We start from the raw sequence: 72,089 nt of genomic DNA, 5'->3' as shown, positions 1-72,089 counted from the left end.
TTTGAAAATAAACTAATGAACCATTAAAACTTCTAGTAAGGTAAATAATTATCATCCTTCTTTCACAGATGAGTAAATAAAGATGGTAAATAAATAGCTGGTCTGAAGCCACGGAGAGAATAGTTCTAGAAACAGAATACCAGTTTCCATATTTATATATTTCCTTTGAAGATCTTCTATCCCACTCTACTTTTTGGTTCAGATTACAGATTAGTCTGTTACTGCTTCCAGCTAGCACACTTAGCTCAGATTCACAGAAAAACCTCAAAAGGGGACAGAATAATGTATATATTGTACAATACAGTACAGCATAGAGATCCCTGAGCAGGATCCAGAACAGGCAGCAGGACAAGCACATCAGCACAAAGTGATTTATTAGTAGAGGGAAGACTCAAAAATTGTTCGTGCAGAGGTCAATTTTTAGGCCACGGCAGCATTAACCATCTCATTTGCAACACAAGCACCTTCCCACTACACTCTTACTACCTGCTACAGGCAATAAGAAACTTACTGCATTAGGGGTCTGACACCAAGCTCTATAATGAAATTTCAGCTCACGTTATTTAAACTATAGCAGTACATTGCCTGATAGAACAACTTTCGTGCTACTTAATTACAGCCACATGAACCAGAAGCTCAGCACAGGCTTCAGATCAACTACTGATCCATCTTTTTGAAAATGGCAGCACCACAAGGAGCACAGAGGAGCCACTAACTGAGCTGCTGTAAGAGCAGCTGGGTTCACACTCTGGACTACTACGTAGGAACTGAAACCTTAGTACCACATCCGTAGAGATAAAACGGAAAGCTTTGTATTCCAGGTTATTAAAGAACAGCAGCGCAAAAGAAAGTAGCATTAAAATGATACATTTAGAAAGAGTACAACTCTTAGGAGCAAATCATGGTCAAGCAGAAAGAAAAGAAGTCTGATAACTTACACTATTCGTCAGTAAAATATGACCAGTCAAAAAAACTTGATGGAACCACAAGAGACTGCTTGATAAGGGTAGGTACACAGTATAATATGTGGCATCTAGAAATGGAAATGAAGGTACATCATCTTTAAAAATAAAAACTGCGTGACGCTTGAAGGCACTGCACTTCAGAATGGGCAGAATTCCAAGCATTTATTTCACAGGGAGGCAAAAAATTAGCTTATTTCTTAATTCATTTGTGTAATGCAGAATTAAGAAAAATCAGAGTCATCCTCTCCTTCCACATTCCATGCTTCTCTTATAACAAAAATTTGAAATGAACACTCACAACAAGAAAGTATAATTTCTGTATGCAACAATGTAATATTTTAAAGCATTAGAATTTGAATTGTTTTACGGGAAACACATTGTAAGACTTTTTACTTTCCAAAAGATTTCCTTAAAATTGGCATCTGAGAAGCTTTTTGTGTTTGCTACTTCATTTCTCCACTAGAAAAATGTTTAGGTATTTAAGAATGACATAAAACCTTGATCCATTTATAGGTATCCTTTTGAAAGTCTGTATACAGATCATTTATACAAAATTTTTTTTAAGACTGATCTGACAAGTTCAAAGCAATGAAGCTTTGATTTTTTTTTTTTTCTTTAATTTATATTCAATGAGCTTGGTTCTGCAATGGACAAAATTTCTAAGAATCCAGATGTAATTCATAGGCATATCAAGGGAAGACTGAAAGATACAATAAACCCCAAAGACGGACATGAGTATCAGCTTTGTAAAATTGCACTAATCCACTCAATTGAGTTTAGGTGTTTGATCAGAGAGGTTGGCATATAGGAATAGCTGTCAGAGGCAGGGCAAAGAAATTGTAAAGAAACAAACACATCAGAATGATTAAAGCAAAAGCTAAAAAACCCCCAAAAGCATACTGATATTCAGAAATGAAATGTTCATGGAAGTCAACCATGTAGGCACTCTCTCAAACTTTATCTCATTTTAGTGATCTGCTGCACACTCAATAAATATCATGGTGTGTCTATATTTAGACAATATTGCTCTGTGAATTGACATGCATCTCCTTTAATATCTCACCACATCTGTGCATGGTCTAAGGTTGTATTTTTATTAAATTTCTCACTCTTTACGTATTCCAAGATAGTGAAAAGATTTTCAGTAGACAACCACTGAAATGTCTGGTAACTTGGTAACATCGACAAACCCATTAAAAAAAAAAAGTCTTAGTATGTTTTCTACTATAAGAATAAAAAGTCAGAACACATACACGTTTAGGAGCAACTCCTCCAGATGACAGTTTAAAGAGTGTGCCAGACATAGTTAAGGAGCACTGATAAATTAACATGAAAATGCCTGTATGTGACACAGTACGTTTTGTTTTGAGTGGATTAACAGACAACTTTAGACTATTAGTGTTCTCAGTGCTATATACACATCAAATCACCACTAAAAATACAACTTCTGTAATTTTAACTTGAACTCCTAGATAAACAACACTCCTTTAACATGACAGCTACAAGCATTCATGAGAAAATAAGTCTTCTAAGTAACCACGTAACAGAAGCCATATGCAGAGACACATACCAGCAGCAGATAAAAATCTTACTAAACTGAACTCAGTTTCCCTGAGATACGATTCTGTTCCATTTTACAACACAGAAGAACCATTATTCATAGGAGCGTGTTTCTCAAGTGGTAAAACCAGGTATGTGACTTATTTTGATCCCAAGTGTAAGCACAAAGAGTGGCATTTGGGAAACTCCAGTGGGGCTGTTCACACTAGCTAGGAAAAAGTCATTTACAGAAGAACTTGAAGGGAAAGAGAGTTGTCTTTGAAAACCTCACTCTCTCATTACAAATGTGTAAAGTGCACAAAAATTAAAATGTAAAAATCCATCACGGTCTGTGGCTTATCACTTCACAGTGCCTTTTTTTTTTTCTTCTTTTTTTTACTATACTGAATTTAACATTTTAAAGACCTAAGACTTTTGAAGTATTAAACGTATTCTGCTAAACACTTCAAAAGACAGCTCCAAAGAGTAGAGAAACTTAACGCCAGAGAAAGCAGTCAGCTCTTAGCAGAATTCAACTCCTGTTAAGTCTTCAAAGAAAGGGCAGTCTCTGAAGACAATGGACTGGGCAAGCAATTTTTAGCATGCCATTAATCCAAAAACAGTTCAAAACAAAAGTACAAGTAGATTGGGTTGTCTCTCTGAAAACAATACATTGCATGCCATAGTATTTCTTCAATATAATTTTGACTTGGCTAGAACATTACTTTGAGTTTTCTTTAGCAGGCCTCCTTTGAAAGGTGGGAATTTCTAAAGCACAAACTTCAGTTGTGAGTCATTACTATTGTTTCCTTTAAATTTTCTCACCAACTCATCCTGCATCACTTCCCTTGTTCTCATGAATGAACAACAGTATGGAAACATACCCATTGGTAAGACAGACAGACAGAGCTACTGTGATAGATTTTCAAATGATTTATGAACAAAAAGTTAACACTTAATTCTAATTGCTAACTTTTAGGATTATAGGTAGGAATTAAGAAATTTGTTTCCTTGTTTAATACAAACTTATCTAAACTTTGCAGCAATGTGACTTCTTAAGAGCAAATAAAATGAACCCATCTTGTGCAACATTGTATTATGATCCATTACAGTAAAAAGGAAAGGAAATATTATTTTAATCTTAAAATAATATGCCATTTAAGTAATCATCAAGGCTTCATTTCCCCATAGCGTCTCTGTATTTCAGCACAAGGGGGAAAAAAAAAAAAAACACACAACAAAAAAAAAAACCCACAACAAACCACAATGTTCTTACATGCCATGAAATCTTACCTTTCTTCAAGATTAATGGGCATCAGTCTGTATGTACATTAGGAGGTCACTTGACCCCATCTGTTGTGCAATAGCCAGGCACGCTGGGATAAGCGAAGGAGACTGAAAAAGCTCAGTTTCCCCTCTATAATTCGTTGCATGCAATCTTTGTGTTGTGGGCCCTTCATGCATTACGCCTGTGGAACTCCCTTTGATACCAGTGGAATTCCTGAGCACAACGTGAGTGCAGCCTTCTGTCAAGAGCTGTTTTCCTGCAACAAGCTACCTCAGTTATTGGGTCCCTCTTAATATTGAGTCTGCAAGTTCAAAACCAACCGAACGAAACCCCATCAAACAGGAAAAACAAAACAAAAGCCAAACCCCAAAACCATATACGAAAATAAGTGTAATGGTCTAGTTTTACTAAACATGTGCAAACTTTTAACAGGTTGCAGTCTAGATACAGTGTAACTCAGCTACCAAGAGGGACGACAGATGTCAAGAACTTTCAAGTTGTTCTTTCATGAAGGAGCACGACGACACAAACTCCAACTAGATAGATACGAAGGGCAATTTCTGTTTCACTCAACCTACTGATGGTCCTCAAACAAAACCGACCACAAACATTAGTAACACTTCTCTCATTTCACGATTATACATGCATGTTTTTTAGGGAACAGCCTTGCAGCAAGATTATCTTCTCAAAATCTGCTTTCTCTCAATGTTAAAATCTTCCTTGCACAGATAAGAAAAAAACCCTCATGCTGTATGTTACATTGCCATCTAGTGACATACTGCAAGGGTGTTTGCTGCTGCCAAACTATTCTCAATCACTTTTTTCCTAATGAAATCTAGTTCAGTGTATTAGTTTAGGGTTAATAAAAGATTATTCAAACTATTAATGTAGTTTAATAAGAAAGGAAATTTTATTATTTGATTGATTTTAGAATCTTTCTCACTGTGTGTTTACATTTCCATGATTAGCTCTTCAGAAGTCTGGTTGGTACCTTTCAGTATTGCTAATGGAAAAGACCTTGATATCAGTAGGAAGTGGAAGTCAGTATTTTCTCCTTTGGAAAGAGGTCACGCAGGACTATTTGCGTGGTTGCAGACATTGCTGTTAGTGCTCTGAACAGTCATAAGTATTTTTACTTGGTTTAGATTTAAAATCGAACCTTCTCCTGATGCATGTCTTACATGCCATCACCTTAATCAATACCAGGTGCTTTGAAAACTATAAATAGAAGACCCAAGAGCCTAAGTGGAAAAAACAGACTTAAGTCAAAAATGAACAGGCTTGCGCTGAGGATCAGCACCACACATGGGCAAAAGTCATTCCCAGCAGATGAGGAGATCCACAGGCTGGTCTCGCTGACACACTGCAAATACTCTGCAACAGGACTGAGCAGCAGAAGCTGCTCCAGCACTGTCTTGCTAAAGCAACAAAAGCTCTAGGGAATCACAGCCAAACCCCAACCTGACAGTAACCCTGATATGTTCCCTCCCTTCAGCCTCACAAGCCTTGTGATATGCAGGTACAAAAAAAGCCCAATAGGTGTATATAGTCCTCTTTCTTTCACATATATACAGATATAATATTTTCTTACGCAAGCTATTTTGGTCCTTTTTGTAGTGGCTAAAGTTGGGTAGGGAGAAGACAAAAATAGCAGTTTGTTTCTACTACAGTGGAAACTGCCAAGGCAGCCGTTCTCATTTCATGCTCGGCCCTTTCTGTTGTTTTTAACCAAGACTGCTTTGAGACTCGTGTTGCTGTGGCACTAGGGACTGACTTGTATCTTGTCTCCTTGGGAAGCAGCTGTTCCCACTTAGCAGGGGTAGATGCTCAGAACACAGACATTTACCTTAAAGAACAGGGTCAATGCGGTTATCTGTATAGAAATACCACCCCACTTCAAAGGAAAGCTATTCGTGCTCCACTGCCCAAATATTTAGGAAAAATATTTTTATTTTCTTTCCTACAGGAAGCATTTGAGAGGCAGATAATAAATGCACCGAAATTTGCCTTAAATAAATTCATAACAACGGCAGAGCATTGGAAAGAAGAGGTTGTCCATCCTTAACATTGTCTACAGCAATTCTCTACCCATACAATTCTAAGTTGAAAAAAATTGACTTAGAGTTGCAATTGATTAGGTTTCAAAGTGCTTGTGAAACAACCAGCCATTGTTCCTATATATTTTAAATCTCAGTACAATAGTTTCGCCATCTGTAACTTCTTCTTTGGCCCATGAAAGATCTGTAGAGGAGCCAAGAATAATATCCCAGAGTCCAAACTCTGTCCTGGACTTCAACTGTAAGGATTCTTTCATTTGCAACAGATGACTGGTCAAATCCCACAAATAAACTAAACAGTACTATCTTAAATGTCACCAGACATTTAGTGTCTAGAGAAGACAAATGCAAGGATGTCACTTATGTACACATGTACATCATTTTGATGCATTTTTACCATAATATATATAGCATTCATAAATATGTCAAATATTCAAAAAGATATCACATTAAGATTAAGGCCACCACTGTTTAATACAGAACACCCTGAAAAGTCATTCATTAAATTAAAATCTCTCAAGTCTAATGGGTAACAAGCTGCACAATTGCATTATATACCTAAATTCAAAATCAAAGCTTCTTATATCCTCCTATAAAAATGGACACTTTTCAAGCTCAGTTATTTTGTAAAATGAATGCCTGACATCTGCTGGCAATTATACAAACTGTATATTGTTGAATCAAACTGTCTTAAGTTTAGTTTTTAGACTTAGGAAGGTGCTTTAGAGTATATATTAAAATATTTTTTATTTGAATAATTATTACAATCATGATGTAATGAAGTTTCAAAACCAAACTGCAACAATATTGCTTTTACTTGTTAGATCAAAGACAGTGTCTTAGAATTTACTACAAAATTTTTCCTGCAGGAATGATCAAATTCAGCCCTCAGAAAAGCAGTTTTTCCTCAACATGATTTTTGTGCATATTATTTTTAATAAAGTAGCAGCACCGAATTTAATGCCATTGTACTTCACATTCCTTTTTGTCTAGATCAGACATTTTTTAGAAAGCTACTTCTACACTATTCTGTAATATTTCAGTCATGTTACCAAAAAACAAATACAATTGCTAACTGAAAAAACAGGACAGTAGGAATGCCCAATAACATACTGGCTTATGACAGTCCCATCTGTGATGAAGACTACAGAACACATCTTTTCTTAAGAAGACTTCTTAGGAGCCAGCAAGGACATAGCAGAAAATAAAGGATATTTCACTAGAAAAAGTAACAAAAAATCTACTGTCCCCAAAATTGATAAACTGAAGGCTTTCAGTTTTTCACCCTTTCATGAGTTGCATAGTTCTTTTTCAAACATTTGGGGACTTATTGGTATAAAAAAGTAGGACTCAGTTTTACAATAGCTAAAACATAATTCAGAAACTGATTTTGTGCATGAAGCGGTCAGAATAACAGAATGAAAATAATCCTCCTGGATCACAACCAGAAAATAGGAGAGAAAGAAAGAATATGCATGAGAAAACAGGAAATTGTAAAACATTTTATGAATTCTTTAATATGGAGGTGGCAAATAAAATGCTCTGATTGACTAAGTTTAGAGGGGGAAAAAAAAATACCCCAAACTTCCAAAGTTAACAACAAACCTTTACTGAAAGCCTGTATGGATATCAAATAGCAAGTCATTCAGCCATAGAAACTAATCCTTCATTCCAAACAAAAATAATTTTTTTTTTTACAAGATTTTCTCTTGCCCTGTAGAAGCACCACAATGAACCTAATAAAATGGAAAGGGGAAAAAAAAAGTAGAATCTATTTCCTCTATCCATTTTTATTTTCCAATTTTTCCTCTGTACCAACAAAAACAATAACATAGAATTAAAATCTGGTAGAACATCTATTGAATCCCTCTATCATAATGTGCAGTTCTGGTGGTGTGAAACCTTCAAGCTATAGTTTGCTACAATACTGCCAAAAAGACAGTATAAAAGAGTTACATTGAATTCAATGACAAACAGGTATCAGTTTTCTGAATGTGAACTATCTACAGTTCTCTTTGACAGAAGGAAAACGACAACAACAAAGAGTGTTAAAAAAAAAAGATGAAAATAATTTCAAATCAGAGCCAGGAAAAAACTTTACTTGTTGGCTTCTGGAAAACAATTTATTTATACCTCCTATAGCTCCCAAGGAGCAAAAGTGTTAAATTGTTGCACCCACTAGAACTGGGCAGACAAGGCTCAGTGTTTGACCCTGGCTCCCCAGATATACAACCAGCACTGAAAACAAATTGCTAAAATTCTCTGGTATTGACCAGTTCTTGAAGGATTACACTGAACTATAGATACACCTATATACCATACACAATTATCCAGTCTTCTGAAAGGATAACAGTTTGTTATGTAAAACACAAATGAAAGTTCCACATTTTTTGTTTTCATTAATATTAAATGAAAAAAAAAAATGTCAAGTTTTACAGTACTTGAACAATTCCTCCTCCTGATGGGATAAGGAGAGCATTAAAAAAGAAAGACATGACTAATGACCTCACAATATTATTATTATGCCAAGTATCCAGGAAGAAAACAAACATACCTATATAAAGACACCCACTGACTTTGATGAAAATTGATGGATACCTACATGGGATTATCTGCCTTTGAGGAGTGGCCCACTGTCCATTTTCAGGAAGTCAGGAGCTGCTTTTCAAATTTCTGATCAATAACTTATAAAAATAGGGACAGGGGAAAATAATAGTGCTGACTGTTCATGAAGTTGAAGACAAAACTATATGCTCTTATGTCACAAAAACTTTTATTAACTGTTTATATCAATATGCTTTTGGAAGATTTAAATACTTGCAAGGACAAATCCCATCCATTTTGAAGAAAATGAAAAATGTTAAATCTGCAAGCCCTTTTACATTTGGGACTTCATACATAGCATAGCTTAATGTTATTCTGGAATAGCATGGTAGAGAGTTGCTTTGCCAGTGTTTCTACTTATTTGTTTTGCTTTTTTAAACAGTAAAAAAGATAAGGTTGTTTGTTTATATAGCAAGGAGGAAGTGTATTAAAAATCAGCCTGTTGAAATGCAAAAAAACCCCAAAACAAAACATTTAAACCCTCAAACATATATCCTGCATCTGGGTCAAAGATATTATTTTAAATTCTAAAACTAAGTGGTAGCACATTCTTGAAGCAGCTGAGGCTTCTGCTTTTAGACTTTTCAACCAAGCTTATAAGAGACAAACTTCACTTTCTTGCAAAATTAACTTTACACTCTGTGATAGAGCTGTTGTCTGAATACAGAATAAGAATTATTATAAACGTTAGAGTCAAGTTACTTTCTAGATATGAGGATTTTTTTTTCCCTTCTCCTTTTAACAGGAAGATGGCAACTCTAGATGCCAAAGCAAAGAACCATTGACTACTCTGTGCTTTTTCTAAGACACAGCCTGACTCCACTTAGAACTGTTCAGAATTTTTATTTCATCCATCTTCTTAGATTTCCAGCAATTATAAGCAACACATTTCTTAGACCCAAACCCAAGGGTGAAAATCTGCAACTACAAGAAATAGAAAATATTTATTGACCTTATTTATGTGAATTTCTGCCTGTACTGAACCATTGTTTTCAGTGACATATGCTAAGTTGCACGTAACAAATTCCCCAACCACTTTCAGCTTGAGAGCAGAAAGTTCCTTTTAAATATAATTATTGGCAAAAAAAAATACTTTAACATTTTTAGAAAGCAGTATTTGTAACACTTCCAACTCAGTCCAGGACTATTACAACATCAAATCGTCCGGCTGAACTCCAGTTTCAGGTCTGTACCTAAGATTATGCATATACAACTACTCATATTCTTATATCGCATGGATTTATGCAATGGGATACCTACAGTGAACAAGACTAAACTAAATACAATACAGGAAACTTGTATTAACTGTGAGGAATATAAATATCACATAATCCTAATGATTGTTAAATCACCATCTTACCATTAAGAATCACAAAGGCTATGAAAATAGCTAGAGTAATCTTTAAGTCCTTCATTTAATCAGTTGTTCAAGACACTAGTACCTAGATTTCTAACAAATATTAATTGTACGGGGTGGTGGGAAATTAGAAGTAAACATTCAATTACAAGTACTCCATAAAACAACTTATTTTTGTTACCCGATATTACATTCTGCTTTTACATGTGTACACAATTGAAAAAAGTCTAGATAGCAATAAACCAAAGAATATTAAAAGTGTCCTAGTGATCATCCCTTTATCTATTCTTCCCCCCTAGTTACCCCAAAACAAAAAAATAAGAATACTTTGGTGAGAGATTTATTTTAACTTTTCTTAGTGTCTAGAGTTATTGCATACCAGCTCTATGCTTCTAAGACTGTATTTAGCAAATTTCACTCTATCCCTAAAGCATGTTACTAGGTCATATCCACTACATACATCTGAAGAGTCAGTGGATCTACTGCTTAAGTTCTAGCAAAGGAGCCACCAAAATTTTGGGACTCTACTTCAGCTTTCAGAACTGTTCTCTCACCCTTTGTTATAGCCTGTAGTTTTGCAACGGATTTATCTGGAACATGAATTTACCACTTTGTGGATCAACTCATACACTCCAGACAACTGGGACAGTTTCACTGACATTAATGCGATTGCATAAACACCAGCCTGCAAATACAAAACCTTTCCCACCTCAGCCCCCAGGTGCACAACCTGGCTGCTGCCCCATCATCATGGTGAGGAGGACACGGCTTCAACCCACCTTCCATTGCTGCTGCCCTCCCCATCCCAGGGTGGAAGGGGGTCACTGGTGACCACTTTAACAGCTTACACATAGCAACGCAAAACCCACAGGAGAAATACAAAACTTGGGTACACTCTTTAATGGGCCAACCCAATCTACACCATTACCCTTCCCAAGTGGTAAGATCTATCAGATACAAATCGCCACAGACAGACACGGGCATAAACTGCTCTTTCCAGCAAGAGTTCCATATCTTCCTAGAAAATCTGTTAATCTTAGAAAGATTTGTTGATGGATGAGGGGGAAGATCCAGACTAAATATTCAAACACAAATATTTTATGAAAACAGATTCTATTCCCACCCTCAGTAGATGTAACACTTATTTTTGTTCCTATTCATTGTAACCTACATTCCAAGACCTAGAACACAGGTACTCTTAAATGCACACTCCTATAAGACATATTTTGTAAAAACCCCACTGATGTCCTGTTCTTCACTTCAAGATGTGGAGTGAATATACAGCCTCCACTATCAAAATACACAGAGTACCCCAGCTCTAACTTTTCTAAAGCCAGATACATAGAGAGAATAATTTAACATGATTTATTGACTACCTTTGCTTGAATCTCAAAACAATTACGACTTTCCATGCTGAGTGTAATCTCCAAATCTCATTAAGTACACTTCATATTGTGTCACCCATGCTATTACACTGAATAGTATGAGTCAGGAAAAGAAATAATAATTAAAAAAACCAAAGAAACAAAAAACCCCAAATACAAACAAAAACCAACCAAACAAAACCAACCACCAAAACCACCCCACCTCTAAAACACAAAGCCCAACAGTCTTCAAGTCTGACATCGAAAAACTTAACAGCTACTAACTGTGTATAACCTTCCAAATAGTTTTACATCTATCTTCAAGTATTTTCCCCTTCATGGTTCTTTTCTGCATAGCTCCTTAATAGCAGAGAAGGCAGTGACAAAAGCCTTATTTCAATCAAGATATTCACAGTTTCTAGGGACACTCCTTTGACTAATTCTTCAAAGTCATTTTGCTCTTAAATGCCTTTGAAAAGGTGAGTCCTAATGAGATACTCCATTTTGGAGTGAGACTTAATAATACAGAGAGATGTCAATGAGGCAAAATTCATTGTTCCTGTGGATCAGAGCTTGTGAAACAAGACAGTTCTTACAGGGAGCTCAAATAATCTCATAAGATACATAACTTTAAATTATTATATTAGAACTTGAAATTGTACAAATCACTTTGCTTTTTAATCTTAATATTTGTAAATGTAAAAAGACCTCAAATCTTAAAAAGAAGAACGCTAGTGTTGGCTGTTGCCACATACGCAGCTAGAGTACAGGTGCCAGTGCCCATCTCTGTTTCTCACTCTGCTAATTCCTAATGCAAAAAATAAATGAACAAGTAGTATTTAAAGAGAAGGAGGCTAGAAGGGCAGGGAAGAAAAAGAAACTCTGCCCCTCTCCTTGTTGCAGAATTTGGAGAGAGAGGAAGAACTAGAACAAGAAGAAAATTATCTTTTAGAAATAAAAATAAACTTTTTTTTTTTTTTTTTGAAAGAGACTTTAAGCAGCCGCAATCTCATCACTGTTACTTCCCAATCACAATTAAACTAGTTTTATGTTTACCTTCAATTACTACCTTACACATAAAAGCGCTCTTCTCCCTGCCTGTCTTGTCAGCCACTCACAACTACATCTAATACAAATCACTCTTAAAGGCAAGTATTTTTTATACTTACACCAAACACTCATTTCTGAACTGATCTTCCATAGCTACATCCAAACCTCTTCTTTTTCCCATACTAGCTCCTATTGTGGCACACCAAAAACTCTCCTGTGTGCCAAATCCAACTCATTCACCTCAGCACGGGCACCCAGAACCAGCCACTTGGAAAATGAACTAAACCAACACACTCTTATAAAGTAAAAAAAACCAAACCGAAACAAGCAAGGAGGCAGACTAAACTAACAGCACTATACCTGTTGTCGTCGTTGCACCGTGGAAGCAAAACCCCACACGTCAAGTCCAAAGTGTGGTTCTGCAAAGGGAGGGCCCAATTAGGAGGGCCCAGTTACCCCTTTGCCTGCCAACACCTGTGCAGCCAGGTGGTAGAAGGCCACAGAAGGTTCTTCACATACCATCCCAGGCAATTCTGGCTACCACCAGACTAGTTTTGAGATGGTCACTTGCAAAAGCACTTCCAGTCTGCCTTAAGAATGCCAGTCTCTCTGAAAATAAATACAGATTTTTCTTGCAGAGCACTTGGAAACCATTGGATAATAGCTGCAAAATACATGACAATAGCTGTCCGCAAAGTTACGAGTACACTAGAAATATGTCTTCAAATTACAAAAACACTCACTGCGATGGTCCTCTAGTGCTGGAAATATGTATGTTCTCTCTAATCCATTTCTGCCAGGTTTTTTTTATTTCAAAGGAGCGCCAGCTATTTCTTCAGCATTTACAGCCTGGAGCACCACTAATGAGCACAAGGGGCTACAGCTGGAGAGCAGGGGACAGCTCCAGGTGACCTTGGTGTGTGTCATTAGCACTGAGCTGGGGAGGTAAAGGAGTCAGGAGGTCAGGCAGCACTTTTGGCTACATCTGAGTTTTGGAATATTCTCTTAATGATATACTTGGCTCGGTAATTTTTATTTTGACTCAAATAGCTTATAATTCTGGATACTGTTATTATATTGTTTCAGAGGTGGGTTTTTTCCTTAATATCTTATGGATAGAGGATTTAGAATTTCATTATTAGACAGTTATTTGGAAAAAAGAAATAAATGCAATTCTGCTGGAAATTGAGGCAAGCTGTGCGGGGGGAGAAGAGAGAGAAAGAAAGGGAAGATTCTAAGATAATAATCCTGAGTAAAACAAAAACAAATCAATAACTACTAATAACAACTGTTAGTGGATAAATATTAACTTGCATAAAAGGAATATTACTGTGACAGAATATTAAGGGAAAAAGAAACCTTAACAACGGAATGCCTACTTTTTCTATACTTGTGCCTCATCATCCAGATTCACAAAAATGGTCCCAGGGAAGTGGTAGAGGGCAGCAGAAAAAGATGCATCCGTAGTTTAGCTTATTCAAGCTAAGTTTTGGATTTTTTTTTTCTTAATAAAAACATGCCTGATGTGACCACTGTAATATGAGTATTTACTTGTATGCGTAGAATGGGACTCTCCACGATAAAGAGTATATGCCTGTTTGCATGAAGAGTTTTACTTGTTTTAAAAACAGTTTTAAGTTGTTTTAATGGAGAAAATATCAATTTTCTTCCAAAATAAAGCCAAATAAACCAAAGCATTCCTTAAATACCAAAGACTTACGAAGTTATTTTCTGTGTATTTTCTGACACAAATTTGGAGTAAGATTGCTCCTCCAATACCTGAATTTTCAATCTAAATAGCTTTCATTTAACAGAACTGTTTCTGCAAAACCTTTCTTGAAATAATTTTCAGAAAAATAACATTTTCAACGTTTGTAATCAACAAATAATGCAGGAATTCTACTTGAATCTGGCTGTTAAGCAATATAATAGCCAGCTTTAATTTAATTGTTGAGAAGAAACTTTTATTAAAAGAATAAATGACCAATAGTTAGAAGTAATATATTTTCTCTATGTCTTTCTATTTTCAATATCTATAGTGCCAATCCATAAATAAGACTGTACGTGCAGGGGAGCAGACCTTTCAATAAAGACTTGTAAAGTTATTTTCCTTTCCTGCACAGGGCTTTCCATGTGGTGCTGCGTGCTCAACAGTAAATGGAAACCTTTTCGAGAGTTTGCATTTTTCAGTCCCTAGACAAGAACTCCTGTCTCCAGAACCTCAATAAATTGCTACCTGAAATGCATCAGAAGTGTTTTCAGTTCAAATTTCCCACAAAAGGGTTTCCAGCCTTTTCGCATTAAGTAAATCAGTTACCAAGGAATACATCGTTTGTACACATCACTACGTAAAACACCATTATAGTTAGTAACACAGTTAAGAGAACAATCAGCTGCCAGCAATACTACCACTTCTTTTTATAAGATGCACCAGAAAAGACAAGATGAAGTACATGCCATTTGTTTCCATAAAAGAACATTCTTCCATAAATGGTTTGAGAATTGTCACAACAGAAGTAATTTTACATTTTGAAAGGCTTTAAAGAGATCAACTAAGGAATTTGCCTCCTTGCTCCCAAACCAAGAAGAGAGCAGAACATCCTCTCCCACCCGGTGGCTGAGAAGTGAAGAGCAAGATTGAAGTGCTCATTGCTGCTGGCCTTTCCCTCAAGATACAACTGAGTTCTCTCTAAGAACCTGAACATAAACTCAGTGATGGTTTCTTCTTTATCCCTCTAAAGGGCTTACCTCAAACATTGTGATTTCTGTTCACTGGGAAGGGCTAGAAAAGCTTCAAGCATCATGTTTGAAGCTACAATTTTAGTGGTTTAAAATTATGCTACTATCTGCTGGGAGGAATACACCATTTGGGGGGAATGAAGGTACACTTGTCTCTGATGGTTTTTGACAGCAGATCCTTGTCTTCGTAGTCAGAGCACCTCTTTCATAGATGGCCTTTATATTAATTGGAAGAGTACTGCCAACGGAATCCAGGGAAGTGGCTGAATGCCAAGCCACAAGAAATAAGTTTCAGCAAACATTTCAGGAATATAATTATGAATAAACCAACCACTTACTTGGCAATTAGCAAAACAACTCCACAATTACCTCTAAAAAAAAAAAATTTTGTTTTCCTTCCGTATGACAGTATTAAATTCTCTATAACAGTTAAGTTTTTAGAGCAATATATACATTTGATATCAAAGCACAGAAAAAATAGCATGTACTTCAGTGTGCTGATTATGCTAATCCACAGAGAACAGCACAAGTTCAGAGAACTGAAATTCAGGTAAATACACTGGATACAAAAGAAAAATTGTCCTAATATACTCCTGTGAAAATAAGTTTTTAGTTTTCACTCTTGAAATTCTGTTTGTAAAAAGACAATGCACTTTCTGGAATTTTTTTCAACACCTCTTTGACTGATACACAGAGAATGCACTAAATAGTCACTTAGGGATAAATCGTAAATATTAAAGATCCCTTTTTAAAAGCAAGTTGGCTTCCTCAAAAATCTGTGAGTTCTTAAGTGAACACACAACAAAGCAGGAGGCTCTGCTCAAATCTTTTGCATGTCTTCTTTTGAAAGGTTTGTCACAATTTTTCATTAGTTTTCCTATTATTTTTTTCTGCTTTGCAGAATTAAAACTCATAAATTTCAGACTATATTTGCTCTTTCTGAAAGTTCCCAGCACACGCAGAATATTTGACATCTAGCAATAAATTAACTTCTCCCATATTTTGTTTGAAATATATACATGCACATTAAGAACTATGTAAGGGAGCTGATGGTGGCAAGTGCTCCTCTCCTGGATACACAACGAGCAGGAAACGTGAGTGGATCAGTATAAGCCATCCTTATTGCCACAGGCAATCCTGATACCTTGTTTCTTCTTTCTGTCGTCCCAACTCTGAGAAGCATTTGCAGCTGCAGCTGAGTGAATGACACAAAGAACAGGATGTGCAGCCTCCCAGAGTCCACGTCTTCAGCAGACGTGCTGCCTGGAACTACTACACACTTACTACCTTTCCAGGTTGATGCAAATCAGGAAGACTTTCAGGTAAGACTCACAACCATACTCCAGCTGATAAACCTGTCTACATTTCTCTATGTCCGCATGGGAAATCCTCTATTTCTTAAATGTTTCTCCTGTTTTGAAGAACATCTGTCCCATTCCTTGCTATGGAAGGGCCCCTCTAATATTAATTGTCCCAGCCCCTTCTGGAACAAGTGTGTTCATTTTTCCTGCTGAGCAGATCCCAATAAAAGTTAAGTGGCTGCTTTGTAGACAGAGTTACTTTTCTTACTGACTTAAACCCAATACATGAAAAGATTTCTTTTTATTCTTCCAGTTAGCTGCATTATAAGCAGCTATTAAAATGTTTTATAATACAGAATTGCATGTGGGCTGCACCACTGGCACTCAAAACAAGATCTAAAATAACTATCCAAGTAGCTGTTGGCAGCCTTAGAAAGGACCAAGCTTACCTCACTGTAACATGCTAAGCATGCATTTAGCAAAACGCTGTAAAACTGAATAGTCATTACCTTCAGACACTGACAGAAACTGATTCCAGATGTATTTGAGTTCTACACAAATTTAATAACTATCACAGTACCTAAAAAAACCACAGTAAGACTATCTTCTGGTTTAAAAATGTTTATTTAAAAGAACAGGAGATCTATACCCAGATGGTCAGGAGAAAAAACAAAACAAAAAAACCAAAAAATCCCAAACTCCTCAGTTTTCCCCCCAAAACCATTATGCTGCAATTTACCTTTCCCTTAAGTTTCAGTCTCAATGATTTTAAAAAAAAAAAACCACCACCCCCCTTAACTTTGATTTCCTTTTTCTATGCTGTTAGTACCTTTCACTGAAGGGTTGCATGGGATGTGAGAAGAACCCACAATAAAATTTATTCACAATATACAGGTATAAAAATATCTTGCTTAGGATTCAGTATTATAATTTAATAACTTTTTGGTGTTTCATAGGTATCGGGGAAAGGTACAGACACATGTCCTGATCCTGTTACAAGAGGTAGAATGCCAGCATTTGGTACAACATTCCAGGAGAGAGTCAAAGTAATGTTCCTGTTTCCCCTGCAAAAAGCAATAAAGACTATCAGCACAAATACTCAAGTTAACCAATTTAATTAATAATAAATATTAAATAAATTAGGATAAAAATTTTTCCTGATCCAGAAGTATTTTCAGATAAGACTTTTTTTTTTTTTTTTTTACTGTTACCTAACTTCTTTGGAGTTGAGTGCACCACAGAACAAATTCTATACAGACAAGAATACTGGAAACAGAAACCCAGAAGCCTATTACTCGTATTAGCAGTGTATCTTCTAATCTACAGAAGAACCAGGATATCTTGTATCCCAACGTCATCTTCTAAGAATCAAACTACAAAGATGCAACTGACTGACAGAGTATCAGATAGAATGTAGGCACTTTACCACAGCAACAAACATACATATAAAATGCAAAATATGCAACTAAAACCAAGGCACCATTAATAACAAGAAGAATACAAAAAGATTTACTTACTTGAGACCATTTCCATCATCAAAGAAAAAGTACTTTGTCTTCATGTCTTTTAAGAACAGCCTTGGGTTATCTCCTCTCAACATGATCTTGTCCCAAAGGACCACCTGGTTTAGAGCCTAAAAATACAATTGTAATTAAGTCAGCAAGGTACCTTACAAGACCGTATTCAGTCACTGGAATTTCATAACATTATTCATCTAAAAACCTGAAGTTTAAGTACATGCTTGCAATCCACAACTCATTTAACAAAACCATGCTTTACAGGGAGGGAAACTAGTACTACTACACACAAGTGTGGCACAGAATAAATGGAAACAAAGAACATTTCAGTAAAACAGGAGAAAGCCGTTTTTTAAAAAAGTCATAAGCTTTCAAAGACTTACAAAGTATGATGGGTTTTCCTCTCGAATTGCAAAGGTAAGTCGCTTTTTAAAGCAGTATTTAAACTTTGTTCCAAACAAAGAACTTGAACTGAGCTATTATGACACTGCCTAGGTATTTAACATTTTTTCAGCTTCAGTGGAAAAAATCTCTACTTGAACTGCAAGTGTAACCCCAAGAATTGTATGCACAATTCAAAAGATGCATCCTAAATTCTTAAGTATTTGAAAATTTATACTGTTCTTTTAAGTAGTAAGGCCCTAAACAGTCTTATTTAGTAGCTTATAGAATAACTTAGAAAATCGTTTCTCAGTAATTGTGAGAGCTAGTGATTTAAGTGAAAAACACACCTAAAAGGTAAAACAAGACAATGAAGTCCCAGGCCCTAATCAAGAACCCTAAAAACCATGAAGTAGATACACAATGTCCAACAGCACATATAAAGTAACTATGATATTTAAAAACCCTAGCAAGATAGTTTTCTGCAGCACATTAAGAAAAAACTCCAAGCCTTCACTATATCTTTGCACTATGACCATAGTAGCTTAAACTAGAATTCAGTGGTACCATGACAGCATGGTGTTTCATTAAAATTATTTCCATAAGCTGTTCCACACAGCTCCTATCAGACCAGTGAAAAAAGCCTTCAACTATTCAAAATGAAATATCAACAGCAACCAATTTAAAGGAAGCAGCAGGGCCAATCACTTTGAGAAGTATGACAACGTAACATAAATGTATTATGGGGCTACAGCAACTGCTATAGGCAAACACTTTGGTGATATATGAAGAAAAGACCGACCACGCCTTGCCAGACCAAAAGCCTCTATATCTTGTTTCTAACAGCAGTCAACTGCAAAATGCTAGGGAAAAGTAAAACAGACTGAGCAAATAGGTTAACACACTATTTTACATACCACTATTGTACATGAAAAACAAGGCATGTGTTACTTTTCTCCCACTCTACTGGGCACATACTAAGATTTCTCAGAGTGAACATCCCACCCTGCAGTTAAACTGTCATGAAAATAACAACCATGAAGGCCAGTAAAAACAGTCTGGGATAGTAGGAAATGCTGGTGCCTCAACTGTTCCCAGCAGAACTTCAGAATGTTGAAAATAGCTGCAGAACAAAATGGGTAATTGCTTCAACTTTCTTTTTGATACTTACATTCTTTCTCGTTGAATATTCTGCAGTCAAATATAGAAACAATTGTTTAACATTCCAGTCAAATATACTCTGCAGATGTACGTGAGTCAAGAAAAATACCGTACTGTATAACCTTGTTTTATTTTTACTAGATCTAAATAGACTATGATAATTACAGTGAGATCTTAAATTTTGACATACCTCATCTTATTTATAAATCAGAGCACTTCCAGGAGTTCTAACAAAGATTTTAATCATATTAAAGCAACAGGCTTTCAGTTGGTCTGTAGGGGTTTTTGTTGTTTACTTATTTATGAAATCTAACAGCTATTTCCTCCATTCATTTAAGAGTTCTATATTTGACAATGCAAGCTAGTAACCACAACCTACTGCTAGGCAATCTATTATAAAACCTTCAACATAAAAAGCAAGACAGAATTCTTCAGTAAATATCTTCAAAGCAATTATTCTATCAAAGAACCTGGTATCCAACTGTGGATTGAGATACAATAGCATTAAACAATATATAAATACAAAATCGGCAGAGTGTAGAGTTCAAAGAGCCTGTAACACCCACATTAGAGAAGTTAGTAGGTGGGAAGTATTTCATATTGCAAGTGACACCAGGAATTAGCAGATTTAATTACTTGCTGACTAAAAAGAAAATCAGCTTATTAGACTGGAACAAAACTCTGCTCAGATTTTTGATCAACAGTAAAGAACTGATGACTGCCATTTGAGACTGTCAGTATAATAAAGCTGATATTCTAAATACTTGTCTGTTGTTTATTTAGCAATAAAATGCACCATGTGTGACTGCTAAGGAAAAGACCTTTTAACTCACAATAAAGATCAGCTGTAACCTGTTATATCACAGTCCTCTTTTTTGCTCTACTTGCCACTATCTCAAAAAATAAAGGGATTCCGCAACCAGCCTAAAATCTGTTCTATGTTGTTCCACTCATCCCAAGACTGAATCATGTTTTTAAGCCTCTAATTCAAAAATCAAGTAAGGAACGATTTAAATAATTAACTACTGTTGCTGCAAGAATAGCTGGAGCTATTTTACTTGAACATTTTTCGTCATGTAACTCAAAACAAGATTTGGAAGATCTCCTTTGTGGGATTTCTTCACACTTGATAAAGTTAGCCATGAAATAAGTAAGCTAAAAGGAGTTCTTGAAAACTGTCTCCTTCCCTTTCCCTCGCTTCTTTTTCTATCTGTCATTTTATTTAATTCTTCCTAGGACTTTTTTTTCCCCCATCAGTTAAGAGAGCCTATGTACCAGTATCTCTTTACAAATTCTGTCAAAAAAACCCTACCAGAAAGTTGTATTTTACAGTTCTACACACTGCAAGATATACACCAGGCATAAAAGATTAAGTCAGTTTGCATTAAAAAAAACCCCCAAAACAAAAAAACCCCACAAAACCCAAAAAACCCCCCAAAACAAGCCAACAACAAAAACAACAAAAACCCCTCCTCCTACTATTAAAAGTCGCTAAAACATAAAATCTTTATGTCCACATACTGTTGACTAATCCTCACATAACAATATTTCTTTCAGAGGTCCTGTCCTGCCTCGCTCTACTTCTCCCTATATGCACTGTATACAATTCAACTCATCTACTTACAGAATTTTAGTTTCTGGTTTTAATATGTAAAAACATTTCAGAGGTAAAACTCAGGAGTTTACCTCTCCTGCCTCTAGCTGATAAAAATAATCCCTCTTATCCTGTGCAACACACACCTGCAAAAATCTGATTAACCTGTTTATCCAGTGTTCACATGCATTCAAGATTTGCATTTTGTTTGGTTTGCTTACACAATGTAGTATTCTCCAAAACACGGAAACCAAAAAGCAGAGGTAATCAATGTCTTGCCTAACAGAGTGACAAAAAACAGCAGACAGAAAAATCCCAGGAATCTCAGCCCAGCTGCAAAGCAAGGCAAAGTGTAATCACCTGAGGTAAAGCATGCTGCCTCATATTCGGTACCAACTTCTGCAGAAAAACACTGAATATTTTTCATGTAAAGACCCTAAATCCTAAGAATGATTCCCTTCTATTGTCAGAAAACCTACGCAGAACAAAACGAAACAAAAACATTCACACCAATCCTCTTTCCCCAATAAAAGCTAGACTAACAGGGCAGCAGAGAAATGCAAAAGTAAAGTTTCAAAAAGGTAACAGCAAAGAGAAAGACGCCAAAAAGTAATGTGATAAATTTTGTGGTACCTCATATGCTTCCCAAGGAATTTCATACTATTCAGTGTTGAAGATTCAATAGTTGAACATCTAAGCAAGTAAAGGATCACAATGTCTTTTTATTTTTAAAGGAAGACAGGTACTTCTACAACCTATTACGTCAACAGAACTTTGAAAGCCTCACAACAAAGTGAGTTTGAAAGGTGCACCAGAGTTTCTAGATTTAGTATGACAATCAAAATAGTATGTTATATAAACTCTGTAATTAATTCCAACTTGCTCTATGTCATCTACTAGAGACAGAATAGCTATTCCTAGTTTTATTTTACTGCCCTATGTAGAATACCACTTCTCACTGCTTTAAATTTAGATTTGAAAGACAAATTCCTACTTTTCCTCGAGTCCTGAGTATCTGAAGATTATAAGGTAACAAAAATAGATGTCAAGATGCTCTTATTTCACAATGCTTGCAAACCATTTTTTCCATTAAGGATATCTGCAGTAATGTCAAATGTGATGAATCCCAGATCACTTCTCTCTCTAGGTCCAGTGAAATCTTCTACATTTTTTCTAAGACAAAACAAAACAAAACACAAGATTATCCTTTCTCATTATTCTTCTGTCATGCATTATATAAGTTATTATTCTTAACACATATTTCTGTCATCCATTTTCTGTACTTTCTTTGAAATACTTTTGGCTAAAATATAAAAAACATTACAAAATAAAACCTGCCTTCCAGAAATTATGGAGCCCTAGTTTTGAATGACAGGCTTTGCCACCACAGTAGTCTAAGTTATACAAAAATCTGTAACTACCCGTACCTAAACTGCACTACATTTCTCTTTAGTAAAATATGTGTTAGCCATCCCCAAATATATAAAGCTGCCTGGAACACCAGCAGCACAGCTGACTGCTGACAACCATTTTCAATACTATTTTTCAACTTTCCATTAAAAAAAAAAAAAAGCTTCTAGTGCTCAGTCTCCAACCATTCTGATAAAACGGAGTTTAAGTTTGTGGTTCACACAACTTACAAGATTTTTCCCTGGAATGTATTTAAGTAGCAGTATAAAGAAAATGCTTGTTTTCTTCTATATATGGAAAATCATATCATTTTGGAAGACTTTATTATACATCCATATTTGGAGGAATAGCTGATATAGCCACACTCACACCATATTAGAAAAAAGAAACAGGAAAATAACAGAGATACAGCTGATATTTTCATATGTATTCACAAAGTTTATCAATTTACCAAACTCGGCCCTCTACAAAAAAGAATACCATAAGCAAGTTAGCAATCAGCTAGCAACCTTAATCTTCAGGTAACAAAAAAAATTATCAACTTCTTAGTTATGCTTATTCCAGTTTGAAAATTAGTCTATTAAAATATCATTTCATTAAAACTAATCTTGGTAATCTCAAAGAAAAAAACCCATATTTTTAAGTAGTATCCCCTATCTAGCACTTCATTTCTGTATCACTGCCAATCTGGTATACTAACAGGCCTCAAGCCTGGGGTCTGCAGAACTTCTTGGAACTTCCAGAGAAGCAATTAAGGTATGACACCTCTCATTAATACCAGATCTGAGCATCACGGAAGGGACTGGCAGTATACATTTCATCATAATTAGGCATTAGCATGCTACCTCATATATGTCAAGCTCACCCGAACACTCAAAAATATGCTTTTATGCCACTCCAATGCTGTTTGAAATCCTCTATCTAGTGTAAATAGGTTTATTTTCCCTGAGGTATGAAAGCGATCCAAAAAGCGATGGCAGTTCCCACTCTTCATTTGCACTCATCTTCCCTTTCAAATGCTGCTGCCAGCCATCTACTCCTGTCCTTTATCTTGGAGTAGCCCCAAAGCTCCATGAACTGCTTTATCTCACTAACATGGCCAAAACCAAACCAAACTCATCAGCTGAGTTGAAGTAGCTCAGTAAAGCATCCTATGAGTCTGGTTCCCCTGTGCGGCTCTTGTAAAGCACCATGTAGATCGAAGCAGGAGCAAAGACCTCTGCTTTCTGGTGGCAGTAGCAGCAGCTGCTCGACTGCTTCAGAAACTACAGTGCTCCACATCATATGTACTTAACTTGACCGAAGTTTTCTGTGACAGTTTCCTTTTTTTTTTTGGGGGGGGGGGTGGGGAGGAGGGGGAGGAAAGAAACTCAAAGCCACAACAAAATTGAAAAAAGGTTCCCCTGGCACAAGTTGGCATCAGTGCACTGTGTGTGGGCAACACTCTTTTCCTGTGGCATTATGTATTGCACACCTGGTGCATTTCACAAGAAGGTAAGCCTCATCAGTCTACTGTCACAGACCTCAAAAAAAAAAAAAGAAAGAAAAATATGTTACCAGCGGAAAAGTTTAAGGGAACTACTAATTAAAAAAAAAAAGGTACCAGAGAGATAAAGCGTGTTCATTTAGGTCCTTGCATCCCCAAAATTGCCAAAAGCAGTTCGCTCGACTCCCCTGTAAGTCGCCACCCCGTTACACAGAAGGCGCCCGGTGTTTGCAGCCCGGCCCGCCCCAACGCACCGGCCGGACAGCGGCACCGCACCGCGCCACACCGGCGGCGCCGCCCCAGCTCCCGCCCGGCCGGGCCGCCAGGCGGCGGAGCGCTGTCGTGGGGCTCCCTCATTGGCGCAGGCGGGCGGCGGGCAGGAAGCGGAGCCCCGGCCGGTGCAGCCGCCGGAACGGCAGCGGTGCGGCCCCGCGCCCTCCCGCCGCCGGGCGCTGCCGGCCCCTCGCGCGCCCCGGCCGTTACCCGCCCCGCAGCGGCTCCTCGGCGGGCAGCCACTGCCCGGCCCGGCCCGGCCCTCCTCCGCCACTCCCTCCCCTCTCCCGCCCGCACTCACATCGATACCCGGGAGACGGTGATGCCGACGGGCACGCTGCGTTCCTTGAAGGCGGTGGTGATGAAGCAGCCGAAGGTGAGCGCCGCCATCACGCTCAAACAGAAGGCGAAGAGCGAGTTGGCCCGGGACAGCACCGTGTTCATCTCCCCGCTCGGCCCGGCCGCCGCGCCGTGCGCGCTGCAGCCGCTGCTCGGGGAAGGCGGCGGCTCCAAGGGGCCCGGCGGCGCTGGGACGCGGCAGGAAACGGGCGGCGGAGGAAGGGGCGCGCGCACGGGCGGCGGGGAGGGGGCGTGGCCTCGCCGAGAGCCCGCCCAGCCGAGGCGGGGCTCACGCGCCTCCCGCACCGCGGCTGCGCCGGCGCTTCCGCCAGGCGTTGGGCGGTGCTGCGGCGTCCCCCGCGGCCGCGACGGGGCGGGGCTGGAGGGGGCGGAACTGACAGCCCGGTGCCTTACCGGGGGTTCCCCTGCCGGCCCCAGCGTCTGCTCCTACTGGCCAGGCGGTGGTTTTTGCGCCGCGATGCCTTTTGAGACCCGCACCCTCTCCGGCACACCCCGAACCTGGGAGTCTGGAGAAAGAAACGTGCCGTGCCCCTGTGGCTGTCGCTTATCAAAGGTGACTTTCATGAAACAGCCTGTGCGCTGTTTCTTCTGCGTCCGTCTGGTTTATAGGAAAAAAAAAAAAAAACCAAAACAAGAAAACCTGCAGACATGACGTGCCCGCTCGGTTGTATCCTGTTTAGCTGTGGGTGGCTCGTCTGTCCCGTGCGTGGCCGTGGGATGGTCCCCGGTGCCCACGCACGGCCGTGACCCTGCAGAGCAGCGTGGGGTGGAGGCGCATCCGTGCCCCTGGGAACGGCCCCCGATGGAGGGCTGCTTGGGGTTGCTGCGTGGGACTCTCACCATCGCTACCGGCAGGAGATATTCTTGTCCTAGTTCCTTCATAACTTAAGGGGGAAAAAGGGTTGTTAGGCGTTAGGGTATTTTTTGTGAGTTGTTTGCCAGCTGCTGTGTTTCTAAGGCATTCCTTTTTAGAGGGAAGTTGGTATTTGCAGCTGTGGTGGGTTTTGTGTTTATATAATAACATGTAAATAACATTTAAGATCAGGGCTTGTTTTTACACTTGATGTCTGTATCTTGCTTTCACTGGTATCGTGCCTTGCCATTCACTACTTTGTTTCCCATAGGATGTTCATTTCCACTTTATTACAAACATATTCAGCGCGTAAATTGTCTTGTCTAGAAACTTCGTTTAGTAGCTGGGCATGGACCTATTGGAGAGGGTCCAGAGGAGGCCAGAAAAATAATCAGAGGGCTGGAACACCTCTCCTATGAGGACAGCCTGAGAGAGTTGGGGTTGTTCAGCCTGGAGGAGAGAAGGCTCCGGGGACACCGTATTGCAGCCTTTCAGTACATAAAAAGGGGCCTTATAAGAAAGATGGGGACAGACTTTTTAGCAGAGCCTGTTGCAATAGGGCGAGGGTAATGATTTTAAACTAAAGAAGGAGAGATTCCGACTAGACATGACAAAAAAATTTTTTACAATGAGGGTGGTGAAAGACTGGCACGGGTTTCCCAGAGAGGTGGTGGATGCCCCATCCCTGGAGACATTCCAGGCCAGGCTGGATGGGGCTGTGAGCAACCTGATCTAGTTGAAGATGTCCCTGCTCATTGCAGAGGGGTTGGACTAGATGACCTTTGATGACTAGATGACCCTTCCAACCCAAACTATTCTATGATTCTGTGTCACTGGAATCCTTTTTCAGATGGCTCAGTGATCTCACACAGTTTGCAGGATGGGGCAGTCTTTTACCTTACTTCTCTGAGTTGGTCGAAATTTCACTTCAAATTGGTGCTAGCAAAGCTTAGCTTATGTGGTGTGGTGGTTTCTAACTCCTGTTCCTTGGCCCCTAATTGGCGCCCATTCCTACTCCCTGGACCAGCAACATTATGAGTCTGGGAACTAGAGGGAGAGAGAGTCTCTACAGTGTGGTGGGTGGTGTTTTGTTTTGGTTTGTTTTTTAATAGATTTCGCTGTATTAAGTACTCTAGGCCTGATTAACACAGATTTCTCGGGACGGACAGCAGGTGTCAGCAGTGGTTCAGTTATATTTAACTTCCTCGTGTTAGCATGTGTTTTTAAGACAAGTGAATAAATGTAGCTGTTGCTCATGTAGTTTTGGATTTATTTTAGTAGAACCCTTAAATAAATATCACTTAAAAGCACATTATGCAGGGGAAGACAGATGATGTAGTTTATTCAAGGGCTGATCTGTTAATGTTTCAGAACAAAGAAACTTTCTGTAGCTTTTTAATTACTGAAATCTCGCAAAATTAAAAGAGGACAAAAATAGTGAAATGAAGGAGCCCGTTGTGAAGGAAGAAAGGAAGAGGGTTATTCACAATAGCTGTTTGCTGGTAAGTTCCAGATTGTTCTGTGGAAAACATAAGACCTCTTCTTTTTTAAAAAATAGTGGTATAATATTCATGTCAGAAGTCACCGTCAGCTAAGTAAATTGTGTTAGTCTGAATGGATCAAATATTATAATTATGAAAACAAATTTATAGAATCATGGGGAGGCAGAAATGTTTGGGAGGCCACTTCCAAGATGTGGCGGAGAAAGCTATTCAGGATACCTGAGCAGCGTAGTCAGGTCCAGACCAGCAGAGCGCCTAAGCCATGGCAGTGCTCAGGCTGTTATTTCAAGAAAATCTGTAATTTTTCATTACAAACTAATTGAACAAAAGATAGAGATGGGATTGGGAGCAGGTCTGAAACATAGAATTCTCCCTTCTTCCCCTGTACTTCCCCAGAATTATCTGACTTTGGAATTGTGTTCTTATGCACTCTTTGATCTATTAATCATATGTTCTTTTTTTATAGTGTCGGCACTTCAACAGGATTGATGCCAGTCAGCAGCTGATGATTAGAGTAGTCTTCTGAGAGAGAGCGGCATTTCTTTCTTTGGTTGATGTATTTCTACTCTGATGTTCAAGCTAGTGAGTGATTCCTTTAATCATCTATGCATCCACAGAGATTGCCATGTGTTCTTTGTTTTTCCACTGAAGTTAGATTGGTTCTAACATGATACGCATACATGGGAGCCTCGAGGTGGCTGACAATTTGGGGTGTATGGCTTGTGAATTCCAGGTGAAGGGGAGGTGTTAACTTCAGCCCAGGTGGTAGCACCTTCATTCTTCTTGAGGCTTAAGCTTCTAACTACATTTACAGGCGAAAGTGTAAGTGCCTCTGGCATCTTTGGCTCCTAGCTAGTTAGATGAGGACCGTATAGATAACTTTTTTAAAATCTAGAACCTTCTCTATACTTCCTAAATTTTACCATAAATGTCTAAATCCTTTATTGAATTTGTCTTTCATTAATTATTGAAATGTTAACTCTTTAAGAGACAGTAGCAACACACAGCCTTTTAGGCAGCTCTGGGTATGCAGATAAAGATAAATGTGGCCAGCTTGGGGAATATTTGTCTTTATTGGAAGAGACTCCTTTCATTTAGCACTTCTTCTGGTAGGCCATTTTTACAACTGGTGGAAAGGCTGTGGCTAAGAGAAGTAGACTTTCTGGACTGCACTGAAGGGGTTTTGCTTCTACCCTTCTTGTCACCTCCATTTATTTGCTTTGGATCTACAAAGTATGGAGAATAACAAGATAAGCAAACAGGAATTTTCACTTGCCTCTGTATTCTTATTGCTAGTCCTCCAGTAAGAAAATCTCAGGGAGTTTTAAATTTCTGATTTTGAAATGAACTTGATATTTTACAACAGCGTCTCATTTAGCAGCATAAGAATGCTGCATCGGAGATGGAACCAAGTATTCTTGGCTCCCAAACCAACTCTAAGTATGTTTTGGAGCCAACATAGTTCATTTTTGGCTCCTGGCAGATTTTCTATTGCTCATTCCATGGCATATGAAGCCATTTTAGGTAAAGTCGTCTCATACATCACTGGTATAGCTGGAGCTTTCACACTTGATTGTGCTTTGCATTCTGTGGCAAGAAACCTGTGTGCTAGTGATCCACCTCATTCCCCAAGTCAGTTGCAAGTTCTTCCTCACAAAGTATTTTTATGTCTCTTGTAAAAGCACCAAGCAGACACTGTCACGCCTCAGCTTGAGGAAAAGAATGTTTTGCTAGTTCTGTCATGATGATATCACTTAACTGATGCCAATTTTAGTGGATGCAAAAACCTTTCCGATATGACCACCAGCCATGAGAGCCCACATATAGTGACATACGCTTGCAGAGTAATTTAACTCTGATACCTAGCAAGTGATGAGACTGACTTTGTAATTTCCTTTTACTAGTACCATTCATAGGCACCAAAATATACTTTACACATAAAGGAGACAAATAAAACCACTTTTACTTAGTCTAGAAGAAAACCTGGCAAAACTTTGAAGAAAGGGGATATAAAGGTAAAGGAAACAGATGATTTCACTATTTTTAGAAACAGTTTCTAATAAAGAAAAAACAATTCAGTTAAATGGTTTAAAAGAATAAAAGACAGACTATAATGTGGAATAAAATCAGTTTTGAAAGAAATTCAAATTGGTGACAGAAAACATTCACAACTCAGAGATATTATTTCAAGCAAACATTTCACTTTAGACTAATTGACAATCATCCCATCTTGATGACATAAATTAAAGGCCTTACACATAAATTAAAAATTACCGTGGATCCAAAATAGTGTCATAAATCCATGTCGTATTAATTCAAACAGCTGAAGAGGTCTGTCCATGTTTCAGAATGGCAGAGAAGTGTTAGTTACAGATGCAAATCTGGTCTTTGGAAGACTGTTAGTTGAAGCAAACTTTCTGTCAAGTTCATTTCTCATGTACTATCTGTGTATGTGACGAAGACCAAATCTGCACATCATGGCTCTTCTGGGATTTGATCTATTTATGTATTTATTTATAGACAGTTATTTAATAAGAACATATGACATTTTTGCAGTGTATTAAAGAAAAGATTAACTGTAAAAACTGCAAAAATACCAGGTTCGGTTACATTAATTCTGATTAATAGCGTGTTTTCGCCACCTACTAGAGAAATGAGAAATAGCAAAGTTACTTCTGTCAAGCGAGTTCAAATATCAAAATCATAGTAGCTGTAGTACCACATACCTAAGGAAGAGGGTGAGTTAGTTGCTTAAGAAGGAACCCGTGAAGTTCTAGACGTGGTTGGTGATGAAAACATTTGTTTGGACCCAAGAAACAAACTGTACAAAGGGAAAAAGATGCAAAATAGGGAGGCTCTTAAAAGTTTCACTGATACAGCCATATCAGTACATTGAGCCATCAAAAATTCCAGCTAAATATCTGTATTAAGAGGCAGCTTGTATGTACATTTTGACATTACTCTCCCCTCATAGTTTGCTACAACTTTTTAACAGGAGGTTACTATCTCTGTAGTAGAATGGGTGGTAGAGGGAGTGTTTTTTTCAGTGTGAAGTCCAGCAGGTTAAACTCATCAACAGTTTAAATTACCAGATTTTGAACTGAAGTGGCTGAATACCCATACACATTCCTTCCTGCTGATTTCCAGGAAGGAGAAAGAGGGTCAGGAACCTTTAGCTGAGGAATGGAATGGGCAGCTGGGGGTGGTAACTTTTTGAACTCCTGGGGGACAAGACTTGCTAGAGTTTGTCTGTCAGCAGGCAGTGTGTGTGTGCCTGCTGTCTGACACGTTTCTGGTTTTAGTAATGTCTCCAAGTACGCACATGACGTATTTTGGAATATTCTTCTATAATACTCTTAATGATTGGGTTGTGTTAGGTATCCAAAGGGGACTGCAATAAATACTATAGGACAAACTTACTATGTTTCTTAGCATGACTTAGGTTGAATTTACTTGTAAGCACGTCAGTTATACCTGCTTCCCTTCTGTACAGAACTTTACTGTCAGTGATCAGATGGACTGGTTAAGCAGATCAAGCATGCTCATATGATAATGTTGCTGATAGCAGGGATTGTTTGATATTAGACTTGTAGTTGAAGTGGAATCTATCACCATTGTGAGAAGCAGCTATCCAGTGGGTGTATAACAAAGTGATATGGCTTTAATATTTCTGGGTGTTCTTTCAAAGAACTGAGAACGTTAGAAAACTGGAATTTCATAATCGCTTAAATATCTGGGTTACTTTTTATGCTTTTAAATACATGTGTTATAGAGAATGCCTGATATGTCTAGAGATACTGACTGATATTTAAGTCCTTGACCAGTAATTCCATTCTCTGGAAATCCAGATATACAAGTCTGTATATTAGAACTGTGTTCTAAGATAGGAGTGGTATTTTCAACGGACAGGAAAGACAAAACACCTTAATAAAACCAATTTAAATTCTTTAAAAGTTAGCAGTAAAATTAGCAAACTCTCCATGATATTACAAATGAAAGGTTGCATCATTCATGTACCAGAAGAATTTGATTTGTGTAGAACCTAAACTATATCAGGGCAATGATCTTAATACAGTGGAGGAAAAAAAAAAGTACTACTATATCCAGCCAAAAGCATGAATTTGGACTTTCTGGACCAGTTTGAGAACTGATGGAAATAATGTGCTACACCAAAATACAGAGAGAAACTACATATGTAAGAAAACTTGTATAAGATAAATACTTGTGCGTTAAAGCTTTTTAAATGAACTGGTGAGTTTCACAGTGTTAGAAGAGGAATGGTGTCAAAATACATAGCTGCTCAGTAGTGTCAAAAGTCAAAGCATGACTACTAAGAGGAGGAGGGTGACATATTTTGCAGCAGTTATTCTGATTTTCTCTGTTACTGGAGCATGTCCAAAGAAGGACAACAAAGCTGGTGAAGGGTCTGGAGCACAAGTCTTATGAGGGGAATCTGAGGGATCTGAGGCTGTTTAGCCTGGAGAAAAGGAGGCTGAGGGGAGACCTTATCGCTGTCTACAACTACCTGAAAGGAGGTTGCAGCGAGGTGGGTGTTGGTCTCTTCCCCCAAGTAACAAGCAATAGGATGAGAGGAAATGGCCTCAAGTTGCGCCAGGGGAGGTTTAGATTTGATATTAGGAAAAATTGCTTCACTAAAGGAGTTGTCAGGCATTGGAACAGGCTGCCCAGGGAAGTGGTGGAGTCACCATCCCTGGAGGTGTTTAAAAGGCATTTAGATGAGGTTCTTAGGGACATGGTTTAGTGGTGGACTTGGCAGTGTCAGGTTAATGGCTGGACTAGATGATCTTAAAGACCTTTTCCAACCTAAATGATCCTATGATTCTATGACACTTAAGATGTCATTGCATTGCATTTTGGAAGAGATTTTTAGTTGAAGTCTTTAGTTGGGTGATCAGGAGACTAGCATGAATTATGACAACTGCAGAAAACTGAATGAAACATAACTTGGATATCAGTTATAACTCCATGCTGCTTTGTTTGTGTAGATTCTGGATAGACATAGCATTAAGGTACTTCAGGAAGAAAAGCTGCAAAAAGGAGATGTAGGCCTTTCATTTGCTTATTTTACAGTGTTGTGTTTGCTTCAATTGGCAACACAACTCCTGGATTTTTGTGCTGAGAATGTGGCTTTGACATGTGGTTGAATAAGCCTGTAGAATTTTTAAGGATAGCAGCAGGGTGCAGTGAAAAAGCAGTTCAGATCTGAACCGAGCTTGGTCATTTCTGGACCAAAGTTTGTGTTCTCTCACTTTTCTTCTTTTCATTCCCCTAAAACAGTAGCACAAGGTCTGTACTTTTGCCATGTCTTCTCTTCATATTTTGCAAAGAAAGAGTAGTGTCTGGGTTGTGATAATGGGCTTGAGTTCCTGTTTGGAAAAGGACTCAGCAGCTGTTGGATGGCTTCCAGTCACTCCAGTTTCTGAATTTCTTGTAGCTGTCAGGTAAACACGATTTGTTTCTTTTACTATGCCTAAGCATAAATGCATAATATTCTTAACTTATGAAGGATATTATTGAAAAGAATATTTAATATTTTTTGAAGATTGTTTTATGGCATGTCTGTCTTTTTTTGACTTACCTTCAATGTTAACTTAAGGTAACATTTTGCATAACAACATATATGAGCAAATGCATTTTAAAATAGTTGCTCTGTGTCTAGATTTATTCAGTTCAAATGTTTTGAACAGGAAATAGTAGAAAAAATAAATTAACATACATCAAAGAGAAAATGACATAACATTCATTAACTTCAGATGAGTCAAATAAAATCTTAAGTACTGAGGATTAGCATTGCATGCACCTACTAAAATACAAGTCAGGATCACTAAGCAGGTCATTTTTCATGCTGAATTAAGACATTGCCTTTTTAGTAGTTCAGGCTTCTTAGCATTTTTGAGTCCTTCAACAAGCATTACATGCTTACATCAGAAACTTGGTAGTAGAACTATTGGCTTCTTACTGTTTTTATTTTAAACTCTTTCTGTTTTGAAGTCATTATTTTAGAAGTTTCTCCTGGTGGGTTGTCTGTAATGCATAAAATAAGGTAATCTTCAAAGCACCTAGGAGTTCCTGTTCCTCTGCCTGGCAGCCTGTGTCATTAAATTATCTTCTGTTATATTTATTATTAGCGAGAAGTTTCAAACCCAGGATGACTATCTTAACTTCTTGTGTATTTTTAACCAGTTCTCTTATATGTGGAGAAAGACAAGCAGGTGAGGTTTCATACAGATAATTCCTTATACTGTATTGCATATCTTGTCTTTAAAAAGACATTTTCAGTTTCAGATGTTTAGGTCCATGTCCAAAATACTGAAGGAAACTATTAAGACCAACTGTAACAGAACCTGTGCTGAGTATAATTACTCTTCTGCAGCCTATATTAATATAATTTAAGGATATTACTTTAAAAGATTTAATTAGAAATAAGTGTATTTTCCAGAACTAGACACACAGTGTATGCTATAAAGAAATTGTATTTCTCAGGGTTTTGTAGTCTTTAGTATTAAAAATTCCTTCAAAGATAACTTATCACTTGTGTTATTTTTCTTATTTATCTTGTCTTACTGAAAATTAAGCATGCCAGTCTTCTAAAACACTGAGGAAAAACTGACAGAATAAAATGAAGAGTTTATTAATGTGGTTATGTAATTAATCATAGGAGACCAAGCATACCTTTTTCTAAGTTTCTCACTTAAGTTGTGGATGAATTGCACTAGATTTCACAATTTGGATTAGTGTAAAACAGGTGCCACTGCTGAATACTTTATTTCTGCACTTGGCCACTCCACAGTAAGGCATTAAAGGGCAGCTGCTTTGAGCACTGATGTTTGAAATTATCCACTTTATATAGTCATTATAAATGGCAATATTGCTATCTTGACTATACTGGTTATGTTCTTTAGAAATGATGACTGACCAAGCTACCTTAAAAAGGAATTTAAGACCATAAACTCCAGCATTTGAAAAAATTAAATGGTTTTTAAAATTCAAACAGTTAATCGGCATAAATGGGGAAAACGTGCTAGAGAAATTATTACATTGTTCTTGTTTTATTTGCTGGGAATATCCCAGTATGTCAAGGTAGGGGAATCCTTGTCTGTTGCAGTATTACTATGTTCTTAAAAAAACAAATGAACAAACAAACAAAAACAAACCCAAAAGCCTAATATTGTTTAGCTGCAGTGTAGCTTCGTGCTGTTTTCCTGTGTGCTATGATAAAACCTTAAATATTATAGTAGTTGCTATCCTTTCTGTAGCCACTAAGTGAATGAACACTCAATATTTAATTTTATTTAGGCGTGCTATCCAAATTTTGTATTAAAAGAAAAATTATTAGATAGCTAATTAGTTTCGGTATAGTTTTCACCAGATTATCTGAGTGTTTAGTTATCAGCGATGAAATCATCTTCAGAATACTCCTCTTGAGTGGACCTTTTTTATGCTCTTTCATGGCATCACATTGACTTTATTTATTTACTTATGCTTCTGCCTTCTGATTTCTGTTCCAACATCTGTAGCTTTCCGTTCCTGTATCTCCCATCCTGCATGGGCTTACTCTCAGCTATTTTATCTTCAAGTCTCAGTATTCACATTGTTGAGTCTTCTAAAATGCCATGTGAGCATTAACATGGCAACAATTGTTCTGTTTTCATGACTGGGTGCCTGGTAGCGTGGATTTGCCAACAAGCTGTAATGGCAATTTCTATAGAGCTTTAATAGCCATAGGTTTGGATAAACTTGGTTGTTCCTGAGCAGCTGGAGGAGTTTCCAGTTAAGCTGGCACATATGAGCTGTAGAGCTTTAAAAAAAGAAGAAATATTATTGGGAGAGTAATTCTGCCAGCTTCTTATGAGTATGTGTGAACGGAAATTCTCAAAACTCATTATTCCTTTCATTTTTATGTAGTTTATGGCTGAGGAGGGACATTTTTGAGAGGATGGAAGACAAGTTTTGATACAGGAATAACCCTCCTGCTCAGTTTTCTTTTTGTTTCTAAAAGCAAAAGTTTTACAGATCAATGAGGATTTTTGAAAGATCGCTTACAAAGCATTACATGCACCCAAAGCCTGATTTTTGAAAGGTTTTTGTTATTTTTTTGACACTTAATGGAAAAATTGAACCTGAAGAAGACAACCTAACAATTGAGAGATTTATTTTCAGTGATTTATCTACTGCAGTTAGAAGAAGCAGAAAACAGTATTGTAAGAGAAAGATTAACTCTGAGTGCTGCTGCGAACTCCAGCTGTTATTTATAGTAATTGCTACTTGGATTTTTGCCTCTACAAAGAAAGGCTACTTTGTTAATTAACAAAACATGGGAGAAGTTCAGATGAGACAGCACAGTTACTAGATGATGCAATGTGGACCTAGGAAAAAAAAAAGGGTCAGGTAAAATACTGTAAAGAAGAAAATGTTTTAGCATGAGATAATTATGATTCTTCCTTATTCTGCATGGTAAATTTGCCAAACAGGTACTTAAGGTGGCTGGGGAATTCTGTGGACTGATGGAGTTAAGCTTAATAATACTAGCAGAAATATGGAAGAAGAAATTCCAATACTGGATGTGTTACTAAGGAAAATATCAGTTCTGTTAATGATTGAAACGGAAATTGGCAGTGGCTCTCAGAACATAATGCCTATTTATCCTTATGGAAAACATGACACCACAATTCAGTGTCAGATAACAATGTGCCAAATATAAAAAGGGATTTTCATTTGGCATTTTAAGTACTCACTCTTGCTTCTAACTATGGTATGAGGAGAGCAGTTCCTATTCTGGCTGGATGAGAAAATGTCTATAAATGAAATTTAGGAGAAAATGCATGTATTTTTTTCACAGAGTAATATAGTTTATGGTATAAACAGCTTTTAAGTTGCCTTTTCTGTTTACTGTTTTGACTTTTATGTGGATTAAGTTTTTTTCAAAGAAAAAAACTGAATGTCTGTTTCTCTCAAGATAAGCACAATTCAGTTCCTGTCTGTTAAAAATCTTGATATTTATTTTCAAGCACATATCATTTTATGACTGTCTTTTCTTCATTTGTATAGGTTTATTTGAATGTAGTTTCCAGCAAACATTATAGTTTCTTACACTCCTGGAGCCAAATGATAAGAGGTTCTTTGTTTTGCCACGTTCCTTTAAGAAATATGATTTTGTATCATATCCTTCATGCCTGTTGTGCTGTTCATTGAAGTCTGGGGATCTGTGGGTGCAGTGACATTTGGATCATACCCTCTGTTCCTGATGGACAGTTGCCAACATTCTAAAATGTGGTGTGTGTTTTTTTTTTTTCTGACCATCAAACAAGAGAATCCAGGATAGAACAGAAAGGGTGTTTCAGTTTAAGATTGCTGTGGGTAGAGTATTTTAAACTATAGTTCGAGATGCTATTTCTTTTATTTAAAAGGAAATATAAACATTTAGAACAGGACCCTTTCCTATGCTGCCGTGAGTCTTTATTTTAGGGTTATAGCTTACTGAGGAATCTAGTTCTGTCCTGCAGCTCCTCAGTTTGTATCATGTTGTGACACCATTAGGTACTCAGCAATTAATCACACTAATGGAACAACTTGTGCATAACTGCTGATGACTGTGAGTAATAACTTTATGGCATATAAGCAAATTAATTCTTAAAAAATCTGAGGAATTTAGATTCCCCTCTCTAAAACTGACCAAGAAATAAAGCCTCTCGTGTCATAGGTTTAAAAGAATACGATGCAGCACAATGAAATGTGTATCATAAGCATTAGAAATTTTCCATGTCTTATATTTACCATTGCATTTATTTTATTTTAATTACATTTTAATCAGTTTAATTGTAGGTGACCCAAGATCTTATTTATAAAAATATCTAGCAGTTTGATTCTTAAAATCTCCTCTGAATACTGTTTATTGTGTAATGCTGTAAGCCGTGTATACTGGATATTCTCGTTCAGCCTGAACAAAATAATAAGAAACTGTCAAAGCAGGTATATATTAAATCTCAGTTTCTTTATTAGTATGTATTTAAAGCATTTAATGATGTGGTTTTAGTTTTGTAAGAAAAAAATACTAGTCTGACATAAAATGAAGTAGCACAAAAGAGCAATTTTACTTAAGAAGCAGGAGAACTTTTTTTAGCAAAAACTGGTTACCTGAGTTACCTGGTTTAGTACATGAAATTGTAGTTCTTAATAATAATACTTTTGGCACTGTATTTTTAAACGTGTATTAATAGGGTAAATAAATGAATTAGAAAAGCAGAATTTGGAATGAAACAGACCTTTTAAGTGGAACAAATACAATCCAGGGTCTTTGAACCTGTGTCTGTTATATTCCATCCCACTTGAATATCAGCAGGCTAGCAGGAGCGGTAGTGAACTCAATACTATGTACAGTATAAATAATCGTCATATTTTGAGCAGCAAGCATCATGACCAGCTGATATTTTCGTTCCTCAGGACCAGTTGTTCCCAAGACTGCGTGGCTAGAGCCATATGATCTTATCAACACATTTGAGAGCCCGACCCAAACACTGAGAGAGATTTTGCTGCAGCAATGACTGTCATAGAAGAAAGTCGCCCTTTTGCCCAGCAGCTATCCAATGTCTACTTTACTATACTTTCACTTTTTTGTTTTAAGCTTTTTGTGAAGATCAGCCTCGCTATACTTAGTCATTTCTACATTGTGAAAGGAAACCGTAAGGAAGCAGCAAGAATAGCTGCTGAATTTTACGGAGTTCCTCAAGGACAAGGTATATTTGTACTTACTATCTTATCACTACTCTTTGGGATTTTTGTTGTTACTGGGTTTTATCCAGGTAATCAGTTATCTGCTAGCCTCATTTGTTTTCAGTTTGTGAAATGATATGTATGAGTGTTTATTTAACAAAAAAATATCTGCAGTAGTGTTGTTAGATTATTTAAGCTTTGGTGGGTTTTTTATTTTGTTTATGTTTGTTTGTTTGGGTTTTTTGTTTGGTTGGTTCTTTATTGTTGTTTTTGTTGTTGGTGGTTTTGTTAATGTTAAGTTCAGAATAAAACTGAAGCATTAGAGCCAATATCCTGTTAGGAGAGAGGCCTATACTTAAGATGGCTGTATTTAAGATTGCTGAATACTTCCCAATCTAACACTATTTTCCCAATCGCTTCTAAGGTTTCCCAGCTTACCGATGCATTGTTGAAATTTTCCATGCTTGGCATGTGATTATTCTACAACACTTTAGTGAAACTAGTCCAAATATTTCTGAGAATTATTTCTTGCTTAAGTTAAAATTTTCTTAAAATAAGTTATTTGAGAAGATATAGACCTTCTGTACTTCAAAGATAGTGTCTTAGCACATAGCAGGAAGCTTATTGTTTGTCAGGGTGAGCTTTTGAGCATCTGTGTGGAAACCCATCAACTTTCAGTAGGTTGAAAGCTCTTGTGAAAATTCCTTTTTCTGTTTGCTCACACAGAACTTTGGTAGAGCTGGGCACTACTGTTCCACCAGACTCATCTGTGGTGAGCCAAGACTGTTTTCGTTCAGTCTTTTTTTGGGTAACAGAACACAGAAAACTCTCTTCTCAAGTGTGGCATCCTAGCGCACGGCTGAGCCATGCTTTTGCTCAACTTGGGATCCCTGCTACCTCACCTGTTTTTATTGTTGTTCGTTGTATTCTGGGAGGACATTGCATTTGTGTTAGGCAATGGAACAGGAAGACTTGTCTTGCCTCTTATTGCCTTCACCATTCATCCCTAGGTACCATGAACAAGAAGTAATAACACAAGTTAAATATAAAAAGAGAAACTATAGAAGCGAGCCAGAAATGGCTTCAAACCTGAAGATCTTTTCTGTCTTCAATGTTGGGACAAAAGCTAGACATTTTGTGTGTATGTGTTTAAATTTGCCAACCAGAGAGGCTTACATCCCAAAGCAGGAATTAGCTTGCTTTGCTGAAGGTTTACTTGAGGTGGGTATATATCATGTGTTCACTGCACAATTTAGAAAGTTCTGAAACCTGACGTTTTTACATCTGAATATGTTAATGACATAATTTGAACTACTATGCTTGTGTGTTTGTGTGTGAATATCTGTACAGATACATATATATATGTGGGAGTGTGTATGTATGTACTCATTACAGTAGGTTAGCAAGGACTGACTGTCTGTCTCACTGGCAAAAGTACTCATAGAGAATGTGTTAGCCCTCTCTTGAAATCAAGAATTTTTTGTCAGAAACTGCTGGCTGCCTCTAAGGCGGCTCATTCTGGGAAGAATGACGCAGAATCTGAGTAAGGAAGGAAGAAAACTGAGGAAAAGCTAGAGGGAAAGGAATAACATGCATCAGGTTGTAAAGCAAGAGAGTCTCTACAATGCTACCAGTTGCTGAATCCAGGAGACTTTAGCTTGGTCATTTGTCAAATGTCTGAACTATTATATCTAAATAAATGTATGTTCAGCATTCTAGTAGCTGGGCCATGCAAAACATGAAAATATATCACTCTTGCAGATTACTGTTTTTCTCAGGTAGCAGAGGTTTATATTGATTTAAAAGCTCAAACATATGGCAGAGTTTCTGGTTTTCTGCTTGTTTTATTAAAAGAAAATAGCTAATGCAACTGTTTTGTGCTTAAACTGTACTTTCTACAACTCAGCACCGGTGTGTCTTAATTTTTCTCTGTCCAACTCACAGTGTTTGTGTCTGGATCTATAACAATCCTAAGCACATGCTCAGCTAGTGTTACATAATCTGTAAATCTAGCCATTTTTTTGTGATTAACAGGACCAATCTTTGCTCTTTGGGATGCAAATAACACTCCTCAAAATTACTGTTTTATCTTTTCTATATCTTTGTTCTATGTTTGTAGGAGGGGGCATTTTACTGTCTGAACTCACACCATGTTGTGGGATTTGGTTTATGTTTGTGAAATACAGGACAGAGATACCTCAGTAGAGTTTATACAATACCATGTAGCAAAATATCCTGTTCAAAGTATTATCTAGAAGACATACAATAAGTAATGTGAAGCTACATTTTGAAACATTAAATACTGAGTATCCTCTTAATTAGTGATCCTATCTGTGTTTTTTCTTAAGCAGCAGAGAAATCTCAGCAGAAAAAAAACAACCCCAAAACAGAAAATCAGCCTATTATTGCCTGAGGTTTATAGCATTTCAAGAAGTAATTCAAATTAGAGGAAATGCTACTTTTCATTTTCTAGTTTTAAGCTGATTATGTACTCTTAAAATTCTGTTAGTGCTGGTATTTTCAGTTTGCTTGTAGTAGTACAAAATTATTTTTTGCTATTATAGTGGCTTGGCTAGAATAGAATGCTATAATTTGGAAGAAGGAAAAGAGCCTTTGGGAATAATGTGCTGCTAGGCACCGGCATTCCACGTTTACTGAATCGAGCTATTGAGTTTAAATGAGCCTTTCTTTTACGAAGCCTGCATAATTGAGGGCATTTTAGATACTAAGCCATAGTAAGGTGCACAGGTCAATACAGGGTTAGAGGCGCAGGGATCACACGTTTCATGTCCGACTTCCTTTGGTTTGTGGCTTCTTCTTTGTTGAACATGAGGAGACAGCTTGGCCTGTCTCATCTGCCTCCTGTGGTCTTGTTGCTACATATTAATGGTGAAACAGGTCATATTTTGTTTCTTAATGTTTCAGGAATATTTTCTCTCCAGTTTGGATAGTCCTTTGGATCTTGTATGTATGTGAACAGCTGGATAGGGATAGTGTCTTAATAACTAATTAGAAATTACTATACCATGTATGTGGCATTAAAATATAAGAACTAGATCAGTACTCAGCATCAGCTAAGACCAGAAAAGTGCTTATAGAAGTTCTGCTGATCATAAGTCACATTAATTTGTTTATGGAGATGAAGTCTGAGTAAAACTTTTCTTGTGTACAGCTGAAAGGCACCTTCGGGGGTAACTTGGACACTCTAGGATCAAAAATACATGGTTTGCCTGGCAAATGTTTGCCTAACCTGTTTTTAAAATGCTTAGTAATAGTGATTTCTGCAGTGTCCTTATGCAACCAATTACAGTTTTTCCTGTTCTCATCACTAGAATGCTTCCCACTCTCCTCAAGACGTACCTAAATCTTTATTTCTGCAAACTAGATACATAAAATATGATTAAGGTATTTAACAGTTTTTCTCCATCTATGAAAAGTAATCAGTTTAAATACTGTTATCACACGTCTTCCTACTTCTACTGTTTTTGTCTTTTCTAGAACACAGAGAAAAGGATTTAACTTTGTCCTCCTAAGTCTTGTTTTCTGGACCTGAATTACTGTAGTTGCTCTCTTTTGGACTTGTGCCAGTTCATATACAGTTCACAGACATCTTTACTGATGTCTAATTCCCCATGTTAAACAGAGTGCTCCAGCTGAGACTTTATTAGTGCAACCAGTGGAACTATTCGTTGTATAAAAGTGGAACAGTTATGTCATGTGCCATATGTATGATATCCTATGTAATACCTCCTGGAATGATGCTTTTTTTTTTTTTTCCTCTTCCCCAACAGTAAAATATTAAGGATACAGTCTATAGCCTTTAAACCCCGCATTAAAACAGAGTCACTGTATTATGCATTTGCTTTTTCCTAAGTATAATACTTTGTACTGGCCTTCAGGTAGCTTCATGCACTTGACATCAGACAATTTCTCCGTTTTACTCAAATCTGGTTTGAATTGTTTCCCTCTGAGCAGTTACAGCACCTGCAGTTTAGTGTCATCTACTAATTTTATAAAAATAAATACAATAGTCTTATCATCCATAATATCACAGCACTGAACAGCAACAAATGCAAGATGGAACTCTGAAGTTTTTTACATTTGTTTAAAGTGATTTAAAGACACCTGTCTTAATAAACTGTCAGAATTAAAGTATTTTTTTTCAGTGAAGTCATTGGTATTACTACCATAAAAGAGTTAAATGAAAAAGGGATCCGTTCTATTATAAAGGTCCCATTTACTGGATTATTTTTAACTTTGGCACTAATTTTGTAAACACTGATATACACATGCTTGCCCCATTGAATTGAAAGGGACTGATTAGTTGTTTAGAGCTAAGTGCTTTGCAATCAGGGACTGTAGCTGTGTTGTAAATAGATTACGGTGCCTAACTTTTCTTCTTTTCTTGTGTTGAAGTGAACATGTATTTATCCATTACACTAGAAAATTCACAAAAGTAACTATTTTATTCTTTCTTTATGGAAAAAGTCATAGCACATATGTGTTTATTCCATTTAAAAATTCTGTGCCCTACAAAACTGACCTAGAAAAATGAACTTACTTGCAAATTAACTAGATATAATTAGCTCTGTAGCAGGCAATCTGCAGTGACAGTGATCTGCACAGTAAGATTTTTTTCTCTCACTGTATTTCCAGACCTCTGAAGAATTAATAACTCTAAAGAATTTGTATTTGTAGTATTTTAGTACAGCTTCTCAAAAGATATTATACTGTTTTTACAGAACTGGAGAGGTGAATATGTCCTGATTTCTTCTAAGTTTTCAAAAAAAAGTCCATTCTTGAATGAACATGGCAAGTTCTAAGCCAGCCATCTTTGTTCTATCCGCCTTGGCCAGACATGGTAGGAATGCTCAGTACACTTGTTATTCCTAAATTAAGCGTTCCATGGGATTGCGGTAGTTCAAGTCTGGAGTCCCTATCTCCTTTCAGGATTATGAGGCTTGTAAATAGTACGAAGCCTTCCGTTTCCTTCTTTTTCTTATACACTGAGTGCTGCTTGGGTGGACCCAAGAAACTGGTCCATTAAACACAACTCATAAATAGGAAATATTGTTATGTTTCACTGTTAGAGATCTGCTGTTTGAAACGCTTGATTACATTTTGAACTGTAGTGAATTATTAGAGCACAGTTTTCCTATTATTTTATTCTAACAAGTTGCAATTGATAATGTCACTCAGCAACAGTTGTTAGGTAGAGAAGATAGGCACGAGGCATTTTCTCAACTTGCATTCCACAGAGATCACAGTTCTATTAATAAAAGCCATACAAGACCTCTAGTAGCTTCCTGGATACAATAGAGATTAATTTAGTCATGACAGGAACATTGTATGGCATACCTATTGACCATAACACTTGGTGTAAGGCACCACATTTAGCATTTGTTTTTCATATGCAGCACATAAACTAATGGTGTAAAAGTGTTTAAGATAGTGTGAAGGATCTTTTTTGAAAGTTCAGAAGAGAGTTTTTTTGATGGAACTCATCAGCTTCTCTTGTATGTTAAAATCTTTGCCCAGTATGACAAATAGCTCTCAAAGAAGAGTCATACTTCAAAATAAATCTCAAGAACACGCTTGCTTAGAATGAAGCAAATGACACCACATATCAGCACAGTACCAGAACCATTCTCCTCTGAAGTATATAATCTACCTTTAAGGGATTTTGGTGAGAATTATATGATGCAACCAGACTGGCGTCGCCAGGGCCCTGACCTATTTGCAGCAACAAAAACCAAGCACATCTGCTGGCAAAGCATTGACTCTTCCCTCAGCTTAAAGAAAATATCTGAGGCTACAGAAACTTCTAGTGAATATATCTGCTGGAAACTCCTATGTGTATTTCTATGTCAGGACCTCTTTGAGAATAGCGTTGCCACAAGCTGTATTTTATGGTCAGTATTATTTATGTGTGCCTCTGGAAACGTGTCTTTCCTGAAGATGGACCTTAACTTGTCACCAGCCTAGGTCCTATTGGCTTGCTTGATGTGCACACTCTTTATCTCATGTGGAAATGCCATCATCCACTGATTATTTTTGTGGATGAAATGAATAATAAGGTTTTGAACAACAAACAAGTACAGAATGAAACATTATGAACTCTGATGTAGCTTAAAACCTGGATTTTTCAAGGTGCACAGCAATCAGACTGAAAGATAATCCTGGGGCAATCTGCCTGCAAGGCCTTAGAAGCAACTGTTGTTAAGGAAAGCTGTTAGGAAACTTCAGTACTGGACTGGGGCAAGCTCAAACTCACCATCAGCACTGGTCTTTTTTGCAGCAGTGGGGTCTAAGGCACCAGGGGCAGACCAAAATAGCATAGCTCCCCAAAGGTGATGTTCCTTCCCTCAGCCATGGAGTTGTTATGGCCAGGGCTCTGCTATTTGCCCTCCCCTCTTGTAGGGGATGTGCTCAAGCATTTGCAATGCAGGCAAGTGGCGAGTGAACTTCTGCCAGGGTGAGATGATGATGGCTTTGGGGGAATGCATTGCGTGCCTAAGTACTGAGCTCTAGGCATGATTGCAGCAATGCTGGCTGCTTGGTCATAAATCCATGATGGCATGCTGCATCTGTTGCACTAGTGGATGTTACTCTTTGCTATGTCTAGAGTCTTTCTGGCAATCAATGTGATCTCTGTCTTTATGGCTGTTCTCTGAGGGTATCTGGCTGAAGATTCACTCTGTGGTGCTCTATACCACTGCGTGTACTAGTCTCATGACTTGTCTTCTCTGTCAATATCTAAAACCCAGGCCTGCTTGGTAGCTGATTTGGCTAGTTCATCAGCTTGACTGCTGTGATTTGTTTTACTTTAGCCCACATATGAGCAAATATTGTGTTACCACTGCCTGTCGGCATGAAGAGGTCTAGGGGGTACACACTGCAAATCCATTACCCAAGAAATGTAGTAGATGTGTTGTTGTTCCATGTTTGACTTCTGTGGGGGCTGAGACAGAGCCTTTATCATACCAAAATTTTAAATCTTTTCTCAGCCTTCCATTCTGATTCCCAGCATCCAAGGATACAAGGCCTAACAACTGTAAAAATCTCAGGCGAATAGGTATGGAAGTTACTAGCCATCCATGCTTTTGCTTTCTTATAATAATAATAATTTGGATTCCCGGATAAAAGGTACCGTTGATACTGTATAAAGAGGAAGAGTTTGTAATGGGGTCTTTTAGTGCTTATAGTGCCATAGAAAAATGTCATTTTATGCCTAAATAACTAATGACCACTTAAGTATTATCTGCATATCTGCTGACATTTGTCAGGACTGGTTGGTGACACCTGGGTAAAGTCTAAGCTTCTGGTTGACTGCTAATGACTTATCATTGTATTGGCCATGAAGTATGGCTTGATGCAAGAACCTGTTTTTTAAAAAATGTTGTTCAAGTCCTTTCCCTGTCCTGCTGTTGGAGCTTTTATCACTGTACTTTTATGGTGCATTTAAGTTTCTTGGCATTGAGCTGGCACTGCAGGATGTAACAGTGGCCACTGTGGCCTTTTAGGATGCTATGTTTTTGTCAGTGACCACGCTTCTATAATTACTACTAAAACTTGCTTCGTCTTGGCTTCTCCTACAGGAAGGAATGTTCAAGATCTCTGCTGGTTCCTTTCTGACAATGTCAAATGACAGGCCGCTCTTGGGGTACTGGCACTGAGATCCAGGGAGCCTATCTTACCATTTCAGCTTCATGATTGCAGTCTGTGGATCACATCAGCAGGATGTTCCAGAATTTAATGTGGCAGGTTCCGTGCAGTCACTGTGACTCCATAATAGTCCTGGTCATAAAAGCAGGATGAATCTGAAAGTACAGAATGGTTTGGGAAGTGAGGTGGCTCATCAGCTGGCTAGCATGAAGAGGATTGCACACAAAACACTGATCTGTGACATTTGAAAATAGTGCAATTTTGTCCGATTTTTCCTGAGATAAATTGTTTTTACTGGAGTTTGGACTGTATCGCATTTAGCTGCATCATGTGTTGAAAGGTGTGGGAGCCTTTTTGTCATAATTGTTTCTGTTAACACGTTTTTTTCTTTTTTGCGTATTATCACAATTGCATCTTTATTGCCTTAAGAACAGTCTTCAAAATAGAATGAATTCTCCATTGAAATGGAGGAACAAAAATTTCTTTCTGTTTAGATTCCCACCTGTTAAGAACTGTTGCCCCTGTAGAGTAAACTCAGATCTATTTTCTGACATGTTGAAACTGTACTGACATTTCTTTTTATAAAAATCTGGATAAAAAAGATTGTGAAGAAAATCACTTGAAAGTTTCCTTTAACAGTTCTTCCCCTGGGTTATAGAAGTTGAATAGAACTAATTATTAGTGAAATGCAACGTAGTGGCTTATTTGAAGCTTGTCTGCTAAATTAAGTCAGAATTCCAAACTCACCAGTAAAATTCTCCAGTTTCCTTACTGTCAGAGTATAGTGTGTGATTCTTCCTCTGGCTGCTTTTTTGCAGGTAGCTGCATTGCTTCCATGATTAACTATAACCTAATACTGTCCCTAATTACTTGTGTGTCAAGGCAGGGAAAGTAATGGCCTCCTGTATTTTCTTCATGCTTAAATATCTACTTAGATTTCTATTATAGGTTTTCTGTTGGATTTTGGAAGTGTTTGAATGTCTTCTGTAGAGAAAAATCTGAAGAACAGAATCTGAGTACCAAGCCTAAGTAGTTTCAATTACTAATAATTTTATTACCTAATGAAGTAAAGAGATACTGATTTTTATTATGTAGCTAGTGTAACCCGGTGCATGGATGGCTGACTTGAGGAAGTTCACATGGCAATTCTGTGTCAGAGGTGGAAGTGGATAGCGAGTTCTTCAGTCTTACTCTGCAGTTTTAACAGTATGTTCATCCTTTCTTTATATCAACATCTCAAGTATGTTTTTAATACATTTCCAGTTGATTTCTGATGCTGGTCTAGCTTTCATTAAAAACCAAAACCAAACAAACAAACCAACCCCACTTTTGTTTATGTACCATTTTAATAGGACTTTTTAATGGCTTTTGCTCAGAGAATGAATGTTTGTGCCTAGCAGAATTTAAGAAGTTCCTTCTAGAGTCCTGAATGGTATAAGCTTTGCTTTCTTAAAAGCATGAAAAAAGTGCATATTTTTTATACATTGCATTCTGATGTCCTCCAGAGTATCCAAAGTAGCTTAATAAAATGAATGGCAAGTGTCTATGGAATAGAGAGAGTTTTCCTAGTACCCTTGCCTTGAAGGCAGCAGATCTATGAACTGGTCTAACTCCATTGGTAGCTCAGCGCTTCCTATGCAGGTCTCTGGACGGGAGTGAGCAGGTGCTGCTGACTCCCCTTTGAAGCCATGGCAGCTGCCTGGGTATCTGCTGGTTCCCTCCCTCCTCCTTCACACCTCTGAGACCAGTAAGAGAGAATGGGGGATGGAATATCTGTGGAAAGCAAGTTGTATGAACTACTTCCAGGTTTGTACCACTCTTCTAGAAGGACGCAGCTTCATTCTCAGCTGACAGCCTCACCCACAGAACTCCTACAAAAACATGTAGGTCTTGTCTTCCCAGCTGACTGTCAATCCCTGCCCTACAGTGCCAGATGCTTGCTTGATCTTGATCCTCACCACCTTCTCCTGAAAGTCCTGGGATTCCGTTCTAAATGGAAAGTAAGTGTGAACATGAGATGAGATGAGCCTCAGAGCTGTGGCAAGTACAGAAATTGTCATCGGTTATTTTTTACCTGCAGAATTGTGCTGATATCATCCTGAGACAGACCCATAGACACATCCTTAGTAAGCTTTCCTGTTAATTCATCTTCCAGTACTTGTTTACTTGAAGAAAACACTACAATTTAACAAGTAATTCTAGTGTCAAAGTGAGATATTTATAATGTGGCCTTTTCTGATGAGCCCTTCTGCAAAAGCTCTGTTCAAGACTTACCTGCAGAGTCTGATTGCTGGATGTGTAGAAGGGCTTATTTCAGTCTGTGAGATATTCGGGTTCATTCAGCTGGGTAAAACCTGAGGAAAACAACTTTCTGAAAGCAGTATAACATCTGGGAGAATGCAGTTTTGTTCTCTCTTGTGAGAATAGCAGTAGCCCACCTGCTTCTGTTCTATAAAGAGTGTCGTGCCATTGCAGTTGGGCAGTTCTCATGTGCTGTAATTTCAAGGTGAAATTTGCAGCTGCTCCTTTTCCCCCTTCCGCTAACTAACTATAATCTTGCCTCTGATTTTCTCTTAAAGAAAGACTGATATAGACAATTACATGAAATACATGTGTATTATTTCGACATCTTAGTGATTAACTTTTGTCAGGTACCTACCTGAAAAGGAGTAGTATTAATGAAACCCAGTAATGTTAATTTCCTTTTAAAAAGCTTATTGATGGCTATTTTCTATATCAGTAGAGGAGGGTAGTGAGGAAATCCTAGAAGGAAGTGGCAGGGAGCTAAATGTGGCATCTTAGCATGTTATTAGCACAGAGAAATCACTGTCCTCTTTGTCCATGTTGGAATTTTATCATGGACTGCCTCTCCCTGCAGATTTCTGTTGTCGAGTATCAGCATGATACATACTAACAAACAAAAAAATTCTACTACTAGTTTGTTGCCCTTGTTTTTGTTATTATTTTAAAAAAATATTGACTTGTGGTACTTCTAACAAGACTACAGCCTTACTTTCATAATAGAATCAGACTTTCAAAATAAGGAGTGATTTTTTTTTTTTTCAGTCAACCCGTGTTTTATTTATTCAGGATGTAGTTTCTAGTTGACAGCTGTAGGATGCCTTGTCCGCATTTAAAAAAATAAAAACAAGCACAAAACCAAACAAACAAAACCCTCACAAAAATCTAGCAGTGCTTCATAGTTTTATGGATTCTTCTGAATTCCAAAATTTCTCTTAACTGCAAGTTACATATGAGTAAAGCCTCATGCAGTAATAATTATTGTTTCTATTATTAAAAGAATTGTCATTATGATAAAACAGTTTTAGTTTTTCTGGTTGAGGTTGCCTGTTATTCAAGCAACAAAGCATTGAATACTTACGCTTTAAGAATCTGTTTCTTTTTTGGTTAAATGCTTAAAAAATTGACACCTTCTTTCCATTTAAATCATGTAAATAGTTAAGACTCACGCTGTAGCTAAGCTGATTCTTTCTCTGTTTTAAAAATAGAAAATGCTGGAGCAGTCCTTCCCTTCCCCCACTATGTTCTCACTAGTCCAAGCTAGTAAATGTTGCTGAATGGATTTCAGTGTTGTAGCCATTCTACAGTAAGTACAGCAAGATCCTCTGTGAAAAAGCAAAAGGAGGAAGAAAGGTACTAGCGATCCATTTGTGGGCATTCGTCAGACCAGAGCACCTGCACCAATGACAGACAGGCTTTCCTCGAGAAACAAATAATGACAACAGACACGGCTGTTCAGAGGAGCCAGAATCTCCCCAAAAGACGCCTAGAAAGTGTAGGGGAGTGTCCTGCGAAACGAAAGGCTAGCTGGGGTATTCTGACCAGCCAAGGTTAGTATAGCAGCCATTTCAGAAACCGTGTACTGAAATACGCTAAGCTGACCCAATTTGTCATGTTCTAGCTTTAAACTATTTTTTCTTTCTAGCTGTAATATAAATGCATGCTTATGTTAGTGGCACTTTATTGTCTTGCGTGGGTTAACACAAGGGTGTTGAAGCTATTTTTGTTCTTTCTGCACTCTTATCAGCTGATCTAAAATACCTTTTCTTGTTTATCTGCCCTATTTGTTTTATGCAAGCGTTTAAGGCTTGACTTACCCTGACTTTTGCTGTCCTGTCACAAGGTAACTGGATACTGAAGGCTAATTGTTTACAACAGGGAACTGGGGACTGAAAGGAGGGGGAGGAGTAAACTTCACATACAACTTCATATGTAAAGAGAACTTTACAGATAGCTGAAGTAGGAGGTGATGGAGGAACTACAGGTGATAGAATTACTGTCCTGTGCTAAGATACTAAAGACAAAGATATAATTGTAAGGATTTGTATAGAGAAGTACTTAGGAGGTGTTTAAGTTGCTGGACATTGACATTTTCAGTGCTGAGGAGCAAACTATTATAAAAGAAATGTTTAGGACTGCTGTTGTCTGTGCCAGGTTTTCCTAATTTTTTCATAATATGAGTGTGTGAAAGGGAGATTTTAGTAATTGTGAGAGTCTAATAGGAATTTTTTTTAAATAGTGATCATAATTCCAATTAATATTGACCATAGCATAAAGCTTAGAGTGAAATAAAAAAGAAAATAAGGAAATCAAACTTGAAATTCTTGATAATATCACATCAAATGAAAAACTGGAGGTGTTAAAGTAGTCAAGGAAATGAGGAGACAGGGAAGAGAGGTTTGATATATTGTGCATAAAATAATTATTAATTTACTGTGAAAAACACAGTTAAATGTTATAGGAATCAGAATTACTCTTAAAATACCTTTGCTAATTGCCAGTACTGCCAGTTATAGAATTAAGCAGTATTAAAGAATTTAAGCAACAGTTACCCTAGCTTCCCAAGTAACTGAATGCAATGGCACTGTAAGGTTTTATTTATTCATCAGTTTTAATATGCACTGTACCCCTCATATTATTCCATGCTTGGGCTAACATTTCCTAATCTGTAGTAACTTTTATCTATGAACATTTCACCTAGTTATGTCAGTAGTTCTCAAAAAGAGAGGACATTCTCCCTCAGACTGAAAAGAAATTTTACAAAAGTGTATCAATGTTAGCACTACCCACTCCTTGATATGGTTCAGGGTTAGGCTCTTTTGTCATTCTTATAAAGAAATAACCACAGTTAGTCCTAAGTTTTGAAATTTTCAAAATCACAGTAAAATATAGAAAGTCATTTTTCCTGAAGAATGCATCTTAATACGGCCGTGCAGCCTCTTTGTGATTGCTAAACTGCGTGTATGTATTTGTTGATGGACATCTTGAAGTACTGAGAGACTTCTGTTGCAATTCAGGCTTCTGATTGTTGTAGTTCACTTGGATGACAGGTATATCTAATACCAAATCTGAAGGAGGCTCTTCCCTCTCTGTTCCCATTCCTGGAGGTGTCCAAACCCGACTTTGTTTTTCAGGCAGCATTGAAGAGCAAAGGAAGAGAAAGTCAGACTGCAATGCAGTATGTAATTAAATATGCATATTGGAAAATGGAGTAAAAGTGATGGGGAGGGTGGAATATGCCATGGTAAGATTTGGTAAAAGGGTGAAAGGGTAGAGTCAGGCTATAGGAAAAGGTCTTCAGCCTACTGGCATGAGGGTCCACAACCAGCAATCAGCATACTGGGCCCAGCTTTGCTGACCAGCTTGGTACTGCCCGTAAGGCCAGGGATTAGGCCTTGTGCTGCATTCACACCCTGGCAGGTTGGGAAAATACTGAGAATTCTGAGCACAGCTTGGGGAAAATTTCTTGCAGTCTGGATTAAGGCTGAGACTGCATTTGAGGAGCAAAATTATTCCAGGCAGAAGTCCTCTGAAGTCTGAACTCAGCTCAGAATGTCTGCATGCCTTTTTTGTCACCTTCTAGTTGGAAGGCCACTGAAAACCCCTTACTTTGTTTTAGTGAATTGACAAAGGAAATAATAACAGCCTGACAGCTACCAGCTGCTTCACATACCCAAATTGAATATGATGTGGGTCTAACATATTACTGAATTTAGAGGTCGATGTGATTTTACACCTTGTCACTCTAGCTACAGCACACAGTTTTCGAGATACTTTCAGCTAGAAAAATATCCAGCCACTTGTTGATCCTTCAAGAAGATGGAAAAAAACAGCCTGTGCATGAGCAGCGGACAGGGGAGTTGTTGCTGTGCTTTTACGAGACAGGGGACGAGGCCTGACGCTCTTTTTGCTGCGTGTGCCAGGCCCAGCACAGAGCCACAGCAACTGCTGCTGCCATCGTCATTGCCATCGCCTTCACCTGCCGCAGTGCTGCTTCTGTTGGGAACCACACGAGTCATGTTTGGATATTGCTGTTGTGGGCGTTTTAGGATCTCTAATGCGGTTCAGTGACTTGTGTTTCTGTGTGAAAAGTATGTTAAATTGCAATGCCCAAGCACTTAAAATTTAGGAATTGTTAAAAGTAACATAGCCCGTGACTTGCTGGTTTGACTCTCTGATGCGTTATAACCCAATATTTGACAACACAGTCACATACTGTACTTTTCCACAAAGCCCCTGCTTCGTTGGATGTGCAAGATGGATGATGTTCTGAGAATGCATTAGGTTTATACTCAGAAAAAATAGACCCTATATTTTCCTGTATGTTGCAAAGGTTAGAAGACATGTAGTGAATAGCAGGAAAAAAGGGGTAAAGGTTTTCATGTCCCTAAAAGCAAATTATGTTCTTGTCTCTGCTGTGACACCTGTGTGTTTTAAAACCAATCATCTAACCTAAAAGCTTCTTGACTGATCATGGTTATTATTATCTAAGGCTGAAATTCCAGAAGCTCAAAGCTGTCATAACCATAATTAAACTATGCTTTCAGTGTACGCTCTAATGCTTAAGTACTCTGGAAAAAAATAAGCGATTAGATTGGTTTTACAATTTAAGCATTAAAATTCTCTGTCTTTCGGTTCTTTAGTTATAAAATAGTATGAATGAATGATGTTATGAAGATAGATTCAGCAAGGGTTTTTAAGTATTCTTTTGTTATTGGGAGAATACCATGAAAAAGGCAATATCAAATTAACAATGTTATAGTCAGTTTATAGTTTGGATAGCATGTCTTAAAGAGCAAGAGGTCATACTAGATATGGAGATACAAAATAATTTGAATGCTCACACATTTGCTGAATGCAACACTGGAATGGCAAAACTCATGTACGGTCATGTAATGTGGCTGCATCATAAACAGAACTGTGTGGGAAAATAAATTTGCATGGTTTTCAAGAGTAGGAAATCATTGGCAATTGTATTTGGGTTGAAATCCCCAAATTTTGAAGTCTACATGATGGTAAACACTGTAAAGTATATTGATTTGAACCAGTCACGTTTTCATTTTTTGTATGCATATGTTTATATACTTACATATATATATGTATATATTGTTATAAATTGTTATCTAATTTTCAGTCAAATAAAAACAAAGATTATTTTAAATATCGAAATGAAATATTTAAATGCCACTTGGACTGTATCTTCTCTCTCAGACATATTTTAATCATCTATAGCCTAAATTCAGATTATTTTTGAGTTCTTCAGTGTTGATTGTTGGAATTTCATCAGTTAACAGGAAGTGGCTTCTGTTTTTGTGGTCATATCTACTCATATTAGTTAAGCACCACAGATGCATTTTTTAACTTTCAAAGCCTTGACTTAAGACTCTTTTCAAGAGTTTTTAACATCAAATATCAATTAAGTGGTTGAAACACTTCTTTATCCTGCAAGGGCTTTAGACAAATGAGGAATTTTATAGTGCCACAGTAAAAATATCAGGCAGTTTTAACAACTGGAGTGAACGGAATCTGTTGTTCTTGGGACTATAATGTTACAGAGTTTTTCTGTTACAGTCATTGATCCTGTCGCTTTCATTGCTACAAACTGAAACATTCAGAGTACATCTTAAGAAATAAAAGATAACAGTGATGAGCTCAAGACATAGCATTTGTTTTGCAGGCATAAATATAAGCTACAACACTTTCCAAATAGTCTGCGTCAGGCTTCTATTTTCAGTTTTTTTCTGACGATACCGCTTCTCTGAGGACTGATCACCATGTATTTACCCTTAGAGCAGTATTTTTTAAATTGCTGAACCCTGGCATAAATCTTCGGCCGGTGAAGTCAGCGAGAAGACTTTCATTCACTTCCAGTCCTCCTTGGTTTAAAAATCCAACTTTCTAGTATACTTTTTATACTGATTTTGTTTGTTTGTTTGAAGACTACACATTTTTTTAGAATTAAAAATGAAAGAATGGAATGACTGGAGTTAATGATCTTTACAAAAATATTTTAACTTAGTATATTACTTCTATGGTCATAAATGCAGGAATGACTTACAGGTAATTGCAGGTAGATATAAAGGAGTGAAGTCTATGGGAAAATGTGAAGAAAATAACATTGATGACTTAGAAATGCATCAAAGTTAGAATTGCAAATCCCCATTTTTTTGGATTTTCACTGCTGAGAATAGTTATCCAAACCCCAATTTAACAACCAGAAGACAACTAAAGCAATAGTGAACGGCTAAAATAAAAAAAAACCAGTTCAGCATACAGATCAAATAGCATTTGAAACATATTCAGAATATCTGTGTTTATTTCTTTTTATTTCTTTTCTCAGTATATTATGAGTAAGTGGTAGAATAACACATGAATATTTGGCAGTGCTTCCCTTACAAATCTATGTACTAATACTGATTTTAGAGGAAACAAAACTGTGTGTCTCATTGTTTGAAGTTAAAAAAGGAGTTTGTCCTGCAGATCTTTTTCTGCTCAGAGTCCTCTTAATTTCACTGTGAGTTTCTCTTGTGTTGAAATTCCAGTTAACCGGTCTTGGAAGGCAAATGCACAGATACTGGCACTTTGAAAAGTTGTTAAAAAAAAGAAATGTGAAAAATGAACAAAAAAGGCCGTAGTCCTTTGGCACAAGAAAAGAAACTGGCAACTTGTGTATGCTGGTATCTTCAAAGCTGTGTTTACTGCAGGGTGAAAGTTCATATTACAGTGAGCTGCTGATCTCTTTCCAAACATAGCTGGAGTGTATTAAGAACAGGCCTAATTAGCAAGAGCAGATTCTTTTTATTATTATTATTTTTTATTTTCCAGATTGAAAGCAATGAGTAGGATTTATAATTGCAATTGGCTGGAAGTGCCATGGGGAGATGGAGATTTAGGTATTGTATGATACTTTGTAATTTGTTTTTTAGCTTCACCTGTTAATATAGTGAATATATTTATTCTTTCTTGTTAGTGTTTACAAAGCAATGCCTTTCCTGGTAAACTATACACCAGAGAACTTGGAACTAATGTGGCTTCTAAATATAGTTAGACATACTTTGTATTCAGCATCTGTCAGAGACGACATCAGTAGGGAATTAATGCATTAACAGTTTTGGAATAGACCGTGTTTGCTAATACTGCTGTTACAGACAACAATGGATGAAAAAATGTCGTCATTTATATTCTTATTAATGCTTTCTAAGTGAGAGACATAACACGTTTGTAGATTAGCAGAAGGCAGCAATCTAGACAAAGAATTTTTTTTAAGACAACTTTGAAGTTTATTTATGATACATATTTATTTTGAACGTATTATCGTCCCTGTTGTATTTAATGATGAATTACTATATTTATTGATAAATCAGTTGGAATTGGAAAGCTTTTTTCCAAACTTAATTTGCACAAAATATTTCTGCCACATTTTGCTTATAAATTTTACTTCTAGTAGAAGTGATACAAGCATTTTGCATTTAATGGATTTAGCAGAAACAGTGAACTGCTGCATTTCTCTACATGAAGGCAGGGATATAAGGTGGGTCTAGGTGCAAAACAGAGCTCACGATGGGATCTGGCATCATTTGAATCTCAAATGCCACTGGAGTTACGACATTGAGAGACATTCTTCTGAGCAATCCAAGAGGGAAGGAGGTGAAGGAAAGAAAACTGGAAAAAGTGTTGCTTTCAGATCCTACCTGCATCTTTGTGCTGAGTTATACACGCCTACAAGAATGTCCAAAGTATGAGTGTATTAATGAGCATAAAAACTTCATGATACTACAGTTTTGTTAGATTTTTTTCCATATAATAGTTGTGTCTTTTTCTTTTTTTCATTCCCTCTCTATTAAATTAGGAGTAAGATAAATGCTTGAGAAAGAAGTTCTCATCTGTAGAGACAAGGGCAATATTTCAAAAGCAACCTCTAAATACAGCTTTTAATTATTTTTGAGGAATCCTTCGCAGCTGCCAGCAGGAGAACTTAATGGATTTAATTAATTTGAACTAGAATGACTGGAGTGCTGGTTCAGTTACTACTGCAGAAAAAAGGAAAATGTTCGTCAAAATTCTCATAGTAACTGCACACATCCAACCTACAACAGGATAAATACGTCTGAGCTTATTGAGATGACAGAGAAAATATTGATGTTTTCTCAAAATCAGGTGCCTTTGATATTTCTGAAGGCAGTTTTTGTAGTATAATACCCCTTAAAATCCCAATCACTTCATGTATGGGATGGTGGGTTGGTTGGTTTTTTTTTTTCAGCTGTTACTCTGACTAGCAATAAGAATTGCAAAATCATGCCTTTAATAAATCTAAAGTAAAAAGTATAGGGAACAATGTATGTGCATGTACATACACATGCACAGACAGATGATCAGAGCCTAGTGCAAATAATTCTGGAAGAGTATTGGAAGCTGGATCTTGCCTATGGTACATCTGCTCCCACAGATGAAAGAGTACAAGGAGCTTCAGAGATACTGGATACTCTGACATGACAGAAATCTCCATGCTTTTTGAAGATCAGGTTTAAAAAGCTTTAATCTCCTATATTTTTCAGCTGTGCTTTTGTTTTGCTAAGATTTTGATTTCAGTAGCATGCAGTAGCACTGAGTTGCACAGTGTAGTTTTATGTTCTGTGAAAAGATACAGTCTTAGGTCTGAGTAAGTTTTAGTTTCATTCAGTAACACCTCTAGAAAAACGGAGGTTTTATCTCAATTTCCATATTGCACACTATTTCATATGTTTTTAACTATGCTCCAATTTCTTTTCAGGTTGAGCAGTCTTAATATTTTCAGTTATTCTTCATGTGATTTGAGGGGGTTGTTTATTGGAACCCAAAATGTACTTTCTGAAACAGGCTAGTGGACAGAAGGAGTCCAATGGGAAACAGAAACAGGGTCTATTTCTAGTGCGTAGTTATCTGAGAGCTTAGACACATGATTGGCAGTGACTGAGCAATAGCCGTCTCATTTAAAATTCATGGCCTTGGCACTGAGATGCAGTAGCTGGCTCTGCAGGCGGTCCTGCTCCATCGCAATGGACACAGCCATGCGTTGGAGATTCATCTGCTGTTGTTACCAAATCCTCCCACATGGCTAATTCTCCCTACATTTCTTCAGGGATTTTGGGGGACTTGAGTGACTGTATTAGCATTTTACAGTCCCAGTGATTTTCTTCTTACAGGAATAAATACTGATAATTCATAATATATTTTGAAGATGGTTCTTCCTTGCACAATCTCTCAAAACTTGATTTGCAGAATTCATACAATAAGTTGGTATCAGCTGTGCCTGCAACCCTGTCTGGCCAGAAGGGACCTGTCGGTGGCCACTTGTCTAGAGGAAATGGCAGGTTCTTCATCTGGAACCACAGGATGACTCTGGGACCTGGGCTGGGAGTTGCAGGGGTTTATGTGTGTGAAGGCAGAGTGGTTGTTGGGTTTCTTTTTTTCTTTTTTCCCCTTTTCTTTTTTGGGGGTGATAAATAAATGAAAATAAATGCCAAACCCTTACATTAAGCATATCTATTTTTAGCCTTAATAATCTATTAGAATGACAACTTAGACTTAATGTCATATTTCTGCTATAGCAATTTTTTTAGTGTTATTCTCACTGTATTTCTCTCCTTGCACTTGTGTAGTAGTTGCAGATTAATCTAATGATACATAAGAATTTCCATATTCATTTTCATATACATCAGCTTTTTCAGGACTTTTCAGGCAAGTTTATGTCTGGCTTAAGTTCAAATATCAGTTTGTTGAAGTTATAAATTTTTATATGCCAGCTGCAAAAAGAAGTTATTATTAAAAAAAATCAACGATGCAAAAATAGAAGTGGGAAATATGGCAATTAATGAATTTCTTACATCAGATTACTGAAATCAATATATTAATATTTTGTCCTCTGTACTACATAATCTTTTATTAAAGATCTTTACAGTTAATAATAGAGCAGTTTTTATTGTCTAGAAACTGATAATTTGATATACAGTCTCTAAAGAGGAAAAAAAATTCATACGATAGTTGACTTCATTCTGTGCATTATATTTTTTGCTTTGCTCTATACATTCCAAAATCCTTCTAATTCATGTGGTTTACTAAATAAATGTTGTTATTATATAGGTTCTTGGGCAGATCGCTCACCTCTGCATGAGGCAGCCAGTCAAGGACGTCTTCTTTCTCTAAAGACTTTATTGTCACAGGTGAAGGCTGTGTTCTTAAAATTACTTTCATTTTAAATGTTACATTATTTCTCAGCATAGATTATTAATGCAGATTTAGTATGCTTTGCTTCTTTCACTTGAACCTTTCAGAGCAATACACATTTCAAAAAATTTTATATAGTAAGATACAAGTTAATATTTAAAATATTTCTTCTGTATGTTTTAAAACTTCCCCCAAAATTATTTTTACCAAAGTTGAATCTAAATGTATAGAAGTCTTCCTTTCTTGCATGGTATAAGTCGATGTAGTTCCACTGCTTGAAGCCCTCAGGTAAACTGAGCTAGTCATGAAGACACTTGTTGAGAGCAGGAATCACTGAAAGATTCTGGGTTTTGCATAGTTGTGATTTAAAAAATATATGTATATATAGTTAACAGCACAGGGTGAGACTGTAAACTGCTAAATTTTAATATTACAGTATTGTCATATTAGCTACTACAATACTGAAGATATATGCTATAGAATACATTTGATGAAAGCCAACAGATGTAATGATTAGTTCTTAAGAATCAAAAGACATCTACTGCAGAAAATTTCAAAGGATTGATTTTTACATTGCTAAAATTCATGGCTTTAGATATTTTGGACCTGAAGTCAGAGAATTATATAATCACAGGACAGTTTAGACTCAGGGCCTTGTTGAGTTTTGAAGATGATCACTCCAACCAGGAGCGGGGATGCACCAATCTCTCTGGACCCCTGTTCCAGGGTTTCACTGTCCCTACAGTGAATTTTTTTTCCATATAACTCATTGGAATTCACCACATTCTGACTCATGTCTGTTGCCTTTTGCCCTATCACTGTGCATCTCAACAGTCTGTTTCCATCTTCTTTACACCCTTTTATTCTGTTAGAAACACTGATTGATGAAAGATTCTTTTCATGCTCACGGAAGATTTATTTATTGCAAGTAGAGTTTTAGGCCTACTTATAGTATTGTAAACTATTCATTTGAACAGTAGTGTGAGGAAACTACTCTTAACAGCTTTTGTATGATCTTTATATGTCATTCATGTCTTGTTTAGGGGTACAATGTTGACACACTAACAATTGACCAAGTAACTCCACTTCATGAAGCCTGCCTGGGAGATCATGTAGGATGTGCAAGAATCCTTCTTGAAGCAGGAGCAAATGTAACGTGTTGTTGGTTTTTTTTTCTTTTTATATATGAAGGCCAATGCTAACCTTGATTTAACTGCGAAGGATATATTCCTTGATTTGTTTTTTTAACTGGTATTTCTCTGTAGTCACCCTATTGATTGCATTCATATAATTTAATTACAATAAGCTGCCATCTGAAAGCTAGCAAGGGAAAGTGATGGGTCAAAGAAACATCATTAGAGAGATGTTAGGTTCAAAGAAAACCAACCAACCAACCAAACCACATTATTATATGTGTATGAGTAGGTGTCAAACCGAAGAACAGTAACAGGGAAAATAGATGGGAGTTGAACAGACACTGAGACAGAATCACAGAATGTTAGGAGCTATGAATTGAAGAGAATCCGCTAGCAGTATGTCACCAGCCTTATTTCTTTTCTGAATTTCATTACATTATTTCTCTTAAAAAATATGGAATGCGTCCCTCTCCTTTACTGGTTTCTTCTTGATTTGAGTGGCTTGCAGGAGACTGCTCTTTTAGGCTCCAGAAGGTCTTTGGTCACACTGTACCTGTGTGCTCTTAAGATCCTGTGGTCTAAGTAGGAAAAAGCTCTGGTTTTTTTCTGTTCTCTTGTCACAGGCCATCTGTCATCCAGAAACAAAAACGGGACTTTGCAGACCACTTTCACAACAATCTCTGCTGACATCAGAGTTCAAATGTATAGTTTCCCAAATCTCTGATCTTTGTGATGGAAATATTTATTGTCCTTACAATTCATTTTTCAGAACCATATAGAATATATCTACGTTAATACAGAAAAAGAAAAAATAAGTTTCCCAAACAAAATCCACCCCATTTCAGCTAGCACAAGGATTCTAAAGATACAAAACTATAGATACTATGGACAAAACTTTAAGAACAGATTTGATTTTTATATCTGAATTTTTTTAGTACTTTTCATTGTTTTGATGGGTTTGGGGGCTGCATGGGAGAAGATAGGCCAGAGTCTTGGGAGAAGCCCTTTCCTAATACTGGTGCTCCTTCCTGTAGTATTATCAGCCCTCACAAATTTGCCTAGTTCCTCTCCTCATTCTCTCACACTGGGAATATTCAGTTAACCAGTGAGGTGGTGAAGTTGGTATTAAAACAGCAAGCCTGTACTATTAGCTTTGTCTCCGTCCTGTGAAGTGTCACCCCAACCTGGAGATTAAAACCACAGAAGAAAATGGCAAATAATTCCCATATTTAATATGGAGTTTGCATTCTTGACAGAGCTGCAGAGAGAAGGTTCCCATTTTCCCATTACTACACAAAGTGTAGATTTTCTGTATCAATGAAACAAGCTAAGTACAATAACTTTTGAAAATTATTTATTGCCCAGATGTTAATGTGTGATCTTTAGTACTCCAGGTGTATTTGGTTTATTCAACATAGTTTAATAAGAATAATAATAAACTAATTTCAGCTGAGAGAGGTGGTGAGAGGAAGACAGTAGAACAGGGACTGATCAGTTAAGCTACGCTATTCTAACTGGTAATTTTTTTTGGTATTTGAATGCAATTTCTAACTATATCCTGTTTAAAAATCTACCTTTCTTTCAATTCTGTTCTTAAATAGATTTTATATATTCCAGGTAAACGCTACAACAATTGATGGAGTGACACCTTTATTTAACGCATGTTCAAGAGGCAGTGCGGCATGTGCCGAGCTCCTGTTGGAGTATGGTGCCAAAGCTCAGTGGGAGTCCTGTCTCCCATCACCAACTCATGAAGCGGCCAGTAGAGGTAGGAAATTACCTGCTGAACGAACACGGAGCAGCTGATGAATGTCTCAGTAATAGTGCAAAGAAACGTGTCTGGTTTTGTCTGTGAGACAGCTTACAGAAATCAAGCACACTGTCATGCTTTGTTCTGCCAGGTCACAGTGACTGTCTGGAGGTGCTGATCTCCTGGGGTATAGATGTTGACCAAGATCTTCCACATTTAGGAACACCTCTGTATGTAGCATGTGTTTCACAGCAGATCCATTGTATTCGAAAGCTGCTATATGCAGGTATGTCATGATTTAAAAAAAAAACATTACTAGTTTTTAAAATAAGCATACTGAAGTGAGCCAATGAAACTAGAATGCTTGCTTGCAAGGCTCTACTTCTAAGTTTATTCTGTGATGCATGTTTTCTTATAATAACTTACTGTGTCTTTCATCTTTTTCGTGGCATAGCAAGCATAGGAGGGGAAAAAGGAAGCAAGACCAATAAGAATCTATATTTGAAATTTTTAGCATCTACTTCAGTTTTGTAGATGTTAATTTCCTGTAGGAAAAACAAAAGTAAAACATCAGCTTTGAGAAAGGAATTTCATATAGTAATCATTGAGCTTTCAACAGAACTTTTTTAGCAATGTAGTCCTGCCCTTTTTCATTCTCCAGTCTGTTCTAATTGATCTTTTTACAAGGCAGAGAGGCTGAGTTGCAGAGACAAGAGGTAAGGTAAAAGGCATTTGACCCTAAATTCCACATTATTTATTTAATTAATGGGAAAGAGACGTCGTTTCAGCACAAGTCCAGGGACACAGTCAGCATAGCTAAAGGATCATTTCCTGTATTTCAGGTGATGACATACAGGGCTTTTGTGTCCTGCAGCACAATGAATGAAAATGTATAGATGAATAATTACAGACTTGCCATCATTGCACCAGCATTTTTTTTTCTAGTTAATTGCAGGTTTATTAGAATGTAAACAAGCAGTTAAGTTGTTTCTCCTTATATGTCAGTCTCCTTATATGATTATCCTATGTCATGATTTTTATGTTTAAGAACCCCAGAAGTATAATTAGCATATTTTGGGCTTCAAATACTATCATACATTAAAAACAGTAACAGAAGGGCATATTCTACATTCGTGGGTGCCCTGAAGTAGAAAAGGTATGTAAATTGAGAAGATAAGTAACTACTTATGTCAGTTTGAATTTTTCATATTTTTTCAGTTTATGAGAATGTATTAGAAGTTGAAAAGCGAGTAGACAATGAAATAGGCAAGAGAGTGATGCTGTGGAAGTATTCTCAGATTGTTAATACTGAGAACAGTGAGTTATTCAGACTTCCAATTTAATTGCTAGGCCTGTGATATTATTAAATTATTTTACTCCAACGAGAATCATAAAGGCAAAAACCATTGATTCAGAGAGAAAGCTTGGTACAGAAGCCAATTTTTGGTCTCACAAGATCAGTAAAGCTCTCTTAAGAAGTCTGGGTTGTTCGTCTCCTAGAATAATCTAGAAAACCGTTGGGGAAACCCAGTTTTCAGGGCACTAACAGTTTCCTTGTAAGGGAAGCTTCCATACTAGCTAGTGTTGTTTAACTCTTGTATGGATAATTTTTTCTTGAATATGAATGCATTATTGCAAATTAATTTAGCCCATTTTCATTTAAAATAAATTAGCAATTCATTATTAATATAAAAGTGTAATAATTAGAAGCCTGTGGATTGGGAGAATTAAAGGTTTGGGCTTTTTTTCCCTATTAGCTTTCCTGTTTGTGTACCCCACCTTAAGTAGAAAAATTCTTGATAAAGGTTGGATGGGATGGGAATCTACTTCAAACCCTTTGCCAGCTTCAACACATGAAAAACTATCAAGCGTCCAAGTTAGATTCCTTCTTGAGCTGGTGTACTTACAGAAACATAACTACTAAACTTCAGTTTAGTGATACTTTCTAAAGACTTAAACAAGGAAAGCATATTTTTATGTAGTGCAAGTTTTCTTAAACATGTACAAAATGTACTTTTTTTAACTAGGTTAACAATGATGCTCACATGACCTAATTTCATTTCTTTTCCTTCTTTTTATAAAGCGTTTTCTAATTTTCTTTTTATTTTCCTTCTTTTTATAAAGTATTTTCCTTTAAAATCCAGTAGTGCTTAGGTAATAAAACCGAGGATAAGTGTATGGGTTCAAAAAATCTTACTGATATGATTAGCTGTAGTGCTATGCAATAAAACTAATAAAGTGGCTAAAGTCACTGTGGCATTCTAGGACAGTGGGGTTTTTTTGTTTGTTTTGTATAATAACATCATCTTTACTCAATGACAATTTTAATTAATCTCTTCTTACATCTCTTTATGTGCATCTACCCACCAGGTGCCAATGTACAGAAAGGAAAGCATTTGGAAACTCCACTCCACGCTGCTGCCCAGCATTCTAGTACAGAGATTGTAAACTTACTCCTGGAATTTGGGGCAGACATAAATGCCAAAAATACAGATTTTGAGAGGCCTGTTGATTTAGCTGCTCCAAGCAGTTTAGTGGAGAGTCTGCTGCTCCTCCATGAAGGTAAGTTTCACGTGTGCTTTTACAACTGTAACTTGTATTCTTCAAAACAAAACAAAAACAAAACCAACCAAGCCAGACCTCCAAAGAACCCCAACAGCCCAAACAATCTATGTTATAGAAGCTAAGATTGTGCTTTATGAAATGAATATTTTAACATTCAGGTAAATTCATTTCTAACTATAAAAATACCCAGTAATATCGTCTTCTCTTTATTGGGTGTTTACACAATTAGACATTAAAGCTACATTTTTATTGGCTGTTACAGACCTTGTTAAAAAGAAACAAAATATTTCCATTTCAGATTTAAGATATATTTAGTTTTGGCCAGCTGTTGCAATATTTTAAAAATATATTTTAAGTGCATATAAAGCACATTATTTTGATTGTAAGCAAAAAGTATAAGAAGTTTCATTTTCTAAATTTTTTCTACTGAATTATAAGTACCTGAGAAATAGGAGTCAACACTTAAGAGTCCCTTAAAACTCTTAAAGATCTTTTGCCTTAGAGAGAGAGAGAATATCCCACAGGGAACTGGATTTGTTCAGACTGGCCTATGTACAGTGTAAAAATAAACCACAAGACGAAGGTGGGAAATAAGCAGAGAAACTATTGCAATAACCATGGGCATCTCTTTAGAGGTGAACTGATAACTACATTGATCAGTGTTTTCCTCCAGAAAACATCTCTGTAGTCAGAATGCTGTTAAAAAAACCTCTAAAACCAGTCAGTCATCACAAAATTACCCAGGCTAGCAGGATTTTTAAAAGCCACAGCAAAGACATCAAAAAAAATGAATTGGCATGAAACGCACATGGTTTTATTGCCCACAGAGAGGAATGTGTTCGTTGTGAGGCAGGGCGGGGTGGGGAGGGTGCACAGGGACAAAGGTGTCACCTTGAGCTGGTAAGACCACTTAAACGTGGTCCAGGATCTGGGTATTTTGCCAGCTTATTCTTGTTGCAGAGATGCATTGGTAGTGCAGCTTGTAGTGCCATAGCATGTATTTCACCTGTCCTATATATTTAAAAAAAAAAAAAGAAACCCTGCAGTTTTTAAAGTTGTGGATACCAGATGTTTTCTAGGAGCAGGTTTTAAAATTAAAAACACATAGTATTTGCTGACTTGAACTTTTTTAAGTATTTCCCTGATTATTAATAAGGCTTCAGTAGCCCCAGTCTTTATCTTCGAGGGCAAAAGGCAATGAAGGAAAAGAAAGGAAGGAAAAGGATGTATTTGCAAAATGGGAACATTTTTTCTAGAAATCCCATTACTGTGCAAGACTGTTGTAAAGCAAAGTACTGGCTTTTATAGTTGTATAATTGAACTCCTTTTTTGTTTGCAGCCACACCATCTTCTCTTTGCCAGCTCTGCCGACTACGTATCCGAAATTACCTAGGAAGAGCTAGACTGCACCTTGTCCCACAACTCCAGTTGCCAACGATACTGAAGAATTTCTTACAGTATAGATAACATAGTAATGAACCTTTAGAAACTTGAATAACAAGTACTTTTTCTTCTTTCTGTTTATTCTACATTTTATCTAAAGAACTGCTGGGCGGAAAAAAAAGCCTTTTGCATATTACTTAAAAAAATAGATGTATCTTTGACACCTGGTGTTAGTATATAATAATAACTGGGAGCCATTCAGCAACTGGTACCAAGGTGCTAATAAAGCTGAATTGAAGTGTGCTGATACTCTGGGAAATGATTGTGTAGCTTGAGCTTAACACTTACTAAATAGCTTTAGTGCTGTTAATTTTAATTGTATTTATACTTTTAAAATCTGTTTGACACACCCGAACCATAGCGAGTTTCTTCATTATTATTTGTTAAGTTTGTCCATTTGGAGTCATTATTTTATGTGTTTTTAAATTTCTATTGTTTATGTACCTAAAAATACGTGGTGATATGTGCACTATATACACTGATAAAAATAAAACAAATATATGTCAATTTTTCTTCCTTTTCTTTGTATGGACAATTGATTAATGACAGTGAGGAACTTCCTTTATTGTTCCTCACTGCCTGTGCTGTGAATTGGAATTATGCTGCTGTGAATATAATCACAACTTTTTCAGCCATGCACAGTTTACATTGATTCTTTGGTTTTTAGTACAATTATTAACTTTAAAAGCTCCAGAGGAATATTCCTCAAAAGCCTTAATGCTGAGATACTTTTGGTTTCCTCTTGTGAAACAGAATTATCTGGGGTCTTTTCATAACAATTCTGTATCACAACTCATGGGCATCTTAAATAATTATTTGCCTCAGAGAAAGGCATATATTATTGTGTAGTATCTGTGAGGTTTCTGAAGGCATATCGTGGAGATGTGGATACTGAATCTTCAGCCTCAGGTTCTGGAGGTGGATGTAAGGCTCCAGAAATAAATCAGTTCCCTGTATCAGGACAGGTATCACTCTGAAAAGGACATTATTACTCTTGCTGTCTAGTTCATAAACAATTACCCAGCTCCAAAGATCATGTTGCAGAATCCCAGAATGCTCCAGCAGGAATTTCTGTGATCAGGTCGAAATGTTACTGTTGAACTCTCTAGGCAGAGGAGTGCTGACACCTCCAAGAGACATTAGAAAAGCCAAAGGATTTCTGCCTTGCTCATACCTTTGCATGGTGATGATTGCCAGTCATGTCAAAAAAAGGTGATCTGACTGCTTCGTCGAAATACAGCTCTCTTTCTCTCAATCTTTTCATTTGGTCTTCCTCTGAGAACACGTTACTGCCTCAGTGACTGATGCTCAATTCCTGCAAACCAAAGCATGAGACAGCTGAAAATTTACCACTTGCCCTTGGTGATTCACCCTCTTCCATTCTTTTTCAGTGACTCCTTCCAGTATTTATGTTCCTACTGGAAAAATGCTGATTGAGGAACTAACTATAGAGGAAGTATTCACAAAGAAAAATGCTTACTCAGTTGCTAAAAAATATCCATCTAGTAAAATGCAGCTCTCTGACACTTGCCCTTGTTAAAAGTGATCTGAATTTGCTTCGGTTTCCTGCAAAAACTCTAGTGAGGGCCTCTTCTGGAGTCCCTGTAAAATCAGATGCAAGTAAGAGGACCTGCTTAGGAGTCCATAATGTATATACTCTGTAATGGAGCAAGCTGGGTGCTTTTGGTTTTCATCCAGACACTAATAATTTGTATTCATATGTTCAATACCATGACCGTGTATTACTTCAAGAAACAAGGAAGTGCCAAAACAACTGTGGCACTGCTGCACTTTTCTGTGTTGAATGAGATCATTTAGACCCTCACCTTCAGGTGTGCGTAGCGCTTTTCAAGTTTGACTCAGGAGACACGTAATTAAAAGAAAAGCTCTCTCATTCTATACAATAAGATTAGTTTTCAGGAAGTGTGGCTATTCTGCAAAACATCTGTTTGAAACAAAACTAGATGACAGACGTTTTGCTGAGAGTCACATCAGAGTCCAAGCCATCTCATCCACAAATGGGTTGTGTTCATGCTCACGTGGCGTTTGCAATGTCTGTTCCCACCGATCCTTGCTATCATCCAAAGAGCAAACAAGACTGGCTTCAGAGTTCACAGGTATTTGGTACTCCTTTTTACTTCTGTAGAATGGTAGACTAGCCAGAAGAGTAATCCAGAACTAGCTGCCAGCAATATTATTACTTCAGTCTTGGGCAATATGCAATGCTCTACATAATCTGTTATCTTTTGCTACCAGATAATTATATGAAAATAGAGTCACTTTGGCAAGCTGAGCCGGTTGGATGGGCATCACTTCTGTTACTATGTAACAGGAACAAACAAAATAGGGAATGGATGGTGTTGCTGGGGCAGAACTAAGTACTGGAACAGGTCTCTGGCAGGTCAGACACGCTTAATGCCACATACCAAAACCACACGGTCATGAAATACCTGACATTAGTGTTTGGTAAAATTATTTCCAAAAAATGATCCCTTCTTTAGCAAGAAATGAAACAGGTTTGTTCCTGTTCTCATTCTGTGGGGTCCCCATTACAATGTAGCTATGATGGGTTGAATTCTTAGTATGAAATAAATGTAATAAAATCTTGGGAACCAGGATCTGAAATAAACATTGAAACATGTCAGAGCACTGTTAAAGACTACTACAGCGCACCCACTTTTAGAAGGAGCCTTCTTTACTGGCTGAAATATCTTGTTATATGAATTATTATACCAGCAAAAAAATGCCTTTAAGACATTTTCGGGGCGGGGGAAGAGGGGGTAAGTTGCAGTGTAATATCTCAATTCAGCAAAGAAATCCAACTGTGAAATCCTGCAGGCTTGCTGAAAAACAAAGCACCCGAGAGACGCGCACAGGACACGGCACGGCCGCCTCAGAGAACACGCGGAACACGAGGTTTTCCGCGCCTTTGCCACCGGGCTGGCACCGCCACCGCCACGGCGGCCCCGCAGCCGGGGCCGGGCTGGGCCGCGGAGCGGGAGCCGGTGCCAGCGCCCGCTTGTGCTGTGTCTGTCTCGGCGGGGACTCCTCCCGCGGTGCCTGGAGCCGGGGCCCCTGTGGCGTTGCTGCCCCCGCACACCCAGGGCCGAGCTCGGCGGCGATGCTGCTGGGGCGGGGACGCAGCGCCGGTCTAAATTCCGTCATTTTGAGTTCCCACGCCACAGGAGTGAGATGCAGAACACGTACACACACACGCTAAGCGGTTGCTTTTGGCAACACTTGTCTCATTTTTGTATTTGTACAACTTAGATCTTAGTACTGAAAGCCTCTGTGGGTGCCTTAAAGGGTTTTTGGGGGACAACAAGAAATCTCGGTGTGGGTAACAAAACCATACAGACATCTCCTTCACACCTGCCCATGCCCAAACCCTTTTTTCTTCCTGTTGCATAAAGTTTTTTTGCAAAATGGCAGCTGAAGCTCCATGCGAAGCAGGAGCAGCAGGAGCGCGGCAGAGACTCCTGCACGGTGCCAACTGAGGGAGGGCGAGTCGGTGATGCCCACGGGCAGTTTTGTCCCTGTTCATCACTAGTGCTGGCCTGTTACTCGACATCTTTCATATCTTACCCTGATTTGGCAAGAAGCAGCACAGACAAAACTGAAAAATGTGTTTTAAAGGGAAATTTGACTGGAAGACGAGTTTCAGAAGCTTTAACCTAGTGGATTGAGCTCACAGGCCTGGATATCAACTGTTGTTCAATTTCCTTCAGCTTCACCGAATAGTTTTGGTCAAGCTATTTAAGATGATTGTATATTGGTTTCCCTGTTTTCAAGACAAAAGTAATTATATGTTATAGAACTATAAAAATTAATGACTACTATTGAATGGGTTTTTAAAAAATTTAATCAATTCCTGAACACCTTTTTCTCCAGAATTGAAAAACTTCAAGACAGGGAGGCTGATTTTACAGACTACTGTTATCAGGCAGTTAGCCATGGTTGCCAGATGGCCAGCTTCGAAGGCTAGCAAGAGTAACATCAGGTTAACAGAAATAACCATGGAACCCAGTATTGACAAAAACAGACAGAAGGTTGATGCCATCGTTAACATGCACATGAAAATGAGAGTGCAAGAGGAAGACGAGAATCCACGTGAGTATTTTGATTGTTGGCTTTTATTTTCTTAAAAAGCAGAAGAGTAGGACCAGAGTGTGGGACAGTTGTATTTTACCACAGCTGAGGTGCTAAGTTTCAGAATGACAAGTGAAGGCAGATAGGAGCAGGGCATCCTTCCGCTGCCTTTGTCATGCTTGACTAAACATGGTTGGGGAGCGCCCTGAGAACATGAACTGGGACGTGAGTACAGTCTGCTGAATTTTTCCCTGTGTTTGATGACTGCTGTGTGGCTACACTCAACATTCCCTGGGGCAGTGTATGAGTGTTATGCAACTGGAGTAAAATGTAAATTTATTAAATAGCAGATCAATTTTCAGGTTTTTTGTATATATTTTTCCCTTTTCTCATCAACAATAGTCTACACTGGTTCAAATAATCATACCCTCAGAAGAGGGTAGTGCTTCCACTTTATGTATACATGCAGGGATAAAATGCTGCCTTCCTAAGTGAAGAAAAGGCCTTATTTCACTGTTTAAATATAAAATTGTACACTAAACAAAAAGGTGATTAAAACAGCATTGTCACTTTTAAATTATGGAGTTGTAATACTTGGAATCTTCAAAGCCACTGTTTCTTTTAATACAGTTTTCCAGTTCTGCCCCCTTCCCCCTTGCATCTAGATTCCTCAGAAACAAGAGGCAAAACAGGTCTTCACTTTAAAGAAAACCAGGTGAAACAAGCTGACAGATCCTGGTACGATGGATGTTTGGCACCTCCCAGGAGACCACTGAGAGGATCACCCAGAGATTGGAACTTTGGAACACAAAGCCCATTCAGATTACAGTAGTGTTGACTGCATAATCAACAAAAATAAATTTAAGTTAACTGTGCATTAGGGAACAATTATGTTTTAAGCAAATAAATCAAAACCCTTGAAATCATCACATTCTAAAATACAGCTTTTGTTATTATTTCTTAATATCTGCAACACAGTAATTTACTTGTTTTTATAACATTGCCTAGCTTCCTTTTTGGCTTCATTTCTTCCTAGAACTGGCTTACTGTTTTATCAGTGAATTTTTCTGACACAGATGTTACTGATACAACATTAGAAGCTACAAACTATAATTGTTGTATTTGGAATTTTCACTAAGCATGAAAGCATACTTCACGTCTTCATATTTTGACCTATTGTACAAATGCATACTGGTCTTCACAACTGCTTTTCTAAATCTATTCCCTACTCTGTGTTTTTAGTAATTTTTATCTTGAGCAAAGATGATCCTGGATTTAATTTCCTTCCTACATAAATGTATAAGCTTGAAGTTTTAAAAAAAAACCCCAATGCCTATTCCGAAAAAGGTATCTAGACTCAGTAGTTTTGTTTTCTGTGTAAAGAATGAATGGATTTCCTTGCATTAGTGTTATCTTAAACTGTTGTAATTCCGGATTTAAATTATTTTACCCAATGAAGAAATTCAGTAATGTAGATTTAAAGTGTCGTATCTCATTTTAAAGGCAGTCTTTGCAATGGGAACAGTTTATAGCATGACAGAATTTTTTGTATTGTTTTGGAACCCACCTAAGGAAGTCCCATATGTGACTGCAGCCTGTGAAGCTTACGAATGTCAGTAATATTGGCCAGATTCTTTCAACAGATCAATGAATTTGATTTGGTGGGGATAAAGTGGTGTTACACTTAACTGAGATTTAACAGCAATTGGAAAGCACTAGCTGTTTAGCTTGATAAATTTCTACATTAACATAGAGGTATGACGTTTACAGAAGAGTCAAACAATTATTTAAAGACAAAGGATTCTTTAATATTAAGGGGAAATATCTGTATTTGTCTAGCTGTGCCAGACAATGAAGTCACACATCAGCAAACAATCTGAAAGTATTTTTGAAAAGGATGAATCTATATTTTAACAGTTGCGACCACAGTTGTAGCAATAACACAATTACAACCCCTTTTGTATGTTCCCCTCACGACATGGGGTACAACCACCTTAAAGAAAATGCAACCTCATGTTATTCACAATGACTGTCACACCTGATGGATTCCCAATGTAACAAGCACCCTTTGACTTAATTTGTGTATTTGAGCAATGAAAGAGTTCTTAACCGTCACTCTCTTATTTAAAGAGGGAGTAGATTTGTCTAAGATTCCAAGTAAGGCACAATTCATGCACAACGAATCGATGCAGTTATAGTACATAACATATGATATTTAAACTGTGAAATATTGGTAAAAATCCTTAGGATACAGCAAAAAATTGGAAATATAGTAGAGTGGCAGCTGAGTCAATCCTTCAGATCCCAATCATCGGTCCTGGGGCTGCATGCTCAGTTTTTGCCTTTGCTCTTCAACTTGATATAAACAACTTTTACATACAAGGTTGTACAATTTATGTGCCAAAACATTGCTAGTCTTTTATTTGACATTTCATTGAAACCCAGCTTTCATTCCCCAAATTCCACAGGGTTAAACAAAGGAAAACATTTTTCCAAACAATACCTGCACAAAGTAAAACATTCTGTTCCAACATCCAAATATGTACAAAAATGCTTTGTATAGGTTACAAAACAGCTCAACTTTCCCCCCACCCAATATATCCTTACACCAGAAGCTCTGTAGTAATACTCTAGAACACTGACAAAATGAAATTTTAGCTTTTTAAAGAGGGGGGAGCAGGGGGAGGGGTTAGAAGATAGACAGGAATTTTTTTATGTCTGATCTCCATCACAGGTTTCCAGCATAGTAGCATTGTTATTTCTAGTTAAATGAGGGCACTGCTTACCTGTATATTGAGGATTGTGTTGGATAGCTTCCGCTAAAGGAGACCTTGTGTTATTTCCAGTTTTGCAACAGTTGCTCTTGAAATAGTTCTACCGATTTTTAATGGCAACTTCTTTACATTTTATGTAACTATCAGGATTTTAAAATTTTAAAGCAGCAGCAAAAAAATATAACAACAGATCATGTAGATTTCTGCTTCTGTGCCATCAATGAAGCTAATAAAGACTATTATAACTAAGGCATCTTTTCTACAGGTGAGTAATTCTGATTATAAGAATTATTAACAAGAATAGGTATAAGATTTGCCTTATGATTAAATTCTATACTATACACAGCTTTAAAATTTAAATATTCTCTAGTATTCTATTGCCATACTTTTCTTTCCACTTGAGCACAGCTTTAGTAAATAAAAATATATGCACAAGTATTTACTTCTGATCTGTCATACTAATATATATATTTATAACTAATACAAAATGTAAAAAGAAAACAAGTATTTTAAATGTATATAACATAATGAAATAATTTCAATACATTTGATGTTTGTTCCGTACAAACCTTTTGTTTAAAAAAAAAAAAAAGTTTTATAAATACATTTAGCTTCCAGAGAAACTATAAGG

General features: G+C 37.4%; 2 protein-coding genes and 1 long non-coding RNA gene across 5 annotated transcripts; 1 reads left to right on the top strand and 2 right to left on the bottom strand.

Annotated features, from left to right (window-relative positions):
* Positions 1 to 17,167: 17,167 nt before the first annotated feature.
* Positions 17,168 to 24,648, bottom strand: SPCS3 (signal peptidase complex subunit 3). The gene is made up of 5 exons (XM_065634495.1): positions 24,388 to 24,648; positions 22,017 to 22,090; positions 19,334 to 19,410; positions 17,782 to 17,897; positions 17,168 to 17,328 (listed from the first exon to the last, which is right to left on the bottom strand). The coding sequence occupies exons 1-5, from the start codon at positions 24,528 to 24,530 to the stop codon at positions 17,196 to 17,198; spliced, it is 543 nt and encodes a 180-aa protein (XP_065490567.1). The 5' UTR covers positions 24,531 to 24,648; the 3' UTR covers positions 17,168 to 17,195.
* Positions 24,649 to 27,287: 2,639 nt separating this feature from the next.
* Positions 27,288 to 65,091, top strand: ASB5 (ankyrin repeat and SOCS box containing 5). Of its 3 annotated transcripts, none has more exons than XM_065634492.1 (8): positions 36,343 to 36,414; positions 37,263 to 37,555; positions 57,618 to 57,697; positions 58,745 to 58,852; positions 60,455 to 60,605; positions 60,739 to 60,873; positions 62,958 to 63,149; positions 64,492 to 65,091. In XM_065634492.1, the coding sequence occupies exons 2-8, from the start codon at positions 37,360 to 37,362 to the stop codon at positions 64,617 to 64,619; spliced, it is 990 nt and encodes a 329-aa protein (XP_065490564.1). In that variant the 5' UTR covers positions 36,343 to 36,414; positions 37,263 to 37,359; the 3' UTR covers positions 64,620 to 65,091. The 3 variants fall into 3 exon arrangements, with proteins under 3 accessions (XP_065490566.1, XP_065490564.1, XP_065490565.1); XM_065634493.1 differs by lacking the exon at positions 36,343 to 36,414 and adding an exon at positions 54,324 to 54,391 and having other exon boundaries at positions 37,471 to 37,555; XM_065634494.1 differs by lacking the exons at positions 36,343 to 36,414; positions 37,263 to 37,555 and adding an exon at positions 27,288 to 27,383.
* LOC135988492 (uncharacterized) lies at positions 28,881 to 37,172 on the bottom strand. Its single transcript, XR_010606159.1, has 2 exons — positions 37,085 to 37,172; positions 28,881 to 32,256 (listed from the first exon to the last, which is right to left on the bottom strand). It is a non-coding gene; the product is annotated as an uncharacterized LOC135988492 (long non-coding RNA).
* Positions 65,092 to 72,089: the final 6,998 nt, after the last annotated feature.

Source organism: Caloenas nicobarica, chromosome 4, assembly GCF_036013445.1.
Source record: "Caloenas nicobarica isolate bCalNic1 chromosome 4, bCalNic1.hap1, whole genome shotgun sequence".
NCBI classification, from domain to species: Eukaryota; Metazoa; Chordata; class Aves; order Columbiformes; family Columbidae; genus Caloenas; species Caloenas nicobarica.
This window is presented reverse-complemented; position numbering and strand designations above follow the sequence as displayed.

What these genes read in the sequence shown, in the direction of transcription:
- SPCS3 (XM_065634495.1), bottom strand. Translation starts at nt 24,530, where the DNA reads ATGAACACGGTGCTGTCCCGGGCCAACTCGCTCTTCGCCTTCTGTTTG. An exon ending in CACATTTGACATTACTGCAG is followed by an intron (nt 19,411 to 22,016) that starts ATATCCTTAATG and finishes TGACTCACGTAC; the next exon opens with ATCTGCAGAGTATATTTGAC. An exon ending in GATGATGGAAATGGTCTCAA is followed by an intron (nt 17,329 to 17,781) that starts GTAAGTAAATCT and finishes TGCTTTTTGCAG; the next exon opens with GGGAAACAGGAACATTACTT.
- ASB5 (XM_065634492.1), top strand. Translation starts at nt 37,360, where the DNA reads ATGACTGTCATAGAAGAAAGTCGCCCTTTTGCCCAGCAGCTATCCAAT. An exon ending in TCATGAAGCGGCCAGTAGAG is followed by an intron (nt 60,606 to 60,738) that starts GTAGGAAATTAC and finishes TTGTTCTGCCAG; the next exon opens with GTCACAGTGACTGTCTGGAG. An exon ending in TCGAAAGCTGCTATATGCAG is followed by an intron (nt 60,874 to 62,957) that starts GTATGTCATGAT and finishes TCTACCCACCAG; the next exon opens with GTGCCAATGTACAGAAAGGA.